We start from the raw sequence: 72,089 nt of genomic DNA, 5'->3' as shown, positions 1-72,089 counted from the left end.
TCAGAGACAGGTTTTTTTCTCTTTTTCTTTATTATTTCACCTCATCTTTTCCTTTTCCCCCCTCAAAGGTACATCAATCAGCACTACCAGTCTGAGTTGGGAAAGGAAGGCTACTTCAAGGTCACTGTGTAAAAAGCCCTGATGCTTTTAAGTGAAAGGGAAGGGAAAAGAGGCAGTAAGTGCCTTCCTGTTTCTATTAATTGTTTAGGGAAATTCCTTAGGAAGGAAAGAGAAAGTATGCATGGGGGGAAGGCTGCACAGGCAGAGGAAGGGCAATACACAAAAGGGCAGTTCATGAAGATAATATCCTGCAATGAGGAAAAAAACAACTTACTGGCATGCTGACAGGTGAGTGGAGTTGGAGAGAGATGGAGACATACAATTCCCTAGAGACAAGCAGTTCCCTCATGAAAGGGGCAGGCCATCTTTGACAAGGACAGACACACAGAAGGGAACTGCTACACTAAACCCAGCATGTTTCTTCCTGGATTTTCTGCGTGCTGCTAGAGCAGGCTGCACAGAGCAGCTGCTCCTCAGCTTAGCCCTGACATGATCTCTTGAGATAGCCAGTGCTTGTGCTATTCAAGTGGGTATGTAGGGGCAAAGGAGCTTTTGCCACGGAAGCAACTTCAACACCTGCTTCCCCTTCCTCCTAGATTCCTTCCAAGCTTGTAGGTTAGCAACCTGCAGACGAGATGCTGACACCAAAGGGGCAAAGGCAGTGGAGGAGCTGGCTGTGTGCAGCCACTTGGTGCAATATTTGTCTCCTCTTGTAGGCTTGAGGACCACTAGCCCATCTCCAAAACTGTTTGTTACACATCCCTCTGATCAGCAATTACTGCATTAGCCTTGGTTTTATGTGCACTATTTATATTCCATATTTAAATAAAACTACACTAAACACGCTTCTACATCATTTTAGAAGTGAGTAAATAATCACATTCAAGCCCTATCTGTGGCTGGATTAAGATGCACATACACGAGGGTAAAGCTAATTTACTTCGTGCTCTTTCTTGTTAGCAGAGTATTTTGTAACACTGGTTTCCCTAGGTTCAGAGTTTTATGTTTTCTTTGACTATGTGGGCACAGGAGTGGCAAGGGAAGTGTCATATTTTTTATTTTTATATTGCTTACAAACTACAGACTTGCAATAGAGCCTTTATATATCATCTTTCAAAACACATTTTGAATACTGCTGCTGTTGAAATATAAGGTTTCAATACTTATTCACCTACAGTCACTTACAATGACACTATTGTTCTAGGTACCCTAAAAGCAGAGAATAAAAGGTAATCTCTATCTCCAACAATTTATATTCTACAAATTACACAAAATTTAGGCAAATATTTTCATACAGATATTCTTATTTTCTTGCTAGAGAATTTAAAGACAAATCTTATTTTCCTCAAGTGACATACCTATAGCCATCTAGAGCACAACAGTGCCATTAAGAGGAAACTATGTTAAAAGAATACACTGATTTTTAAAAAATAATGTAAATATTCATGCAGAGCCATAGAAAATACGGATTATTTTTGTCACATAGACAAACAATGCAAGTGATTAATAATGTAGACATTCTTGAACTTTCATTTCCTCTTGAGTACTGTGATGTTTGCTTTCTGATTCTGAAGTATTCCTACGTTATGCTCCAGCAACAAGCCTCTCATCATTAATTATCAATTCCCCCACAAAACCAGAGAGGTAAAACATATCCGAGCCAAGATACAGAGTCAAACAATGCCCCCCAACTGCCCTATTGCACTGTATTTCAGGGAGTCTATGGAGAGATTGCAACACAACAAGAGAGCTAAAAAAAGACAACCCTGGAACCTGAGATAAGGAAGCACTGAGAAAACCAGCAACCACAAGTTCTCATGGGATGAGGCTTGGCTGACGCTAGAGCAAGAAACACATGAAAGAAACAAGTGAACCGCACCCATCAAGTGACAGCTTCTGTTCAGTGATAAAGACCCAGACAGGCTCTTGCAAGCTGGGTCTCTGCCTTAGTTATTTATATCATTCAAATAGGAAAACCTCCTAATATATAAACAAGAAGTCTGGAATCAAAAGTTGTTGGCAATTATCTGTTTAATCCCCTGTACAGATTTAGAAAATAGCACACTGAGCACATTCTGCAAGGAAAATCTAAACTGCAATAGAACCACTTTCTGATTAAAGGCTAGTAAGCATATCAGTGCAAGACTATGGACACACTTAAAATGTGTAAAATTTTCAGTTTTGGTATCTCTGACCCACCAATACCTTCTCCAGTAAGGCAAAAAGATCTTGCCATCTCAAGCTCGAGTTTGTATATGTGTTCATTTAACATAGGCAAAAAAAGCCAAGTCCAGTATATCCTTGGTGTGCAGCAACCAAGTACAAAATGATGGAAGGGCCAAGTGATGAATTTTGATTCAGCCTGAAACCAAAGCCTTGTTAGTTCACTTAATGGCTGGGTTTTCTTTTCATTATAACTGTGCTCCTTTAGAACTTCACTCTTCATTGCCCCTTAAAATTAAGCTGCTTCCCAGTTGTGTTTTTTTTTTTTTTTCTTGACAGCATACACAAAAAGTAGAAGAATACAATTCAACACATCTCTCATCTATGCTATTCCTCTAACTGATGCACTGGGCTTTTATAGACAACTGCAGCACAAATCAAATTCTCATTTCAGATTGATTTCCCTCACCATTTCAACATCAGCAAGTACAAGATTCCAGTCTCCCTTTATCCCACCAGAGTCCTGTAAAGAAAACTGTGCACAACTGCTTGGCAGGCCCTGCACACCTTCTTTTAAGGCTTTAAGGACTGAATAATTTCATTTTAATAAAGCTGTCATTATCAGTAAGTTCTTAGAATTAGAAAGATACCTTTCTAGACCCTAATCTGTCAGTTGATGCCTAGTGAAGTTGAAAGTAATCTGAACTTTTTTGGAGAGGCCTTAAATGGCTCTTCAGTGAAGGCCTCTTCAGTGACAAAAGGGATTGACTTTGACTAGACATTAGGAGGGATGGGTCACACACTTATTTGTTTCTGCACTAATGAATGTACATGGCACACACCTACTGTTTCATCTCTCCAGAGACAGAATTCAGGAACAGAGCTGAATCAAGAGTGTAAACACCTTTCTTTTGCCTGAACCACCTGGCCCCAAACCCTCCAGCCATGCACTTTTGTTTTGAACCTGCATTGAGTTAGTGGGAATAACCCTCAACTGTGCTTTAGCTTGATATCTCATAGAATCATAGAATCACTTAGGTTGGAAAAGACCTTCAAGACCATCGAGTCCCACCATTACCCCTACTCTAACTGAGTCCAGCACTAAGCCACATTCCCAAGCGCCACATCCAGGCAATATTTAAACACATCCAGAGGTGGTGACTCAACTACCTCCCTGGGCAGCATGTTCCAATGTCTGATAACCCTCAGTGAAAAAGTTCTACCTAATGTCTAGTCTAAATCTCCCCTGGTGCAGCTTCAGGCCATTACCTCTTGTCCAGCCGTGCAACAGCAGGAAGAGTGCACGAGAGGTGAGGTACAGTCACAAGAGAGGGGGAGTATAAGAAAAATAAAGTTAATAATAATAATTTTTAAAAAATCAATTTAGATCCAGCTCCAGGCACTGAGACTTACTGTGTAGCATAAACACATCTTTCTTTGGATATGGCTAGGTAAGCTGCTGCTCTTACCTCCAATAAAACTAAACTCAGGAGTTAAAGATTTTGGAGATTTAACCTTACCAGCCCCATCAGTCTGTTGGATCATGCAGTAAAATTAGAGCATTGCCTGTGTTATAGCATGAAACGAAAAACAAAACAGCATTATTGAAAGCAGGCCCTTCTAGTACAAAAGGAGTAGTGCAATTAGAAGACATGGTACAAAAAAATAAGGAAAACTGCTAGAAACAGAATTGTAATGATGACATGATTTAGTATGTAGATTCATGTCTTCTAAACAGGACAGAATTGAAAGTCAATACTTTGGTTTATTGATTTTGGTGATGATTTGTATTTCTTACATGTTTCAACAGTGTGAATGAAACACTCTATGAAGTTACTGATGAAAAACAGGCTTTATGTCTATAAGTTGAAAATTAATAAAAATAATTTAAGCAAACGGAAATGAAGGCAGCAGCATAATGCTCTACTCACTGTACATCAAGGCAAGCTTCAAGCCCAGAAACTAAGGAAAACCATGAACCATAAATACTACTTACAACAGATCTGTTTTTAAGTAAGGCAAGGGAAAGAGAAGTATGACCTCCAGCAGTCACACCTTTAAAATTTAAACTGTAAAGAACACTACCATATTTTCTTTCATTTTAGGCTATATTCAAAAGTTTCAAATGTTTTATCTTTAAAGACCCAACTGGCAAAAATATACTTTTACAAGTGCATATGATACATGCTTAAACATCAGTCAGTTTAATTCTGCACTATGTATTGTAGGTATGGCTTACCCATTATATTTTCCTCATGCAACACTCCGTATTAATTCTAATCTCAGACTGCTCTCTACTGGTAATAAATTATGTTAAAACTCACTAAATGATACCAGAAACACATTAAGAACTGCAGTTGGCATGTATCCTATGTTTGAATCAGTGTAGAAATTAGAGCCTTAAGAAGACAACATTAACTTGAAATGAAGAGTAAAATGTGAATGCTTAATTAAAAATATTATTTCACTTTATATTGACCCACCACTGCCTATTCCTGCTCCCACTGAATTTAATACCAAAACATGCAGCTGGCCTAGATTATATGGCAGGGGCCTGGTCTTTTGAACAAAAGTAATTATTTCTGCACTCAACCAGGATGGGACTTGCAAGAATTAAACATGCTGGCTGCAAGTGGAGAACATGGACAATTTGTGCTAGTTCAGCTTTTCTTGACAACCAGAGTTGTCCTTGTGAAAGAACTCAAACTTGTTCTCAAGCTTGATATATTTTAATTACAACTAATGGGTGCAAAATAGGCAATTGATTTCTTCTCACAATTTCATACCTTAAGAAATTGTTCCATAACACTAGAAAGCATCAAAGCACCATATACTATGGCATTGGTATTTTTCTTTTCCTTATGGAATCTATGTAGAACATTTGACAATTAAATACTCTGTTCAAGATCTGATTTTGCTTCCCCTGAAGGTAGCAGTGAAACTCCTCTTAAGAGCATGAGAAAGAGTAAATGCTCTGAACCTTAGGGAACAAAATTTAGACACTGGGTTTTGTTTTTTTTTTCTTTCAGATTACAGAGCAGTCATTCTTCAGGCCTTGCTGAGGTCCTAGCTTTGAAGCTCACTAGTTGCTGAGACAAGAGCTCTTGACATAGACCAGACAACTGCCAGCCAGTCTGGTTCTCATTTACCTCAGACCAGCCTCGGGGAGGTGGGGGACAGGAAAAAAAGCAAACCAAACCAAAACTCAACTACTCAACTTAACCACTTGTTGAAGTCCTTTCCCTTTGTCTCCTCTTCCTATTTGCTTCAGTGTTTGTATTTTCCCATCACACTTTGAAACATTTCTCTCTGTCCTGGCACAGATTTGCACAGGGAGGGAAAGAAGTTAATGGCAGGGATTATTCACCCTGTCCAGTGCAGCTTGTGAGAGTATTGCCCTGGACACCTCTGTTGTTCCACTTGTTGTCCTATGCCACCTGTTGCTTACTTCATTTTCCACATGTTCTTTAATAGCTGCCCAGACTTAGTTCTGTTTCTTGATAGAGTCATAACTTACCTTCTCTATCATTCCCCCCATAACTTTTATTGCCAAGATGTTTAATTAACCAATGTTTAACACTGGCACATACACTATATATTGTTTTGTTCATCCTTAAAGTCTGAATCTATTGCAGTCATTAAAATAAAGTGTAATATAGGATTTAGGCAAAAAAAGCCACCCTAAAAGCAGAGAAGGTGGGTCACAAAAGAAGTCCCACAAAATCTAGGTTATAATAGAAGTACTGGTTGATTTGTTGCCTCCCTCTGTGGCAAATTCATCCAGTGTGATAATTGTTTGCAAACATACGGATCACATGAAAAAAACTGAAAACTCCTGTAGGTCTGGAGAGTTCAAAAGCATCTCTCCTCATGGGATCTTGCTTCCATTGAATTGGATTCAATTAATTTCATAGTCTAGTAAGAATTTTAATGAACTAAATCTGAGTTGCTCTAGAATAATTTAGACAGTGTTTGGGACCTTATTAAGCTGTGACAGTCTAGCCCTAAACACCATGCAGTTGTGTGACACAACCCTTTCCAGCAGTATCATTAGAAGGATGATCCCAAAGGTGCCCCCCTACAGCTGACAGTCCCAACAGCTTCACTAGAGGATCCCTCCTCGGGGGGACCTCACCCCACAGTGTTACTCTTGGCTGTGTTCAAGGAAACAAAATTAAGACATGATCTTACTACAAAATTGAACTGCACTTCCAAAAAGGGAAATGGCCTTCATATTTCTGGCCATTAAATTTGAGATGACTGATATTCACCAGCTATCACCCAGTTGAAGTAGCTCGTCTCTCAACACTTTTTTCCTCTAGTGTCATTGTGATGATTATTTGAAATTTTGTAGTGAATGCCACATTCTATAAGGACCTGTTCAGGGAACATAAAAGTAGAACATGCAGCTCAGCGTTGAGTTACACACCAACACATCACAATACCAATAAAAAAAGAACATACTGATGGAAAATGTAATAAAAAAAATACCAAACACCAATAAAACCCCACAAAAGCAGGCAAAGTTCCAACCATCAGCCAAACAATTCAGGTTGGAGAATTTACTGCCCAGTTATTACGTGACCAGTTATTGGATAGAGTTGACAAATATTTCCTGCGCTTTCCTTTGCTTCAGAGTTGGCACTGCTCTTCCGCCTTTTTGGAAGAACTGAAGCTCTAGCCAGACTGCTTGGCACTGCTCTAATTGACAATTTCAGGGCAGTAAATTAGCAGGGTTTTTCATGTTGTTCTACTTCTAATTTTAATCAGACATACAGCCACTTGGCACACCAAGCCACACACTCTTCCGTGCAAGTTCACAGTGCCTCCATAAAAATACCCTCATTGAAATGTAACTTAACTTTAAAAGAGTCACACAAAAGCAATGTGCTGACTAAATGCACTAGTGCGGTGCATTGAGAGACTGTGAATTCCAATTTCAGCCATGCCAGTCATTTGGCATTAAAATATGCACCAGCTGTGAGTGTTTGGATCTCGATAAATCAGAGTGTGCTGGAAAGCTGACAAGATACTGCTGTGAAAATGTTTTCAGCCCCTAATCTCTGCTGTCTCCTCTTTTTCATATTTTGCTGCCCATGTTGATGTATAATTCAGGGAGAAATAAATGCAAAATCCAAGGAAGAGATGCATGGGGTGACACCAAGTATTTACAGAACTTGCAAGATAGTGCTGCCACTCACACAACTCTGGACTCTTCTTTGATGAGTTGCCTCTGGTCAACCTTCCTAAATTGCTAATTTATTTTGCTTACATGAGGAAGAGATCTGTATTACTAAAACTGGGAGATGTAGCATTGCTGGAAGAGGGAGGAACAGTGGGAGTGAAATCCACAGAGCACCCTTCAAACTGGGACACTAGCTGCTGTCAAAGGAGCTGAAAAATGAGTCTCAACAAAGAATTATTTTTTGCCTGATTTATCAGTAGAGCATATAATTCTGTAAACTCTGTTTTGAGCAAATATTTCTTTCCCCTCTATTATTTATTCATATCCACATTAAATCTCGTACACAAGCTGCCAGATTCTAACCTGCTGAGGAGGGCAAAGCGGTATGCTTCCCATCTGTTCTACTTAGCCAACAAAATGCTGTGGATCTTATCCTGCCTTTCTAGAAGGAAAATCTTCCTCCCTTGTTGCAACCATCTTCCCAGCCACACAACAGGGGTAAGTAAAGGCAAGGAAAGCTGCAATTTCACTTCAGAGCCTGAACCTTTTGTAGCAGAAAGCAGAAAAAAGGACTGCTAAAAAGCCACTGCTGGCTTTGCAGCAGCTTCAGCCGCTTGGAGGTTGAACTCAGCACTTGATAACTGGCAACCACACTACAATCCTCCTCACCTCTCTGCTAGTTTCAAGGGATACAAGAAAGTACAACACACAGAACCTGAGCAGGTTAGCAGAAAGCAGGAACCCTTCAGAGTACACCCCAATTTCCCTCCTCCCCTGCTTTGCAAACGTCAGGCACAGAGGAAAGGTGAGGGCTGGTGAGTAGAAGGTCTAGAAGAGCTGCTGTGACCAAGGACAGCCTTGCTCTGGCTGCGAGGGAGGGACAACTTGCAGAAGGGCAGGGGCTGATGTGGGAGCTACAGGACTGCTCTGTGCCAACTTAACACATTCTAATTCTTTACTATTGGGATGAAATTCTTGAAAGCTGAGGGGATTTCAGCTTTAGCTCAAGGATTTTTTAGTAATGTAAAGACCTCATAAACCCTCTAGCCTGGAGAGAAATTTCATCCATCAAAATGAGGCAGAGAAGTATGAGAAAAATGTATTTATCCAAAGGTGCAAATACATTTCACCTCTGGAGCCATCCTCTGTTATTTCCATGAATGCAGCTTTAGCCAGGGAACACTCCCTCACCCCTGCACACACACATGCTATTTAATATCAATTAATATTTTATAAAAATTGTGAGTAAGAAGAAGGAGGATACTAATTACAGAACCCAACATTAAAGAGGAACTGCTACACTAGATCCTTTTTCCCCAAATGAGGTCTGCAGGGGAATAACGTAAATGAAGGCATACTCACAAAATTCAGAGCTAGCCAAGACATTGTTTTATAATCAAAATATCACTCCACAAATGCAAAGGTCACCTTACATAGAACTGAGCAAAAGTGAAAAGTGGTAATTTGATAAATCAAATACAGATACAGATTTTTTTTTCTCCTCATAGATACATTAAAAAAAAAAAGGGGGGGGGGGAAAGCAGCCTTATGGCCGATGTCTGAAAGTGGAAGAGCAACCGGGTGCAACAGTTAAATCCAGAGGAGTTTCTCAGTTCAAGTCAAGCTCACTGCAGGGAAAACAGAGCAAACTAATTATGATGTAAATCCACAATGAATGATGCAGAAATAGCGTGCAATGTAAACAATAATTTTGAAATTCCCAGTTTATATCAGCACTGATCTGTTTTATACACTCCAGAAGTACAACTCAGAAAAGATATTTTTGTACTAATGAGAGACTTCTACTTTTTAATCAAAGAGTAAATGACAGCATTTTCAAAAGCATACCAGCCTCATTAATTAGTTCCATTAAAATGTAAAAGATGAGTATATCTATTTGCCTCACTTTGCGCTTGCATCTCTTTACCTTAAGTATCCTATCATGCATTATTACAGGCATAGCTAGAAATAACATCTATTATTAATATTCCTTGACACCTCTCATTAGAAAATCCCGTGTTCAGTCCTTTACAATTTGTCTCCATTATAACTATTTGGCCTGAAGTTTTAACTGTGGGTATTTTAGAGAATTTCAGCCAAAGCATTTCTGCTTTTCCAAGGATGAGATGAGGGAAAAGATTTTATGTGTGTCAAGAAATTCTGGCAATTGCTTCTTGAACATTAAAAAACCCAAATTAATCAATTCCAGCACACACATTTTGGAAAGTGTTTGAAATATAAGAAAAGGCTACTTTGTGCTGTCCCTATGAAAATCTATTGGCATTTGGGAAGTTATAATCCATTCTGTTTTCCACAAACCAGTTTATTCAAAGGTAGACTAAGTCTTGCAGTTTAATTCCTTGACTGCACCAAGCTTAAAGTGAGAAAGAACCAGGATGGCAGGGATACTGCTAACCATGCAACCAGGCAAGGTGATTTCTACTATAGGCTCCCTCTTCCACCAGGGTAGAAGCTCCATATGCTTTGACAAAGCTCCTATTTCCCCACAGCATTTCCTCATGCAGAGGGTGACAGAATGCCAGCTGGGCAGCTTCTCTTATCTGAAGTGAGGGAGATCTCTGTGGATTTAGGCATTTCTGCACTTTCAAACTACTGATACCTCCAGTAGACATTAGGACAATGCCACAGGACAGAATTGCTACATATTCAGTTCTCTTTTCACAAGCTAGAAAATCACCTAAATCAAATATCCATGCACCATTTTGTGAAATGCCTTTGGATTGCCACACTTATCACTCAAAAGTGAGGAAATGCTAAATTTAAGTTTGCCTCTGCAAACATAAGTCATTACTCTTTTTGTAGGAATTATCCTAGTCTTTCTATTTTCCTCACAGGGCCAATTTCATCCAGTGCACAGCAGGAATCACGTTCACTAAATGAGCAACGATTCAATAATTTCTCCTTCTGTCACTGTTCATTACTGGTCTAGAGCCTTATTTTTTGCATACTATTTAGACCAAGTTCTAAACCGAGCGCTGTTTCTGTGTCTGCCAGTGCAGTATCAGACCATTTCCAATACACTAATTGACTAATTCTCACAATTTCCCTGTGAGATAAGGGGTTTTATTATTCTCATTTAGAAATGCCAAACTAAGTCATCGAGTTCTATTGTGCATGTGGCATAAGCTGAAGGAATTCAAAAGTGAAAACCTAGCAAGTACAGGGGAGAAAAAATAAAAGCCCTATACGTGTAACTACTGACCACACTCACAAATTGGAGAATTGGATCCATGCCTAACATTACATTTCCACTCGCAACTAATTGAACCTGCAAAGATGTGAGCCCCATTATCTGCAAACACAAGATGCCAATAACACTTAAGCACCAAGGCTAACAGTCTGGTTTGCAAAGCTCTACTAGCTTGTGAGGACACGCTCACTTGTAGCGAGGAAATGAATGTATTGATGTTACTAAGGAGTGAAACAGAAAGTTGCACAAGATCTACCACAGCCTGACAGACCATGGGCTGCCAGCAAACACGTGCTGAGCAATTTACAAACCAAACTGAGCTCCCAACCAAACAGGCACCAGCGTGGTTTGGCCAAAATGCTCAGCAGTTTGTTCCAGCTCTGCATGGACATTCTAATGAAGGCCATTTCTGAAGGCATCCCTGGCTGCTGAGGAGGAGCCTGCAGCAGCCCCCAAGCCTCCATAGCCCCTGAAGTTGCAGGCAGGGCTGGAGCAGCTGTGCTGCTCAGGAAAACAGCAATTCCATTAAACCAACAGCTGGGAACAGAGCAAGAATTTACTTCACTGTGACTTTGTTTTCTGTGATTTTTATCTACTTATCTTTACTGAATAAAGCAATTTAAGTCTGATTTTATTGTCTCATCGCTCAGACTAACAGGTGTCCCAGTTACAAGAGCCCCCAGTGAATGCATGTTTCCTGTGAAACTGAAGGAACAACTTCAGACCTTTTTTTGGTTCTGTATCAAAGGGATTTTTCAGAGAGGAAGAATCAACAAATTTTTGTTTATTAAAGTATTAGCACAAGACATTAATTGATAAGAACAGCCTATTATTATTGTAAACATAGAAAGGGCATAAAAATGGAATTTCTCAAAGTGAGGTAACAAAACGCTCCCCTTGTGATACTAAGCTTTAGCCTGTGTGGGCTGACAGTACCAGCACATTTACTGCATGCTGACAGCTGAGTTAAGAAGTGTAACACTATGATACAGAGGTGTCAAGATTGCTGAAATTAATAGTGGGATGTGTGGTGTTTAGCTTGTTGACTCAGCTGACTTAGGTGTGTTAGAGAAGCAGTATCATATGACAGTAGAAGCACTGCAATTTAGCATAAAGTAAAGCTATTTCTTCCTGGAAAGATTTCAGATGCTTTCTTAGAAAATGTATATTTTATAATAGACTTTTAGCTGCGGATATCAGTTTCCTGCATATGCCTGTTATTACAGTTGGGGAAAATGTAGCAGAGATGGAGCTACTCAGAAGGAGAGCAGCCAAGTGAACGATTTAGGATTCTGAATTACGATGCTCTACTGCCATTCCCCCACTTTAACCAAGAGACACTAAAGCCTTGGAAGACAAAGGCTTTTTACTGTTACAATAAGTGGCATTCTTTCAGAGCTCAGTCATTGTCACTGGGCTGAACAAGATGACTCAGAAACTTGATGAATTTCCCCAGAACACCCATGTTTCAGAATAGCCTCCTGGGGGCTGGATCACCTCAGGCTGAGCAAGAAACTAAATGCAAATCTCTCCTAGCCTAGGCATGTGCTGTGACCACTGGCTGTTGTGCAAAGCCCTCTCCTCAGAACAGGGGAAGGGGGAAAACAACCTTACCATTACTCACGGTCTCCACACAGCTCACTCAAAATGTATGGAGTAAATTGCAGTCTTTCCCTTAGTCCCAGCAGTATTAATGTAGCCATGTTAAGCTTTCACTAGGTCACTAGGTGTTGTAAGCTCTGCAGCTCGTTACTGCTTCAAAACAAGGACCTTACCACCTGATCTTACATGCACTGGAGCTAATGACAGAACTCCCATTAGCCACTCAAGGACACACTAAGTTATTGTGCAAGTTTGGCATTTAAGGTGTCCATAGAATAGAATTTAACTGGAACAACCAACAAAACATTACAAAAATGAAAACTATAAAAGATGTGCCTTGCTGCTCTCAATCAGGAGACTTATACCACACCTACTAAACAGAAATCATGAGAATATTGCAGAAGAAATGGAAGTACAGGTTTTGCAAAACTGCCACTCTTCTCTCTTACTATATGGAGATGGAGAACACACATTCCACTGAGAAGCTCTTAGAATTGCCTCCAGGAAACACATTTCTGTCATTCACATTTCTTAGGATAAGCTTGAATCCAAAATGTAAACATCTAAGGAAAACTTGAGTAGGGCTTGGTCCAGCTAAAATTAGGGGGTTACTTAGCCTGACTAGGTACATCAGAAATGATAACACAGAGTTGTTAAAGACAAATTAACAAAGAACAGTTCTAAAGTTAATCTGACATGCAGAAGGCAAGTGATTAATTTCTTGTTTCTGCTCTATGCAGGTAAAGATACTATACACTTAAATCTACCTATCTTTGAGTTCAGCTTGAAATTTTCTTATTGGTTTAAAAATATTTCACTGGGCTACCAGATACAGCAAAAGGAAAATTACCAAAATGTCTCAAACATCTTAGACAGCCACATGTGTTAGCTCATCATAACATGCATAGAGATATTTACGTTCCAGGCTCTACAAGTCACATTATGGCTTTAAGTGTGTATCTCCCGCAGACAAAGAAATCTGAGGTTGTCAGTCATTACATTCAAGCTACCTGAACATCTTGCTTTTTACTAAAGTTTCCATGAACAAGCAATATTAACATCTGTTTCACGGATCTCTGCTGGAATTGTAGCTTCACTCAGCCAAATTACCTATGCTTCCACTGAGGAAATGGCTATTTATTTTATGCAGCCATCTGGGCTCTAAATAGTATGTTTTGTCATTTGTGGTCTTGTTTTCCAGGGTTTCTTGTGCAAAATTTGTTTCCTCCATAACTTATTTCTTCTGTAAATGACGTTTTTTTCATAATCAAACTTGTGAATGAATGTTTCATATGAGACTTACAACATCAGTGTCAATTCATAAATATTTTGGATGTAGAGCCAAACCCTAATTGCAACTGCTTTGATGGCCTAGATTTTTTTTTTTTTTCTGTACAATCATATGCAAAAATAGTCTTTACAACACCCTCTCCCAGTTAGATGAATGACATATGTTGTTGCAGAATTTAATACTTCAGGGATGATACTGGCCAAGTTGTTTGCATGGTTTGAACACAGACCTTTGTTGCAGTCTCAGAGCACAGGCCCCATCTTTTTAAACAAAGGGACCTATGGTAATATCTAGCAGCAGAAATATTCACAGCCTTTACCTACAGTCTACTATTTTTACTTGGATTATGACAGAAATGCAAACACTTCTTTCCTTCATCACATCATACTTTCTCAGATTTCCCCGGAATTTATTTTAGTCTCAGAGTTACATTCCCCAATCCAGAAAGTATCAGGTATCCTGGAAGGCCACTTGTGGAAAGGGTAAGAAAACCTGAATTACAGAAGACAACAGCTGACAGTCCCAATCCCTGTTTGCTGTAATTACAAACTCATTTGTGTTACACCACAGAGCTCACAACACAAAGGAACCAAGAGCAGGACTCCAAGCACTCTCAGATCTGTTCATCATTCTCTGAATACACAACCAGTATTCCCCTGTTACTCATGAGAAACAGCTCTCTGTAAACATTGACCTAACACTCCACCTTTCCACAAAAGCAAACTAAGAGGTCTCTTCTCCCAGAGATCTACCTGGCACAGGAGCCAAGACCACAACAGTACATCCTCTACAGCCTAGTACACCTCCTCCCTGCCCACATCCTCCAGCAAAAGGGATTCTCTCACTCTTCCCACCATGGGGTTAGTTTTCTTCCCACACAGCCACACAAAACAGCTGACACTGACCAACCTGTCCTTTCCTCTTCGTGAAATGGTGGAGAGAACAGAGCAAGTAACAAGCTACATCACAAAGAATGAAGAGACTATAGGGAAGCACACAGCTATATCAGACTGCTCAAGCTTTTTCAGTTCACTCTCCTCCTCCTCCCAGCCTAATCACCAAGCAGAAGAAACAGCCCAATTCTTTCTCTCCCCTCTCCATCGACTATGCTATATCCACTCCCATAGACCCTAAACATAGGTTCCAGACTTCAGGAGATACAGAAGAACACATTGCTATCAACTGTCTAGATCCATTTCTTTTGTTTCCCTTACCTTGACCATCACTTGTCTTCCACACCAGCTCTGCAAAATCCATTCTGTTTCTCCTCCATCTTGTTCTTTAGCTTCTTTTCATGCAGGTGCAGTGGCCCAATCATCAGGTTCATCATCTTCACCTGGATCAGCCACGAAGTGGTAAAACAGCTGCTGGCAAACGCAGCAATCTCAGTCTCTTCCTCTAAGCTATTTCTTAAAACCTCTTCTTCCAAGAATTGTTTTACACAATCAACACATCTTCAAAGAGAAAAAACTAATGATTCCTACAGAAAACCCAAAACCTGTTACATTCAAGCAGAATGCAAAAAGGAAGAGTATCTTGAGAAACCTAAGACTATATGTAGTACGCAGAAATTCCACAAAATTCCATAAAGCATTAATTTAATACTGACCTTTTCTGGAGCTGGTATGTGGTTTCTTTTCCTTCCAAGCATCACTCATTTTCAAACTACTCTTCCAATCTATCAAACCATGACTGGGATAGGAGCAGGTTATCACAAATGCAGAGAAAGGTCCAGAGCATTTGTAAGAAGACAAATCTGAAAGGAAACAAGCCCCTTTGTTCAGACAACCAGGTGAAATAATTATTCTTTCCTCCAAAGCTAAACTCAGACAGATTGGCAGAATTCTCCCCTTGCTCAGCAGAAGTAAATATAAGTAAAATGGGTTTGAGCAGCTTTGCTACTTCAGGAGCCTTGGCTGTGTAGGAAGTTTTACCTATCTTCACCTTCGACTGTGACATTAACCACTGGTCTCTTAAATGCCTGCATACTTCCCTTTAACAGGAGTCATTGAGCCCAGGAAAGTGACATCTAGAATATTTGGTGATTATCTGTGTGGATGATCTAGTTCACACACTAGAAGATAATTAACAGCCAGGTGCAGATATGAAAGGCACTGGTTGGAAGGGTGTATAACACTTGTCAGCACCAGGTCAGCTCTAAAACTGGAAGTAGTACTAAAATAGCAGAACAGCTGGAGTAGGTAAGTGTTAGAGCAGCTATTCTACTCACAAAACTAGTGTGAGGACCTGAACATCCTGCCCTGACCATCAGCCCATGTGAAGGTCATAGTAAAGTGCATAATCCTCTGGATGGTAAAAATACACCCACTAAACAAGGAAAACTCAGTTACTAGTTACGCCTCTTGCTGCTGCTTCAAATAACTGCATAAATGCATAAATTCATGCTGTAACAAATCTAACCAGTTGAACTACAGATTATGTTTTAAATTTACCATAATATTTTTTGCAGACTTTACAGATTCTAAGCACATCATTCTGTATTGGCTGCATGCTTCTTATTAACAGCATTCAGCAAATAAAGAAGCAATTGTTCTAAGAAAAAAAGTTTGTTGAAGTGTATGAAAATTGCTGCAGTAGATAACAATAACTCCTTTGGGTTTATCCTTGCATTCTTAACAGTATATATTACTTAATTGATACATCAGAACAGCTCATTTAGAGCTATTAGGTCTATTGCATAAATATGTGGTCAAGAGCTCTTTAATGCACACCACTTACTGTAGACCATAACAGCTGCTTTGGAGCTGTCAGCCTAGTTTGTCACAATCTCTTTTAATCTGAAAAAAAAAAAAAAAAAAAAAAAAATCTCAATTACTTTGTAGTTGCCAATGTGCAACTTAAGCTGATTCTTTGGTACCATAGCTGAACACCGAACATGGGAGATGAAATACTGAAGCAACTCTGAAGACTAGGCACCACTACCATCAGACAAATCACAGGGGACTCAACTTCAAAGTTAATGATGGAGATGCTTGCCATATGTTTACAGAGAGCAAACAATGAGGAAAGATAGGATGGGAGACAGATTATTTCTCTGTTTAACTCTCTACTCAGCTACTTTAAAACCTACAAGGAACCATTATGCTACATTTATAGTTAAAAAGCAATATCTGCTTAATACCCTCACTTCCCAGCTCAACTCTCTACTGTCAGCCAGCTAAGAAAGCTCTGCTGGGAAAGGGAGTGCAGCTCAGCTCATCCACTGCAGCAACAAGTTTGGATCTACCAGCATACTGAGAGCTTCCAGCACAGGAAATCAATGGAAAAAGCGATGCCACCTCTTCTTGTCATTTGGCCCCTTGGCACATTACATTCCCCCTCCTCTGCTCCATAAGTACAGACAAGTGGTTGAGAAGGTCAGAATTTGATGTATAACTTTGCAGGTAAGACATGGGGGCCCAGGAAGTAGATTTCAGCTGTTCAGCTAAAAGCTATTATAAATGCTCAGAAAACCCAGCTGTCTGTGTCTACCTGTCTCTTTGCTCAAAATGTGGTTCTCTATAATCATGTCGTTCTAAGAGACTTTTGCTAAGTACTGAGGTTTCCTTTGGTGAGGGGAGGAAAATGCCTGTTGCTGCAAGCTATCCATCATCTTAAAAGAGTCCAAGATGTTCTAAAGCTCCCTAAATTTTTATTCACAACAAAGCCAGGGAAGACCAGTGTTTTCTTGATAGGTGCTCCTCCCATGTCAAAATCTGCTTCTCAGAACAGTTTTGCAGGCATCCACCTGCCTGCTAGGTTGGATAATAAATAAAAGCTCATCACATCTTTATTTGAGAAAGATTTTCTTCTTGCTGCTTTATTCTTTTTCCTTACACATTTGGGCAAAGACACCCTTCCCCCCAGCCAGGAAATAGCCATTTTGAGGTAAGACCTTAAAATTGATGATTTTGAAAGTTTTCCCTATTGCCATGCTGTTCTGCTCCTGCATTCCTGTGGTGCCAACAGATGAAGTTGTAAGCCTGCTCGCCTCCCTGCATCTAATCCTGATACTACGCAGCAGCAGGGAAGGTGGGCAAATGTTCACTAGCAGTTGTTGGCAAAGAAACACAGCAGGATTTAAACTGGATGATGCCACTGCATGTGTAAAACAACCATTTGAGCAAATGCTGCTATAGTAGCATCTCTAACCAGTAAAACAGAATTTGCTCTTAACCTTTTGCTTCCTAGCTAGCTGCACTGATGAGTTAAGATTAATTGTAGTTGTACTTTAAAAAAGACACAAAAGACTTATTGATAAAAATATAAGATAAATGCTTGTAGCAGTTGCTGTGACAGACTTTTATATGTGACTGCACTAACAAAAATAAATTGCAAAAGCCAAAAGGGAGTAAGATTGTTACATTCTGGTAAAATATTCCACTTTATTTTACATGAGGGCATTTTATCCATGATCTTCTCTTTCTTCCCTTCCAGCTTGCACAGCCTGGTCTTTAGTTGATGCACCCCAACCCCAGATGTTTCACGGTTTAACCATAGTAATTTTATAGCGTTCTGGGACTGTTATGAATGCAGAGCACCATAAGAGTAATTTGCCATGCTTATCCACTATTTAAGAGCTACTGTGTCATCAAAATATCTGGTCAACACCGTCCCAATAACTGTTTTTCCCCAGAATCTTAGGTTTCCTTGCTTCTGATAGCTGTTCATACATAATAGCTCCCTCTCCTTCAAACTAAGCTCCATCATCCTTTAAAGTTACCAGTTTGGTAATGAGAAATAAAACTTGAAATATCAGCTAACAATGGATCCAAAGTTAGGAACAGGAATGAAATTTTTCCTGACTTTCCTTGAAGATGATGGGAAAAGATGAATCATACAGCCAACCACAATTCTTACATGCTTAGTTACTGCAATTCATAAGGGGATGTTTAACTGAAGAAAATTGTTTTTCGGTAATGCTGCTACCTGCCTAGTGCATTTAACTGAAACAAGGCTTTTCTATCAGGAAATACATGCAAGACCATTGTGTACCTGTGCATTATAGTATCATAGAATGGTTTGGGTTGAAAGGGACCTTAAAGATCATCTAGTTCAAATCCCCCTGCATGGGCAGGGACACCTCCCACTAGAACAGGTTGCTCAGGGCCCCATCGAACCTGGCCCTGAACACTTTCAGGAATGGGGCATCCACAACATCCCTGGGCATCCAGCTGAGACATCCACTGTATCACCACCCTCACAGTGAAGAATTTATTCCTAAATCTCTCCTCTTCCAGTTTAAATCTATTATCCCTACTTGCCCTTGTAAAAAGTCAATTCCCAACTTTCCTGTATCCCTCTTCAGATACTGGAAGACTACTACAAGCCCTCCCAAGAGCCTTCTTGTCTCCAGGCTGAACAACCCCAACTTCCTCAGGTTGTCTTCATAGAAGAGCTACTCCAGCCCTCTAACCATCTTTGTGGACCTTCTCTGGACTCACTCCAAGACGTCCACGTCCTTCTTCTGTTGGGGCTCCTGAATTGGACACAGTTCTCCAGGTGTGGACTCAAGAGACCAGAATAGAGGAGAATCACCTCCCTCAACCTGTTTGCCACACTTTTTCTGATGCAGACCAGGATACAGTGTAAGTGCACATGGCAGGCTCATGGTTGAGATTCTCATCAACCAAAACCCCTGGGTCCTTTTCCTCAGGGCTGTTCTCAATCTGTTCTCCACCCAACCTGAATTTGTGCTTGGAATTGCTCTGACCCATGTGCAGGACCTTGTACTTTGACTTATTGAACTTGATGAGGTTGGCATGGGCCTGCCTGTCAAGGTCCCTCTGGATAGCATCCCTTCCCTCCAGCGTGTTAACTGCACCACACAGCTCGGTCCCAGGTGCCCTAGCTGTGCAACAAGTCCTAAGCACAGGATGTTATCTGCCCTTTTAGTTGGCTTAGTTCCTCCATCTCACATTTAGATCATGCATGTTAGTGGTGGATCAAGTACTTTGAATAAGAAAATGGTAAAAGCTTAGAGAGTCAGTAAAAATATTAGCAGGAGTCTGGGCATGAGTGCAGTGCTAAATGGCAGGCCTAGCAGTTGCATTTAAAAATTCCATTTCTAAGGAAAAGTTGTTTTAATAATTTCACTTCAATTCAGCCAGTGGTTTACAGTGGGTGGAATATTGAACAGCTCCAGCCTTACAGGCTGAAAAACCACATACTTAAAAAGCAGGGAGGTAGGATGCAGCAGGTCTCCAACATCTGTAACCAAACTCCCTTTTTGAGGGCAGCTCTTTGTAGAACTGCCATCATCTTTCCCACATTGCCTGAATATCAGCAGACACCACCAAAACTGCAAAGCTACCAGGATAAAATGATGGTTGATAGTGCAGAGAAATAGAGTCGTAGAGTGAAGCTCTATTCCACTTACCAGCACACATGCTTAAAGATTTATCCACTTGTATGGGAGACACATGTAGGATAGTGAATTCTGTGAGGAAGCAGCACAGTAAGAAACATGTCTTTTGTGAAGGGACTTTCAAGCAGTGTAATGAAACTTAGAAGGCTGGAACAGTACAGCTCTGGACAGCTTTCCACTTTTATCTGGCAGAAAAAAAAACACCACCAAAACCCAACCATTTCCAGTGTTTTGTGAGAACAAAAAAGTTCTGGAGTACAAAGAGCAGAAGCAAAACTGAGTTGGACAGAGCCAGTCACTCCACTGGGACCTTGCAGGAGGAACACAAAACACTTTTTCCAGGGATACCTTTGCACTTCATTTTAGCTGTACATACAAGCCTAGGTCAGCAAAGAATCAGAAGAACCATAACATTTCCAAATTACGTCTTTTACAAGGAGAAAAACTGGGAAAATACTTGTTGAGCAACAAAATACATTCTCCTGTTATATCTGTAGTATCTGACATTGCATGAATCTCAGATGGGTAAAACAGGTATCAGAACTGAACATCAAGCCCTTAAAAACATGAGTTCTCCAATCACAGGGATTTTGTTTAAATACAAGTTTGTATTTGGCTTTGTTTTTTTGAGGTTTTTGGTTAAAATCAGTTCTCTCACTATAACTCTGAGAAGCTTGGGTTTCATTCCACTATATTTATTTCTTAAGTTCAATTCTCATGACTTGGAAAGCTTTCTAAAGTTCAGATGGAGAGAAGCACCACAAATTGCCACAAGTACCTGCAGTGTAATGCAGTCATTTCATATGGCTTTAAAGCTTTCCAAAAATCCTCTCAACCTTTTCTCTTCATCTTACAGAATGTGGTTAAAGGTGTGGGTTAGGTTTCAGAGGGACCAGAAAGTGAGAAAGCCCCTTCGCTATTAGACATGGCACAGGCTCCAGATGATGTGATAAAAGAGCTGCACTACTGTGGAAGCCCCATCACAGCTCCCGTCTCCAGGGTAGCGGCATCCACTCTTGGACACAGTTATTGTGCATTGGAGCAGGTTGTTTAGCTTTGTATTTAAGTAATCTTTGTGAAGATAAAGAGGGATGTTCCACTGAGAGCTCTTTTGTTTCACTCTGTATCAGTTAAATAGGAGAGAGAGCAGATCTAAAGCCACAAGCAACGGTTTGTATATCTTGTAAGTCTTCTAAAGCCTTGTCATCATATGCTGTATTATGTTGTCTTTTTTACTGAGTGACCACTGCTCTATTGTACACTATCTGCCTTTTTGTGACTTGATGAACCACATTGTAAAAGGCAGAAATCAATAAAGTTCTCCAGAAACCAAAACCACTGAGAGAAAAATGTTTTCCTGCAGCACCATCTTGTGGTCCCTGATTTTAATACTGAAAGTCTCTCTCCCGGGGCCTGGGAAGTGGGAGGTCTGCTCTGCAGGCTCGGGAACCACACCCAGCCCTAAACAGCTTTTTTCACTAGCCCCTCCTCAATGTAAGGAGCCTTGTAAGAAGGTTTGTGCCTTCTTCTAGCTGACCTAGGCACTAATCGAGATCTTTGAAGGGATAGAAAGATCAAAGGAAAATGGAATTCGGCTCAGCAACATGCTGGTGAGTATACAAGATGCATACGGGCAGTTTAGGTACTGGGGAAAAGTCATCTTCCAAGTAACTCTGAGGTAACCCCATGTTGAAATAGTTCTGTAGCATGCTAAGGTCCAGAAGCATAAAAGCAAACAAGAAATAACTATCAAAGTGACCTGTGAACATAAGCAGCTGATTAAAACATCTACATTTGTCACAATGTTAGTTGTTAGCATCACACACAGGCCTATTAATCAATGTCTGTCATTTAACTCTAAGGTGATAATATTGACCTTCAATAACAATGAAAAAGCTATTATGCCATTTTAGGCACTGATAACAGTAGTTTATGCAGTACACATGCTTGACAGCTACTGATTCAATGAACTGTCAACCTACTAAAGAAATAAAAATTTAAAATCAAAGCTTTTGTCTTCTCCAATCAAAAAGCAAAACTTCCAGCCTTTTAGAACACCTTTCTTATAAAGCTTCTACATGGAAAAAGGACAGGGCCCAAGTCTACACCCTGAGCTCTTGAGTACTGTCCTACTAGGGGGAATATAACTCTTGCTGTGTCTTTTTAAACTCACCTCATCCTCTTACAGTGCATTTATTTTGCTTATGCTCATCTTGTTCTGCTGCTGCCAGATACAGTTACTGCAGACACCTGGGATTGCTTACTATTAAACACAGTTGTTTTATCAGTATGTGTCCCTTTGTCAGAATGTTATGTGACATTGGAAGCAGTTGTGCTGTCAATAGCATGGAAACACAGAAATTACCCTTCACATCAAAATCATGAAGCGCCATATGAAGCCTAACTTTCTCCAGAGCACAGATCTCTTTCTCCATAAACACCATCAGCCATGAGGATCTATGTGATTTGTCACATGCACATTTCAGCTGTGACAGTGTCCCTAAATTCATGTAGCAGGAAACTCTATCTTTGTCAAAATGTCTCTATACATACTTCCAGATTCAGAAAGATAATACCAAGAGGACTTACACACCAGATTTGGGAGGCAAATAGACTCTTATCTGCTCCTTTACATTAAAATAATCACAATACTTTTGCTTACAAAATTATAACCAAATAATCTGTAATACAGTGCTACTGGCAATGGCTGCTATGTCAGGCTTTAAACCTCCTGCATATATTTATGTCTGACCATCAGTAAGTACTCTGACAAGTTCATGAGACTGCCTATATGCATATTCCACCTCTATTATACTTGGATTTTAAGTAATGCTTTTTTTAGGACTGATGAAACTAAGACAAATTTATTAATTTATTAATGGGAAATCCTGAAAGTACAGAGTTTCTAAGAATCACTCATAGTATTTATTCTCTCTCCAGCTTAAGAGCAAGGCTCCATTCCTCCCAGTTGGTAGGCCTTGGAAATTCTGCTCAATGGACTTCACAGACCAAAACAAAGACCATCAGTGATTGCATTATTATGGGTGATACTGATTTCTACTGACACTCTTATTTTGCACTCAGCTACTGAAAACTCCTACATGTTTTTTTCTTTTATTTTTGTTACACTACAGAGAAATGAAAAGAAATAGCATTTTAAAATCAGCTACCTTGGGAGACAGGTCATCCAAAGATCAAAGAAAGTTCTGTGGTGCAGTGATATGCTGCAGAGAGAAACAACACCAAAGAAAATACTACCACATTTTCCTCAAGTACTTTGTATTTTTCCCAAGCATGGCTTTAAAGCAACAGCCTGACAATAAATCCTCTGTAAGGAATTAGCCATTCTCCTCAGTAAGAGCAGCACCACTGGTGCCATCTAATAGTGAAACAGAACAAACTTGCAGCCTTATATCCCTCCAAAGGGATGTTATATTAGTAAGAGAAGACTGGTGTATTATTCAGTTGTCACAAGCAGCATTTATCTTTTTGTTTCAGTGTTTCTTAATGAGCATGAAGAACTAGAAATGAAGACCTGTTGCAAAATCAATAGCATTATTATAATATATGTTGACAACACTTTATTATTTTGATACTAAACCAAAGTATCTAGTATTCTAGGGCATACTCAAGTAATCCTGTTGTGCTTCTGCTTGAGGACTTCTTTCTGAAGTCAATTCAGTAAACGTTCATAAACACCTTCGCTCTGTGCTCTTTTCTTCACAATTTGCTTTACTTGCTTGTTTGCCTTTCGTAAAGGATTGAAACATCGACTGCAACATATTAAAACAGCACATGAATTTGGTTGACTTCCAAAGAAGGAATTTAGAGACAATTGCCATGAAATCCTAGCTCCAGTGGAGAAAAAAAAAACCTAAAAAAAGCAAAGCTACAGTTGATTTCAGGGGCCATCACAAGATTTCACCAGTAGAACACAGATTAGGGCTAGGAAAAGCATTTCAATGAGCTTTTCCCACCTCTTACATTTTCTTTATCAGCTTCAGAACTTCATATTGATAAAATGCAATCATGACCAGAAGTTTCCCCAGTAACAAGTCAACTAAATTCCATGGCCTGCTTCTCACAGCTGTACTAGGAATTCAGCAGAAGGAAATGAAGACTCTTCTCACTCTATTTTAAACATTTACACAGTATTATTCAAATATATCACAAGTGTACTTGTATTTTCCTAGCCTTTTAGACCTTAACATACCCATCATTGCAGGTGGCTGTTAATGAAAACTAACAGAACTGAAAGAAGTAAGATAGGATAGCACAGTTATGGAGATAGCAAAAGCATCAGAGAATACAGCTCATGGAGAGAGATACTATGTTGATGGATCACAAGAGAAATGGTCAGTTACCAGGGAACAGAAGACTCTGCTTCCTGCATGAAAAGCACCATTAGAGTGGGGACACAGCAGTAACAAAGCCCCATTGACTTGGGAATTTCTAGTTCTGCTCAAGTCTGGCACGGTGAGGAACAGTCAGCTCCCTCTGTCAATTTTACAGGAATTCCATGCTCCTGGCCACCTTATGGAATTACTTCTGCTGTCCTAGTCCTGGGCATCTCTTCACAAACAGCCCCAGCTACACAGCACAAGTGGCTGCAAGAGCTTTCCAGGGCCAGTCACTCTGGTTTGGTGCCTTTTAAAAAAAATATAAATACCAACATCTATGGGAAACCTTGGAATTTGCTCTAAAAGAGGCATAGTAGAACTAATCAATCACCTCAAATTTCATCAGCAAAATCCCTCTTATTCTTTTGATAACTCTAGGGAATATTTTTTACTCTCGTGCATGCCCATTCCAGTACAATTTTGGCATTGTATGCTGGAGCCTTTCAACAATGGCCTTACAACCTTGAAAATAAAAGAATTTCTATTCAGAGAGAAGGTTTTAGGCTCATTAAAGGAATGCTTTTCAAACCGTATCCTCTATCAGCTGTCTCTAAAACTGGTAAGACTCAAACTTACAATCTTACAGGATTGCTCCTTTCCTAGAACTCAAATATATGACGTTGGAAATTAAAACCATTTAGCATCTGGTTAATCACTGCATTAAAAAAACAAAGCAAAACCCAAGCCATAGCAGAACAGCAATATTCCTAGTTCCACCGGCTATGAAAAAACACAGAAACGTTCATTTTAAGGTGAATTCTCTCAAAATGAACACATTAATTCATTTTCCAGAAAATTTATGATAATTTCATGTTAATTCTTTGCCTCCTATTTTCAGAGTCACTGATGACTCAGTGCAGCTATCTGTATGCTGAACATCAGCTGTTCAGCATAGTGCAAGATGTAATGTGGAGATTTTCACAGCAGGCTTTGTCTAAATGTGGAACTCCATAGCAAATAGCCATCTGCTGAGCAGCCACATTAGTGAAGTCTATGTGTGTGTACTTGCATGTGTATGATGCCACACAGTCTACTAATACCTTAGTAAAGCAAAAGTTTAATACCTGGAGAAAAATAAAAAATCTTCACAAAAAAGATGACTGTCACATTAACCAAGCTATAGCATTTGCCATTCCATATGAACTACCACCTTAGAAAAATAAAGCACAGTTATGTCAATACATTCCACCTTACTTTAATGATTTTGATGTTGCAGAACTTACATTTTCCCATTATCATAAGAACATAAACACATGCTGAAACTCTTCATAATATCAAACACTAAACTGCTTGCATAACACTCACAGGCTGTAATGTGCCCTATACATTAAAAAACCCACTGCACTGCACATTAGAAGCATTACAGATAATTAATTCACTCTTCTCCCAAGCACACTCCCAGCCCATGGCTCTTACTCTGTTCAGGTCTACTACTTTGTTCTTTCCTTCTGTGTCTTACTGCATAACTATAGATATAGCCCACAGAGACACAATTCTACTTGTTCATCTTTACAAACTCCTTTTCTCATTCATTTCTTCCTTATTGTTTTTCAGATAATTCCTGCTTGGATATGTTATTTCCTGTGCTGCAGTCAATTGTTTACCATAAGTAATGTCACTCTTTGTACAAGAGCCTTTGAAGGCAGTGGTAAGAGTCATCTTCTCCCTGTGATTTTTCAGAGCTGAGGCAAGTTGCAGTTAAGTTTTCTCTTGTTTCTGTTTAAACTTCAGTAAAAAAGTGAAATCAACTTCTCCTCAAAACCTTCGTCTTTTTTACTGGTGTTCTGGGTTTTCTTTGCACTCAATACAGTGTGTCCCAAAAACCTATTCTGGGTTGAATAGGATGAGCTGTGTGCAGTGTTACAGGCTGCCTGATAGTTTGGTTTGCTTGTTTCCCACCTCTTTCGCTCAGTTGTTGGTTGCCTTCCTCCCAGAGAGAATGACAACTAGGTTCCTTTAACATATAGATATACGAGCCTTTGGTGGGGAGCAGGGGCAGAAAGTGGTGCAAGGTAAGTGCAGCTAAGGGAGCAAAAGCCTGGTCTTCCATATCTCAGTATATTGGCCCAGGAGAAGATTTGCTTCCTGCAGAGCTGAACTCACCTTCAGGCACTGCTGCTCAAGCTCCACTCAGGGCTTTACGCACAGACTTACTTTCTAACCTGCGAGCTGTGTGCCTCATGTTTTACTTGCAGCTTTCCAAGCAAGAGAGGAAGGAGTAAGTCCAAGTCCTTTAAAACTGGGTCTTTTGATATTAACAATTTTTTTTTCCTTAAGGCATATTTGATCTCTGTTTTATGTAGCTTCAAAAAAGAAGGAATACTTTTTTTATGTTCACACATTAGTTTCTTGCCTTTTTTTTCCAAGTCTTCTCCCCTCAGACTCCAACATGCCAGTTGTCCATATCTGTAGACATGGTGCTTAGGGACATGGTTTAGGGGCAGAGATGGCAGTGTACTGGGTTAACAGCTGGACTTGATGACCTTAACAGTCTTTTCCAACTAAAATGACTCCACGATTCCATGATTTTTTATGTTTAGAAGCAGTACATCATAAATTCTGTCTGGTCATATGCTAACGCTTACCTTCTCTGCAAACAGATTGGTAGACATCCCAAAATCAAAAACCCTCCTGCCACAAGCAGAAGCAGTCGCAATGTCAGTAGCGTATCTGTAGAGTCAGCAGAAGTTTGCATTAGTTTTGCATCATTCCAAGAGATATATTGATGTAGTGATGACTGAGATTAGCCTCCAAGACAGACAAGTATGTATCTCAGCCAGCAACATAATGAGAAAAAGTAGGTTAGAAATGAGCTTAGATGAGAAAGATAGTCTCACATTTGACCTAGGTTTGAATACTGCTGATGTTTGGTTAGCTTCAGAAGCAACTGAGATTTGAGTGAGCCCAGGGCATAAGGAAAAAAAAAAAGCGCCATTTAAAAGCTTCTTTAGGAATGGAAACAAAATCATGCAAATGAATGCTATTTATTTTAGTTAATAACTTCTGCAGTGTTTTCCTAAAGCCTCATCTTATTCCTAGTGAAATTTAAGACAAAACTCCCAGCTAAGAAGCAGCCTGCATCTTACAGAAACAAGTGCCATGAGTCTAATATCTGCTAAGTGTTTGTATTTTGTCAACAGATTGCTACAAGGCAAACAGCATGGGCTCCCAGGGCAGTAAGTGTTCGTATTTTCTTTGGACATATGTTGTACATCCAGGACCATTCAAGTAGCTAATTAATCTATGAACAAATAATTCTGTAAAACAGTCAGTCCTTGGTATTTATGTCCAAACAAAAAAAGCTTAACTAGAATGAGGAATCAAGCAGTCACAGCTGAATAAGCATATTTAATTTTAACATTTGCTTGAGAATGTGTCCAAAAAATGAGAAGAGCTGTAATTTTCACTGTATAGCTTTTTTTCTTGCTAGAGCAAAGAGTCTTTTATATATAATGCCCAAGTGGGCAACTAGTATATTTAAAGCGTTTCACTCCTGCAGTATGCTCCTAACTAACAGATTTTGATGGCCTCATGCTGAAGGTACTTCTATCTAAAGTTACCTAGCTACTAGTAATTACAGCTGCCCTAGCACTGCAATGTGGAGCTCCTCAACTACAAGACACATGTCAAAGCTTGATCCTGACCTCTGCTTGCTTCTGAGCAAGCACAAACAAGCAGAAAGTGAACTCATGTTAGCTTACCAGTATTTTCCTGGGGTTTCATATCTATATTAAGTCAGCTCTTTCTGAAAACTGGGAATCATCTCTGAGATCAATGCAGGTATGCTGACTTACATCAGGAAGACCTAAACCTCTAAGTTCTAAATTATGTTCTTTTTACTAATTTACCATACAAGTTTGGCAAGACAGCCTGTGTCTGAGACAGCTGAAATGCTAATGAAAAAGGATACAATTTAACAGGAACTCCTGTGTTAGAAAAAGCATGGTAATACTTGGCTCTATTCCTATTTAAGTCTACAATGACTCTTCAAATATCACTCTAATATCTTGACATTGTTCTTGACAAAAAATAATGAGATACCTATCTAGTGTCAGGGTATGAGGCAAAGTACACAAATTAAGATGCAATTCCATCTGAAGATAATTTTTATTAAATAACTAATCAGCCTCCTCTTCACCACATTGAATACATCCAGTTCCTTCATCTTCATAGCACCTTCACAAAGTCACTACTACTTTGGGCTAATGCCCCCCCCTCTCCACAAATGAAGTCTTCCCTCCATTCTTTGTACTAAGATAAATCACTGCATTTATTTGTATCACATAATTTGTCCTTTGCTTGTGCTGGTGTTGGCAAGATTTCCAGACCATGCTTTATCAACAAATTTGTTTTCTGTACTAACATATGTGCAGAAATAAATGCAAGCTTACACTTACTTTGAAGAGTGGTGACCTGAAAAATTAAAGGAAGAAAGAGCAATGAAAATTGCATTGTCTGACCAGAAGCAGTGTTTGGCTGCGAGGCAGTAACCTACAGAATACTTACCATCTTTAATTGGCATGTAACACTTCAGCTTCTTCCTGTCTTTGGAAGTACAACATTTATTTTTCAAGCATTCAGTTGTGTTAAGGTCCTCTCCTACACTACAAGGAACTAAGGTGTGCTCATCTTTGTGACGGCATGCTTCAAAAAAAGAAATAATACATCAGATCTGTATTCTAGGAACAATGCTGAAGTAGAAGGGAATTAGCATTTTGGTGTCCCTAGTATGTTTTTGAAAGGGTACATTTGCCAGAACACAGTATCATACTTTCAAGTATGTTCTTTCCAAAAAACGAACCAATTTTTATATTAACAGAAAAGCTAAAATCATGTCACACAAAATCTTAAGTAATTTCCTTTGTTTCTGTAAGAAATATTTACAAAACTGAATCTAAATACCCACATTGTGCCACTTTTTTGTATCTTGGTTTGTAAAGTAAGAAAGACAAACTAAATTTTCTCACTGGACTGCTTCTAATTAAAAAAATCTGTGATTTAAGACAAATTTTTTTGTTGTTTTGTTTAAGGGCCCAGCATAGAATATATAACGAACCATCTCTCCATTTGCCACTAACTGCATTCTGAAGAGATCTAGTGAGTTTTATAGCATCAGACTGAGGGTTTTAAATACAATAAATGCTGAGAGGTAGGAGTGGGAGGGTGGACTTGGAAGTGAGGCAGACAGTAGCATAAGGGAAGAGAGAAACAGTGCTGCAATGATACTTACTCACTGGCCTGAAGAAGCTTACAACACTTTCAAACATTTCCTTCAGTTTCACATTAAGCATGCTGCATGCCACTTCATTTTTTTCTAAAACATGCTGAGTTGGTGATGCAAAACCTGAAAGCTCATAATGATTAGCTCATTACCACCAAAATATCTGTAATTAATTAAATGCAATGACATTTTCATACTGATTATCTTTCATTACAAAGGCACTTATAGTCATTATGAATTGTGACTACTGATGGCTAGCAAGGTTAGGATAGATGTCGTTCTGTTGTAGTCACTTACATTACTTCAAATTGCTTCATGAACCACAATGAGTAAAGAACTAAAGCTGTGAAATTTAAATTAAAGAAGCCATTCAGGTGGAAACTGTCAAGGTAAAAAGTCCTACTGTTCACCTATAATCATAGAATCATTACGGTTGGAAAAGACCTCTAAGATCATCAAGTCCAACCATCAACCCAACACCACCATGCCCACTAAACCATGTCCTGAAGTGCCATGTGTACATGTTTTTTGAACACCTCCAGGGATGGCAACACCGCCAGCTCCCTGGGGCACTCTTGACCACTCTTTCAGTAAATAAATGTTTCCTAATATCCAATCTAAACCTCCCCTGGCACAACTTGAGGCCATTTCCTACCATCCTATTACTAGTTACCTGGGAGAAGAGACCAACCTCCACCTCGCTCCAAACTCCTTTCAGGCAGCTGTAGAGCAATAAGGCCTCCCCTCTGCCTCCTTTTCTCCAGACTAAACAACCCCAGTCCCCTCACCCTCAGCTGCTCCTCATAAGACCTGTGCTGCAAAAGTGAGGTGCAGGTTACATGAAAACTATTATATCTATAGATGTATTTCTCCTCTGTTTGCAAACAAAATTTTCAGCCTTTTAAAGATCACATCCTAACTGAAATACAGAAAGGCAGCTTTATCTTACACAACCAAACAGGCATCTATCCCAACACCTTCTTTCAGACAGCAACCTACAGCAGTTGTGTAAAAAAGGGGAGTATCTTAGCATATTGAGAGTATTTTCTGAAACCCCAGTGATTTCATAGAATCATAGAATGCCAGGTTGGAAGGGACCTCAAGGATCATCTGGTCCAACCTTCTTAGGTACTACTATAGCTTATATGAGGAGGCTCAGCACCCTGTAAAGCTGAGACTTTTACCTTGTTTGCAATCAGAATCTCTCCGAATCAACTTGTGCCCACTACCCCTTGACTTTTCCATGTGACTGCCTGTAAACAGGGAGTTTCCATCTTCTTGTTAGCCAGCCTTTACGTACTGAAACACTCTAATAAGGTCTCCCCCAAGCCTTTTTGTCTCAAGGCTGAACAAACCCATTTTTCTCAGCAGGTCCTCCAGTCCTCTCATCATACTTTTGGCCCTTCTCTGGGTTCTCTTCAGCCTGTCTGTATCCTTTTTGAATAGATTTGTGGCTCTAGGACTTGATCACCTTTCATTTACACTGCTCCAAAAATCATTAGTAAACCTTGCTGCATCAATACCTCTTTTTCTTTAAACCAGAAGTACAGACAGTCAGACTTCTACTCACAATCAACCACCCAACAACAAGGAAAAAAAAACCAACCCCAGTATTCCCAGTTGCTTGCCTTTTTTCTCTCTGTATAAGAAATTTACACCATTACATTTTTTATAGCTTTCAGTTTATTGAAAGCCATTTCACAGTTTTATAGATCCTTGTGAAAAAGTGAGATCATGACCTAACAAAAAACTATGGTATTGGTAAACTTCTGTCTCTTGGATGCAAAGCTAGTCTTTGGCTAGCAACATCAGGAGCATAAATTCTCTATGTGTCCTGGGGAACATTGTGCCTTTTCTGTGCCATATTAAACTCACTTGGAAAAAAGGAATGTTACGAGTAGGCAGAATCGAACATACGTGAAGAGATAGAACCTGAAACTAATGTATAACAGAAATGTGACCAGTAAAATTCACACTGACAGTTATGTCACAGTCCCCCTCCCTACCAGTACTCAAGAGAGAAGAACAGAAAAATTCAAAGACTTTTGTAATTATTTCATAGGAAGCTCATGAGATGAAATATCTGAAAACATGACGATGGTTGTCCTACACATCACTCTCTTACATGAGTTTAAAGAGACACAAGCCATATACAGAGGTTGAACGGGCACCACCAAGCAAAATAAGCTGCATCACATACTTACAGATCACATCAATACCTATGTTAGAGCTCACGCATATACATATCCTGGAAAGATCTTTGCCTTTATTTTTTAAGACAGAAAAACCTTCTCATCTAGGTATCACAGAAGAAGTTGAAAATGACACTTGCAGAAACCAACAGCCTTTTACCAAGATTTGAAAAGGTCATCTCTGAACTCTGGTTTCTCAACACATAAAGGATCAAATGCAAGCTTAATGTGGGGCTCACCCTTTACACGCAAGTCAGATGATGAAATTTAACTTCTGGTGTGACTGCAAGTTACCAGCCAAAAATCTTTGCTAACTATTTTAAGCCACCTGCTGTAGTAAGCAAATACATCAAACGTCAACAGGTTATAAGAACCTGTAACTGTATGCTGGGGAAAAAAAGTCTTAAGTGGAGAAAAAAGAATCTATAAGAAAAGGTAAAGTAAAAGGAAGATACACTGCCAGGGATAAAATGAGTATGTGTTCCTCATACAGATACACAAAGAGAGAAATGGCAAGTATAGCTGGGGGAAAAAAAGCGTATCTTGCTGTATTTAAGTGTCAGGACTGATGAATCTCATCTGGAGTAATTATCTGTTTGCAGTATTTTTCAGTCATTTAATATCTTTCAATCATTACCAAGCCATCAAAACTGTAAACTTTTTGCTAGTAAAAGTACTTGCTATTTCTATGAAAATGCTTTTCTCCTTGCAATACTCACTTGAATTGATGCTACAAAGCAGTATCAGTACCACACAGTTCCATGCTAGGCAGGTGCAAATTAACATTACTGCAATAAAACCAACAGTAACAATAGGTATGTGGTTATGCGTAAAGAAATTATTGATCTTAACTTCATTTTTATGGTAAAAAAAACATGCAGCAGATCAGTGCAAAGAGCAGGACTGCCTTTTTTTTTGCAATGAGTGGTAGAAGACTTTTTTTGCAGTAAGAACTTCTGAAAAAATTACTCATTTAGAGAGCTTAAAAGGAGACATCTTATTAACAGAGATTAGCTAAAAAATCATCTCTCTGTAGTGTCCCAGAACTGGGCACCTGACACCTTGAAAAGACCACTTTTAGCTGAAAAATTTAATCCAGATTTAATGAACAGGATCAAGACTGAAGAACTAAAAAATGTTGGAACGTTACAACTAGATTCCAGGTTAGCTTGTTGAATTCACCAGACTTTTCAAAATCAGAGCATATGAGATGCTTTGGATAGAAACATTTTTAAGAGGCAGTTCAAAACGCTATTATGGATAAAAATACTTTTAGAAATCCCCAAGTAATTAATAGCAATTTAACAGCAGGTTTAAGCTACGTTTTTTACCTTCAACCAACCCCTGAAGATTGCTTTGCCAAATGCTGTTTCACTTTGTCTGCTACTCCTGTTATCCTAGAAAGATCTTTTTCAATTATTACCACATATATTTAGTTGTTAAAACAGCTTAAACCTGGAGATTATTTTGTTGGTATTGGTGAGGAGAGCCCCATTTTCTGAAGTGCTATACAGGGAAAAGAAAGATTGTATTTTACACAAGTATTGGCCTTTGAAGTGTCTGTTCTCTTTGCACTCCTGCTGCTAAATTGAGGAAAGCTTTCCTGCCATTAGAATGTACCTGTTCTGTAGAGTAATATAAAACATTCTGTCCCACAGAGAAACTTGGCCTTGATAGATAAATGTGAAATTATTTCTGAAAAGGACAGGAATAACGTTTTCTATGCTACCCATTAAAATCTAATGCCATCCAGCACAAATCAGGAAAAGAAGAACACTTCCTGGGAGAAGGAAAGCAAGGGAGGTAAGACCATTCCAGTTTTCCCCATTACATACTTCTTTAACTGCCTTCTCCGCTTCTATTAAAATGGGAAGACTACAGCCATCCTGAGACCAGCAATCACACACTTGTATTCCATGTGGAATCAAAGCTCATCACAATGGGCTCTCTGTTACTAGGATGCAACTCCAAATAAACTCTGAACGATGGAATAAATGCAACAGAAGAGCCAGAAAAAGCAGCACACAGTTTGAAAAAAATTAACCCCCTCCAACTGTTACAAAGCCTCTTAGTCTTCTAATTCACTAAGTAAACCCCAAATTTATGCTATTACCAACCACACTTCAGTAACACAAATACAAAACAATTGTACAGACCAGGTAGCAAGTACCTCAGAACATCAAAATATACTCCTCTCAAAACAAAGTCTGCTCAGAGTGCTTAAGTTAGAGCTTCCCAATAATTCATTAAATGTGAGTTAGTTAGGTACAGGATCATCCCACAAGATCACCAAGTATCTGCACCCTGAAGTAAAACCACAGTTTGACACAAATCTTTGACATTTCCATTCCTTTTATTAAGGAAAGGCTCTTTGAATACACTAGGAACAGTGTTTTTAAAAATACAGAAACCTAAACACAGATGCCTGCAAATCAGCAGTTCTCCAAACAACTGAGCTGCATAAAGCATTTTGTTATGTTTTAAAAAAACATATGCTACAACAGTCATCTGAACAGGTAAGTGGTCTTGAAAAAAGTTACATAGTCACATGCAAATTTCTGAGTTTTTTAATTTCAGTTGAGTAATGAGTTTATAGGGTGACTTTAACTTGTATGCAGCATTAGCTTGCTAATATAAGCAACAATATCCAGTACCCTGTATTTCCTTGTTTCATTCTGTACATAGACTAGACAGACACTCTCAATAGTACCAATGAGGAAATACTTAACACATGTCTAATACAGAAAAAACTTGCCTTATTTTCTGAAGCATACGATTTCATGAGCAATTAAGATTTTCCACGTTGATTTCTTACTGCATAACTGCTTAACTTGTGATGCATTTCTGTTGCTGAAATATGGGACTTTTCAGACTGTCAAGACTCTGAAAAAATGCCCCATTTTATGTTGACCACTTGATTTTCTTTTAATTAATTTTAGGACTATTGACTTTCATTGTTGTAACTGTAGTCTATGTTGAAGGCTCAACCTGAGTCCACTAGCTAAATATGTAAACCCAATATTCCAAACCACCTCAAAAATTCCTCGTTACGCCATTTCTGCAGTCAGCTTCCTAGTCATTTACACAGATTACATCCATGCAGTTTCTGGGTTTTTTTGCATTGTTATAATACTTGTATTGGAAATCCATTTCTTATACTCAGCGTAAAAATTTAAGTCTTGTCCTGCTGAACCCTCAGCAGAAACACAAAACAATAATTTATGATTGCTGCTATTTTTTTATCCACTTTCATTCAGCATTTGAAGCACACCAAAATTGCTTTGAAGCCTACTGTAATTTTTAATCAATGGCAAAAAGTAATAGCGGCAACTAATTCAAACTCATGGTTTAGTAGAATTTATCTCCAAAACAAATCACTCAAGATAGATCATCTTAATAACCATGAAAGCAGAAGTGACAGATGTGGGACACATCTAAAAAAAAAAAATTGTTAGTAGAAAAAAAGATGCATACCCTGATGCAGGCACAGTATCCAGAGGCTGCTGAGAAAGCCTTGTACTGCTGAAGAGTGAAGAGCTGTTGTATTCAATCTAACCCTTTCAGTGGTGGAAACAGCATCACAATGTGACATGAAAGCTACACTGCACTCAAGCCTAGTGAAATTCTGGCAAGAAAAACCTTGGCAGCTCAAACCAGAATTGATTCAGAACACATAACTCAGAAGAACCTACTTCACTTTTTGTAACATGAAAAGCTTATGATCTTGGACAAGGTATTAAAAGTTCTTGAAGTCACCTTGATTTTCATGGATGTGAACACGGCTGGAAAATACTCTTTGACCGGCATCTTTTAGGATGAAAACCTAAATACTGTTAAGTTCAACTGGATGATAAACAAGCTCATTACACACTACTGCAGAAACTACATAAAGCTAAACCTTGTCACTTTTTGAAACAATCCTCTGAAGCAGCCACCAGAACCAATATTAACATCTCCCCTCACCCCTCAGTATAGGTATTCCACTACAAGTCTTACTATTTCTGGAAATAAAACCTCTAACAGTGCATAAGACAAAAAAAAAAAAATTAAGATCCACATTTCCTCTTGCAGATTACTACAAAATGCCACTTACCAGAACCACATAGCAGGGTTCCTGAAGTGACTGAGGAACTCTCATGGGAAGCTAATTAATCAATTCTCTTTTAATACTGAAGGTTTTCCAGAGAAACCTACTGCAGTCCAGGAAAACAAGTTATCTTTCACAGTAGTGCTCCTACGAAGGACAAAGTCTACACTGAGTATCACAGCACTTAATTTTGTTTCTGCACTGTTGTAAAAAGCACAGTACACAATAATTGATATCAAAGGGCTGAAAAAGCTAATCTGTAAGTAATTTAAATAACTTGTGTATTGAAGAAACTAAATCTATGTGCTTCTTGAACTCAAGAATGCTCATAGAGATTTTTATCTATGTTTCAAAAAACTTTACAAAAATATTTTTTCTTTGATAAGGTTTTATACCAACTCTGAAAATCTCAACTTCCCATCACCATTACCAAAAATGCATTTAGTAAAGAAAGGAAACACAAGCCTTCTATTTCCATAAGCATTTGTTAATTTACAGGCTTTGAGCTTAGCCCTACTGAATTTAGACTTCGGCATCATTCACAAATACCTCTCACTCTTTTTAAAGATCTTTATTTTAAAAATAATTTTAATTCATGAGACCATACTTTATAAGTTACCAATAGGATGGACCTGAACTCACGCAGACATTTGTTGCACTTTCAAGTTTTGTAACAACAGGACTTTGCAAAATAAAATTGTACAGTTAGATTCACAGTTTAATTTGCTGAAATAACATTTAAAAACACCAGAATTTGAATTGAAAGGGATACATGTTAAGCACACAAATACTGAAAAAGGTCATAACCCCAAAATGCACTTGAAAATGGAATGCAGTTAATTAGATTGTAGTTTAGTAATTCCACATTTAATCTAGTTAGCACCTTAGTGAACTCAACCACTGAATGTGAAGAAATATAGTACATGTAGTGTGACAGCTCAAACAGGTACTGTGCCACTCCATGAGACTGTTTTCTTGAGCATTGTGTGCCGTATTTTTGAAAAGTGGTAGTATTTTAGAAGTCTTCTAAAATGCATAAATCAACAATGGCTACAGTTTAAGTCTAAACAAAGAAATACTTTCTAATTTCTGCAAGTTGAGATTTTTAAAAGCAATCATTTATAAGGATTGCATCAACATCAGTTAGCAGAGGAAGATCAAACTTTATTGAAACTGCTTGCATACAAAATATATTGCACTATAACCAAACAAATGTCAACATAAAATCCAATCTGTTGTAGCTAATATGTACAGAGAATATTGCCCAAGAGCAGTTACATTACAAGGTCAGTCTACCTTGGTTAATTATCTACAGTATTTTAAACCAAACAGCTTACAGATGATGTGTGCAAGGTACCAATTTCTGTTTTCAAATACTATACATTCCCAAAATAAATAACTAGAAATCAACATTAATGTTTGGCAATACTTTAAGACATTTTTATATTTGTTAATTCATGTGCAGTTTGTTGCCATTATTAGGATGCTCACCTGTATACAAAGAAAAGTGAGAATGAAAAAATCAAAGAAAGAAAACTCACAAAATACATCAGAGGCAAGGTCAAGTTTGTACAATTCTGTACATATACAGTGGCTCTCCTTCTGGAGTAATCTGAATAAAAATGGATTAAAATTAACGTCCTTACACAGTTTTGTCCAATAAGTTTAATGTGTGATCAGAAATAAAAGAAATCACAGCTCCTCCCACCACTTCCCACCCTTTCCTGGTGTATGACTGTACCTTTGGATCAAATTCTGTGACACCTTCAAATTGGCTGGTAATTCAGGCCTTGCACCTCAAAATATGATGAATTTTTGTTCTACCTCCAGTATCTCCAACTACTCCATCTGTACTTTCCAGGGCATTACAGATGGTGATTTTCTTCCTACCTCTCCTGAGACAGCCCCTGAATAAAATAAGCAATTCAAAAAAGTCTGGGAGGATGAAAAACATCAGCGCTTTGAACTGGTCATCTGGCCAAACAGCAGGCACACATTACTAGCTTGTGAACACGTTACACTTGTTCCCTCAGTAACAAGGAGTTTTTTAGGTTTCCACAATGGAAAGGTTTTTTATTTTATTTTTTTTTAAAAAAAAAGCTTCTGTACTGCCTACAAAGAAAAAAATTACACCCCTTTTTCAATAACACTATTTGCCAAATCTTCAGTGCAAAATAAATTTCCTATTCTTATAACTGCCTAACTCAATGTTTATGTAAGGAAAAAAATTATGGAAAGCATGCACTTGTCTATAAAGTACTAACGTCTGACAAGGATTGCTACATATATTTTACATTTAGTGTTACCAACTCATCTTCCCTGATTTCTGCATCCAAATATAATATTCCTACCTGCCAAGATATAAAAAAGGCACAGATCATACAACTTTTTTGCTAATGAAAATGACAATTGTTACATCACACATATTTCAGGGTCCACTAAAATATTGAAAAAGGTGGACCAGAATGTGAACTGACACAGGACATAAAACGACATAGCATTTCATGAAGAACTTGTAAGTTAGATTGAAAACAGAAGCCAATTTGATTACTGCAAACACTATTTATTCTGAAAATTGAAATTGAGCAGTGAATTTGACCCGATGTGTTAAAATGGTACAACTGAACAGAAAATTTACCAATGCACAGCTCAGTATTTTTAAAACAAACAAAAAGAATCTTTCATTGTTTGAACTGCAATATGTACTTGAAAGCGACTTTCAGAAATCCAGGTATTTTTATGCAAATATTTGAGTAACTTCTTAGTCTGAAAACAACTGCATACTGTTGATGTTAAAAAAGGCTAACAGAGAACATATGTTCATTTCATGCCCTGCGCCATCTTGCCTACTATTTGTCTTTGGCCTAACAAGTTTCTCTAACATGGAATAGGAATTACTGAAACAGTATAGGAAATATGACTTCAGAATTATGCAGTTTAGGGTACTCCGTTCACCAGCGGCTGCTGCCCGTCTGCGCTGTCCGTCTTCTCTTTCTTCTGGTTACGTTCCTTACCCGTGCGCAGCCGACTACCTTCATGGGAGGTATTCTGTAATGTTTTAGTGTGGACACTTCTTTCATTATTGCAGTCAATTCTGATCTGGAACAAGTCAGAGTTATATAAAGCATTCTCTTCCTTTCATCTACCCCTTAGGCATTTCCTATCTCAGCTGCCCAGGAGGGGCACTATTTATTAAATAGTCAGAAGCCACAAACAGTACCAGGCCCTTATGGCTTCGTTATATGTATCCAGCTGAAATAGAGTGTGTGAAATCTTTCCTGTTCAAAAATGACATATTTGTATCCTAAAAAAAAAAAAAAGGAAAAACCAAAAACTCCTATCCACCTAGACTTGGAAGCTAAAAAATTATTTTCCAGTGTTTGTGCAAGAGAAAGTAGAAGAACTAATAGCAAATGGAACTTCAAAGCATCATTCCATTTTCAATAATTCAATTTTCTGCTTGTTGTACACAAACTTAAAAAAAAAAAGAACGTAGTAAAGCTGCTATGAAATTACATTAACACTCAAAAAAATCTACTTGGCCATCTTTCAAATTGGAAAAACTTTCATTTAATCCACCAAAAAGATTCTGCAGCTTTTTAAAGTGGTCATAAAAAATTCAAAAATGAATTCTGAAAGCACAGTTTTTATGCTTGTAAAAGGGGTAAGCCTTAAAATATTACGAAATCTTTACAAGTTGATCAGCTGGGTTCCAATGATATGCAAGTACTCAATTTCCTCTTGACTACCATCTAAATCTCAAAGCAAGAGAAAAAAAATGACTTATTGGTTTCTTTACTTGCTTTATTTTTCAGCACCACAACTGTCCACTGGCTACTTCAAACTTTCTAAATTAATTACTAATTAACTATACAAGTTGTGTGGCCATACATTTTTTTTGGCATGTTGATTGTTTGCATTTCAGATGTGTATTCAGGTACTACACCTTCGAGTACAGCACTCCCACTTGGAAAATTGTTTGGCCTCTTGATCCATATTTCCCCCTCTCCTTTCTTAAACGGTCTTTCTAAATCCAAATCAAAAATTATCTCAAGTCTCCCAAGGGAACCATGACACCTGGTACCACCATACAGAAGGCAGCAACTTGCAGCTGCTCATTAGTTCTTCCTCCCAACATAACTCATCCTATGTGTTAAGAGATGGTAGAAGGCTTGCATGTTATCATTTGAAGCAAGAACAGTTTCCATGTGGTGAAACTTCACAAACATACATAAAATATCAGCCTGAGTAACTTTACACAGCAAAATATAGTGGAAAAAATTGCAGAAATATCTTTACGAAAATATTTAATGATATAAAGTATTTCAATATGACTTGTATAGTTTTTTGATATGCAGTTTTAACTTACTTTCTAGATTGCAGAGCCTTCAATTGCAAATGTTTCATTTATGAGTGAAGGAAGTTTCTGAAATTTAATCTTTCTTACTCTGAAGATTCTGGCTACAACACTCCTTACACAAAGTGTTAAGGATTCTCCTCCCTCAGGTATATAGTAATAGACAACTATACATAACATAGCAAGAATGAAAAGCTAAAGACAAAAAGCTAGTAAGAACAAAGACTAAAATCAAGTTGGTTAGTAAATCCTTGGGACTCATGATCAGAGTCCTAGCCAAGGGGATAGCTCAGCTAATGTTACGCAAGTTGCATCTTTACACAACTTGATCTATCGACAGACCTGTGCATGTTAAAAAATGACACAGAAATCTTGCAGATCTGATGAGGGAATTAAGGAATAAGGAACTGTAAGACTACTGAGTTGCCTTTGGCTTTGAAGACCCTAATGTCAGTATATGATGCTTAGGCTATTTTAAACATTGCAGACTTCTAAATAAGAGAAAAATTACCTCAAGAGATCCATCTGCTGTTCTCCCTTTTGCATCTCTTGAGTTACGCTGACGGTTTTCTGTTCGTGACTGTTCGTCGTTTCCTGTAAGGAGAATTAATCAATGAAGTTGTCCAACCAGACCATGCAAATTTAAAATTTATGCAAGCATAATAGGGAATTACTTCAAAACGTTCATGCTAATGAACATTAAACATATCTTCTTAATAACATACAACAACTTGAACTATTGGCCAAGAACACTAAAGAAAACATTCTCAGGTGTTATTCAAAGATAAACCAGTGTTTAAAAAACGCCACAATTGAAAAGAGACTCTCTACTGACTAAAGAAAAACTTCTCAAAATTATTAACCGTAGGAGAGAAGAACACAGTCAATTTAGTAAGGTTCCATTTCTTCTAATGGCTTATGAGCTTTCTAAACTCCACATCACCTTGTTTTTCAAAAAATGTTATTAAGCAGTATCTATACTTTGAAAAAAACATTTCAAGAAACAGGCAGAATTGCAGACAAAAACATACCAAGAAATACTAAAAAATATCACATTATAAAATATAAGTTAAAGTTCTCCCATCCCTGGTCCTTTCCACTGAAAACAAATTACAATCTTATATAATCCAGTTATAAGAAAATCAAACACAAGGAGATGGGAAGCTGGACACTTGAATAAGAGAGATACTACACCATTTATCTGTATCCATTGACAAACATGAACTTCATTCCTTGACCTGCATGTATGATGGCACTGCCCACAAACTTCAGTCAAGATTGAGAATGCTATGCCAGTTTATTTGTATAAAGAAGGGGTACTTTATTTGTAAGGAGAGACAATGGGATGCAATGCCTGCTCAGCAAACCTGCAGATGACACCTAACTGTGGGAAGTGGTTTGAGACATCGGGGGTCAGACCTGCTAATCACAAGGACCTCAACATGCTGAAGGAATGGGCTGACAGAAAAAACTCATTAGCTTTACAGATTAATCTCAACTCCCACAGCTTCAACAGGATAAACCCATGCAATAGCCCACACGCTGTGGACTGTGTATGAAGCAGCTCCACACAAAAGGAGATGTCCTGACAGACAACTTGAATAAGACATGAGTGTGCTCTTGTAACAATGACAGCTGACTGAGTAATTGGTTGTGTGAGTAGGAGTGTGGCCAACAGGTCAAAAGAAGGAATTATTCTCTGCTACTCAACATTCAACACACCTGAAAGAAAACACTTAGTTTAAAAGACTGACAAAATAGAGAAAATTCAGGAGAGGGCCAGGGGGTGACTAGGAGGCTGGAGCAGATGACTAAACAAGAGGCTGACAGAACAAAGTATGCTTAAGGATTCCAACACTGACCTCTTTTTCCAAATTAAGGCTACATTTACCTTTGAATCCTCCGCGACCCCTCCCTCCTTGCCCTCTGCCACCCCCTCCGCGTCTTCGCCCATCTCCTCTGCGAAGGTAGTTGTCTCGCTCCTCTTCTGCTGGGGCTGCTGACCAGTCGCTAAGTTCGTCTCTGTGATCAGATTCTGTTTCAGAAGCATTTGATGCTTCAGAATTAGTGCCTATCAAGAGGATAAAAAAAATCCAAACACACCAGTGTAGCTTAGCGTGAAAACACCATAAAATAAAACCCCCTATATATTAAGTATTTTTCTTCTTTTTTGTGTTAATAAACAGTTCTGGGATTTTTTGCCTCCCAACTTCTATAGCATACATAATGCAGGAATGTGTACTTTATACATTACTACTTCAAAAAGTCAAGCCAGACATAAATAAAAGTTAAAGTGTGTTCCAGGTTGAATAATTAAGTACACCACACATTTATATGTTACTTGGTGTTATCAGCTTATTAATATATTATTACATCCACTATGCAAATGTATTAAGTCTAGTAAAATGTAAGAAGTCTTATAGACAAAACCTTCTTTCGCATTACTAAAACTGGAAGTTCTGAATATAAACTGTCCTGTCTCCCCTCATTACCACAACTCCTCTATGAAAAGAAAAAAACTGCACCATGAAACAGCCTGTAACTCACACTACAAAAGCAGAGAACCAAGCTAGAATACTAGCAGTTTTTTAAATCCAAAATAGTTGGCCATTACAATATTTCCAGTTAGCAGATCACCTTCACTGTTTTTTTTTCCCCCAGTATTTCCCCCCTTTAACTCTGTTACTACACAGGTGGTATCTTCTAAAAATAGTATAAGGGCTTCAGCACAAAAACATTAATTCTGTTTTATGAAGACTGTCTTTTCAAGCTCATACTACAGACCTTTCAGCCAGGACAAACAGCAGCTGACCTACATTATCCGTAAGTGATTGCTCTGAAGAAACACAATCCTGAAAACTATTCATTAATGAACTATACAAGGTTTTAAAGAGGAACACTAGATTTTGGTGACTATGTTCTAGCAAAAACATAAAAAGTCCAATTTGAGAAAAACGGCTTTTCTGCCAATTGAGCAATACAGTATTTTTACTTATAACTATATTCATACTAAGATAACCTCTTGCAGGCTCAAACAAAAACAGGCTTCCTCATAACGAAATGTTCGAAATACAGAAAAAAACAACAATCCTTGCCCTAAAGTGTTCATAATGTAGAAGACATAAGCATTCTATGAGAGACAGGAACTGCATGGAAATAAGTTCAGACTACATACAAGCACACCATTTTACTTCAGAATATTTTCTACAGCAGAAAGCTCTATTTAATCTTCAAAAATTAATACTTAACGTTAACTGAATTTCTGTTTTAACAGCTCTGTTTGCATGTAAAATCTTTTCCAAGAAATCAAAAGGCCAAAAGACCACTCCTAAAACTGTAAGTGTACTTCTGGTTACCCACCTGAAGCATAGCCTGGACCACGTCTGCTATGGCCTCTGTTTCTGTAAGGTCGACTGCCGCGCCCAAGTCCTGGCCCATCATCAGTCATGTACCCTTTTTCCTTATCTGTGCGATTTGGTGGTGGCCTAGAAGTAGCTCCAATCTGTCGGAGCTGCTCATCAATCTGCAATCTTTCCAAACGCAGCTGGTCCACTTCCTACACAAACACAAGCATGACCAGTCACACATAACCACTATTTAATCATCTGAATGTACAGACATACGATTCTCCGAAAGAGCACTTCAGTACTGCAACTAGTAATCTATTTAATACTTAAAATAGTAACTCAACTTTGAGAATAATTTGTTTACCAAAAAAACTTTTAAATGCTCAAATCTGTTTGTCACCAATACAATTCTCCTTGTGGCACAGATGGAAAGTTTATTTAAAACAGATGTAAAGTGCTCAAATCAACTGTTTTCAGATTATATAATTAACTACATTTCAATATTAAATTTATGAGAACTTTACCCTCAAGGAAGTTAAACATTCTTTAAACAGAGTAATTATTATTCTTTTACTTTTGAACGCAGTAATATAACCCATTTATAGCATTCCAACAATGGCATAATTTAAACATTTTTAGGTTCCAACACAAGCTTCTTAGACTGTTGCACATAATAAATATCAAAGTTACTAAATAATTATGATATAATAGTATTCTTCCATAAAAAGGGCTAGAGGTCACTCTGCTGTTAAATTCTACTTAAATATAATGAATAATACCAGGGAAGTGAGGAAGCACAAAGTGCTGTAACTCAGACACAGAAAGTCAGCCAGTAAACAGAATTCTTACTACACACAACTACTGAGATAAATACAAAAAATAATTACCTAGTGACACATATTCAGTACTTTTGTCAGCCTGAGATGTTGTCTAGCTACCATAAAAAACTGGCAACCACTTTTTTTTTCAAGTTGGGAGAAAGCTATTTATGGAAGTTTCAGTTATGATATTGGAAGGGACATCTGGAGGTCACCTAGTTCAGCCAGGACTTGGACAAGATCCCTCATCACTGCAGGATGCATCCCATCAGATCCCACTGACTTATGTCTTCCTTTTTTAACCCTGGATGTTCCCTAACTCCATCCTCCTTTAGGATGGGTAAGCCTTCATTGGTCCAGATTCTCCCACTGGTTTCAGAGGCCTGGTGTTCCTCAGGCAAATCTTATGAATAAAAAATGGAAGTGAAGAGGACATTCAGTACCTCATCCTTTTCCTTTGTGATCAAGTTCCCTACTCCACTCAGCAGCAGGCCTGCATTTTCTGCAGCATTCCCTTTGCTGCTGATAAACCTATGGAAGCCCTTCTAGTTGCCCTTCACATCCCTTGCCACGCTCAGCCCCAGATGGACTTTGGCTCACTCAGATTGTGTCTTTATTATCTTCCTAGGTCACTTGTCCTTACTTTCACCCCTCATATGCTTCCTTTTTATATTTGCATTTTGCCAGAGGCAACTTGTTCATCCATGCAGGCCTCCTGCTATTTTTGTATGACTTCCTGCACATCAAGATGGACTACACTTGAGTTTGGAGAAGGTGATTCTATCAATATCAGTCATATCTCCTGAACTTGTTTTCTTTGCAGGAATGCATCCCATGGGATTCTTCCAAGCAGACCTTCGAACAGGCCTAAGTCCATTCTCCTGAAGTCTGGGGCTGTGATTTTGGTATCAGTCTCTTTCCTTCCTCTCAGAATCCTGTAACTTCACTATAGAACAGTCACTCCAGCAAAGTCTGCTTTCTTCTTTTATAGAAAAATTCACTATTTTGAGTTGATATAGTACATTTGATGGTGATGCCCTATTGTCTATCTTTTACAAAAAGTTTCTGTAATAAACTTTGCCTGGAGACAAAGAAACACAGAAAATCTTAAAGGAACAAGTCAGTTCCATTTCTTCTCAGTGAACTGGAAGACATTTTCCTGAAACTGAACAAGGCAACAGGTCACGGAGATGATAATGTTTTTTGTGTGTGTGTATGTTAAACTGGGTGAGAAGGCCAAGATCTAAACCTCCAAGACAAGAATCTATCCTCTTGTTGTTAAGAAGACTGATGAACCAACGTGCCCTGCTGTTCAGGAAGGTTAGAAGCACAGTACTAAGAGAAACTTAACCTAGTAGAAAATGAACTGAAGAATCTAAAAAACTGCTGGGATAGTAAGCACTTCCCACTCACGTGTCAGTACCTGTTAAACTACTGACTCATGTGCAAGTACCATGTCAGCCAAATAAGTTAAACCACAAATATCTTCTGAAATAATTGTAAGCATGCAAGAAAGGAGCTTGATTCAAGTACTAGTTTTCATCTGATCCTTCTGTGCCTCTACTACCTGATAACAGAAAAGCTGCTGTATTGCTGCTCTGAAACAGATAATCCAAGTGCTCTACAAGCAGGATTAAAAGATATAGAGTAGGTAAGGAAACAAAAGTTGTTTCTTCTTCCAAATCCTATGATACTTAAACTGATAGGTTTTTTTTAGCTATGTAGAGAAATTTCAGCATTCTACACAATTCCATCATAGCTACTGCACAGACTGGACATGTATCAAATTATGAATGACCTAGAGGTTTCAAAAGAGATGCAAGACTACGTTTAATTAAATAAACTCAAAGTAGTCCCTACTGTTAGCATCTGTTCCTGCCAAAGATTGGGCACCTGGCCATAATAACCATAAGCAAAAACTAACTATAAGCAATAATGTGGCATATTTTTTGCTCTCTATATAAGGGACAACAAGTAATGCAGACTATTGGAGAAGTTATGGAGCCAAGAAGAAGACAAAACATATAAAGATGAATTGCCTACAAAGCATCCTCAAGTATGAAATGTCAATTAACTACAGAAAATTAACTTAGGGTTTTAGAAAAAAAAGCCCACTGTATACAAGATCTGTGCATAGAATGCTGCTTGCTTTGCAGGTGCATGAGGGACAAAATATACCTTTTATAAAGTTGCCTGCATTTTTTGAGATAGGTTCTAAACTTATTTTCTTATTCCTTTGTATTTTGCACACTGAAAAGAAATTGGTTTTCACCCCATCCTTCAGATAAATGATTCTTTTAAAAAAACATGGCTGTTACAAGAAGCTTTTTTAGACTGAAAACCTGTTAGAACATTAACTTCTCAACAGCCTTTGGGGACCAAACAGATTTTGATCATCGTCTTATTTTTACCATCTAAAGTTTTGACAGAAAAATTTCAGGGGTAAAGCAGCATCTTCTTTCTCACCTTTAAATAGTTAAGGTGATAATCCAGAAGGACGGTTGCATTAGTGATGCTATCCTTGGTTCCCACAAACACAAATGGTACCATTCCCTAAAACACAGAAACAGTAGTCCTACGGTTATTGATCAGGCATCAAATACTGAAGAGAACCAAATACATTACTCAAAAATTGTTTTCAACTTTTAAAAACATATGAAAAACTGAGACAACAGCATATTTCAATTTTGATGATCATTGCCTAGATCACACAGACTAATTTCCTTATGCAAAGAACATTTCTTTAGAATAAGAAAATGTAAATTGTATGCATCACAATGTCAACATTCATTTTTTCTGACTGAGAAAAAAAAGAAAGAAGTTCAAAACACTTCAGGCTTCCTCCCTGCCAAATTAATACATCCTTTGCTGGTCACACATGTACTCTCTCACAACAGGTTCTTTTAAGCTACATGTCAGTAAAGAAACCTTTAATCTTGAAAAAAAATACATCAAATTAACATTGTCATAAATCAAAACTTGATCTTTCTTGAGGATCTCTCATTTTGTAAAAGGTAAACAAAAAATACTCAAGAAACAGATACTGTACTTGAGGTAATGACTGTTAACTTACATGTCTTTTACTTCTGAAAAGTCTCCTTTAAGCAATTGAACAAATACCAGAAAAAAGTAAAGCTGGAAATTCTAATGTCTGAAATCATGACACTTAGAGGTAAAAATACCTAAAGACTAACTTAGGCAGCCAAACCAGGCTAAGAGATCTACCTAAAAGGCCCCCTCGAGTGCTGAAAACAACTGAACTTTAGCAGATATAAGGATAATTTCCACACTAAAACTTCTTGACACTAAAATAGGTCTACCCAGCATTTCAGAGGTGTGATTGCAGCCCACCAGACCTTATGAGCTACATTTAGACTTCTTGACTCTCCTACTAGCTTAATGCTTGCTTTTTTCTTTACAGGCTATTATGAATTTAGGTAATATTTTAAAGAAGAGCAGCTTACACACACAGCAAAAGCTTTTCAGTACAATATAATAACTTAGTAATAAAAAAAATGACTCCAGGTAAAACCTTAAATGATCAAACTCGGAGCAAACTAATGAATGAAAACAGTAAGTTTCACATATACTGATTTACAGTTTATCAAGTGCTAGGAAACAGAGTCACTGCTTTTAACAGGAATAAATGAAATCTCCAAGGTGCATCACCAAAAAATGTCACAAAGCATTTTTCAAACCCACATAACAAGGTGAACTCATATACAAAAATCCCCCTCAGCATTAACAGGGAAATGCAGATTCCATCAGAAAAACACACACTAATCAAAGCTTTGTCTTACCACTATAAAGGTACATGGAAGAATTTATTTTTTCACTGGGTAGAATGCAACCACCACTTAACACATAGAAAAATCACAGTAACTGAAAACATACCTCTTCTTGGGGGATATTTTTATCATTTTCTGCCTCAATTCTCACTCTTACAACACCAGATTTGTCGACTATCTCCTGGATCAATTTTCCATTTTTTCCTATTACTTTTCCTACAGAAAGAACATACAGAACATTCTACCTTTAGAGTTTTTCCCCCAGATCTGAGAGTATTACTATAATCAAACAAGAGTATTTAGTACCAGAGCAGGAACTTGTCAAAAATTACTTAATGCTACATAACAAAAATTTAGTTAACAAGCCACAAATTGAAATGTCTAAGTAAGCTTGGGGTGTTAACTTTGATAATGTTCCAAAGCAATCACTGCAGCATTCAGGAAGAGAGCTACTTTATTATCAAAGTCTGTTAGTGAGTATAGTTTCTTTCTTTTCCAAAGCTCCTATAAGAGAACAAAGGAAATTAAATCAGAAATGCCTTACCTTTATATAAAATTATTTTAAATTACACATCTTGATTTCAGAAATAGTCAGTTTCTTGCATGCTTATTTGGCTTTGCTTTGATAAGTTTAAAATAGCTTCAGTGATTTACAAAAAGAAAACATTGCTGGTTGCATTTAAAAGAACAAGACCAACAAAACATAAAACCAACAAAAACAACACCCCCCTTAACAATGCCCTAACATTTGCTGCAACTACCTTTTGGGTAGAGAATAAAGGAAAACTCGAAGGTATTTCACAAAAATTTTAGTTAATTGCTCTGATACTAACAGAAATACTGCTTGCATTTTCTTTGGATAAAAAATTCAGCATATCAACAATGAAGTAAAAGGAAAACAGCTTTCTATCTTTTTGAAGCAAATTATTTCATTTTCTGGCATATTATTAGAAAATATAAGCAAATCATCAAACATTGCTTATTTTGGATGCAACATATGGTTCAGCCAATTTTATTTTCTAAAGGAGCCAGGCCAAGAATCAGAGTAGAAATTAACTGCCAAAACAGAAATAAATGCAAAGTTTTAAACAGAAAACAGAAACAAAGAAATTAAAACCTCAAGTTAAAAAAATGGCACCTTATAATTTTTTCTTATCACCAGTAGAATCAGGAAGGAGTGGGAAATGGAAAACGACTGTTTTGAAATGACTCCAGAGCTGAGATGCCACATTTCTCAATCCCACTGCAGAATTTCACACTGCTTCAACACCAGCTTTCATACACTGCTTGACATCCTATTGAAGTATTTGCTTTTAGAGGTATGTAATACCACATAGTATTTTCCCTGTTCTTATCTACTGAATTAAAACATGTATTTTTATGTTGCTTTGTTGCATCAAAAGCTCATTAAAGGATCCACACACACGTTCCCTGCAGGCATTCTTGAGGACTTTTTTTAGGGTGTTTGACAACGCAAATCTATTAGATTGTCTTTGGCATACTGTCTTGATCACTGGGTACCTTAACTAGGTGTTCAGTTCATCCCACAGGATTGCTTCTAAATAAACTGTATTTCATATGTAAAATGACAGGAAAGAGAGAAATACAAGTCAAATACTATTTAAAATACACTAGGAACCTATGAGACTGCAGATTAATCTGCTGTAGAGCTGAACTAATCTCTGGACATTTTTGGAGGAAGTAATTTCATTCTTGGCTTAACCCAGAAGCTATTTTATTTTGTATTTAAAGACCAGAATATTGTTTCTAGTTTAAGATATCCCTGAACTTCAGGAGATAATTTCTTTCACTATACTGAAGGTAAACATGTCTGTAAGAATTCTGAATGGAACTGGAAAACAAACAAAAAAGCCTCAAACCCCAACACTCTGTACCATCTAGAACCCTTTCACAAAGATGGCTTCTTCAAACTTTTAACCTGCCACCCTTCTAGAAGAAAAGAAACCGTTCTCAGAAGGCATTTTTCCTGATTATCACATAATTAGCGTCCAGAACTTACATACCTACTAAATTTCTTGGGACTTGTATGACATCTTCAGCAAATTCAAGGTAACTTCTTGCTTTTTTCACTGCATCTTGATCCTAAAATAGACAGAGGTATGAGAGAAACGAGATCCATTTTCTCAAGGAATGTTTTGTTATTTGCTGCTTGTTGTTTTTTTTTTTTTTATAAAAGGTTAAATACAGGAATTCACCTCTCCGTAAATATGGAATGTGCAAGTGTCTTCATCAAGATCAATGGCAGTCACTCCAGGGACTTTTCTGGCTTGCTGAATATTAGCACCATGAGTGCCAATGGCCAAACCCATTAGGTCTTCACGTACAACAAACTGTTCATGAAATCGAGATGCAAGCTGTCTAGAACTCTGAAGAACGAGATAATGTTAGTTTACTTTGTTTTTTAGTACACCAGAGAGAAATCAAGATAAATTTACAGCCAATTCTTTAATCAGGTACTTAGCCTAGTTTTTATTTTAACCAATCCTTTTAATGCATTTCTTTTCACTTCAAGAGCACTGAAGATTGTTCAGAAGTCTTAAAATCGCCATTTAAATATGAACATAAGGCTAGCCTCTAGCTGTGTTGACACCTCCCTGTTGTGAATTACCACAGAGTATCTACAGCTATCGAGTGCTACTAGGTAAGATAGCATTTGTGTAAGTTAGTAAAACAGAATCATAGAATGGTGTGGGTTGGAGCTATGTTGGTTAGTAAAGTGAACACCGTTATCTCTAGAGAAAAAAAACCTTTTCCTGTTTCAACAGGTAGAAGGAAACAGCAATAACTCAATCACTAGACAGGTTACAAAGAAAGCACTAACTGTGGGTATCTACTGCACTTAGTAAGAAATACAATCTTTTCTGCATCACAGTCAAAGTTGTAACTACTATAAAGACATCTATACAAGCGTGTTTTAAATTAGCTGCTTAACCTCAGCAACATGAGACACTACAGAAGTTGAGAAACATCAACAACATGCCAACAGCAAGCCCTGCTCTGCCCCAGCTAAACTGCTACAGTTACCTGACTTGTACCTGCTTAAAGCTGTTGATAAATATACTGTGCTAAATCACAGTCACAGAGAATTGGCGCCAGCAGATAGGGGTGTAAGCGTCCAAGTATCATTAAATACTTCATATACTCAGAGCTCTGTCCAACATTTCATTAACTAGATTACAGACAACTCAGAAAGCAAACATGTTTAATGCTCCCAGATCTACATTCTAACAGATAATCCAAATGCTGATTTACTAGTTGGCATCGGTTCTAGACTGCCAGACGAGAAAAAGATGAAGTTACATCATCACTGGGCGCCTTGACTAAGACAAACTATAGTTACATTCCTTATACTAAAATATCATTAACTTTTCTGTAAGTTATGTATTACAAGATGTTTTATTTTAACATAGAAAATACTGTATTCTACTTTCCTCCAATACATTATTAAAAACAGCTATGCAAATAATGTATTAGCACCTGCTTCAAAGCCATGACTGAGCTGCATTTAGACAGAATACAAACTAGAATGCAAATTTGTAAACTTAGGAATTTTACTACGTCAAAATAACAACTAAGCCACACCTACTGGGAAATAATGCAAACACAAAGTAATTGGTTATTTTACTTTATGCTCCAAAGGCCATGTTTGAGAAGTAAAGCCATGCAAGTCAAGAAGCTAATATGAAAAAAAGAACATACAAGATACAACAAATGGGATAAAAAACCAAAGAAACAAAGAAGCTGGTATAGCAGTTATGGCACAGAAAGCAGGAAAGGTAAAACTGCTAGAAGAAAAAAGTGGCAGACATTTGAAGTTCATAGAGTATAAGACACAGAAAAGAGCTTCTTTTATGGAAAGAACTATTAACAATAGTGCAGCAAAAGCCCACAGTGTTCACTAAATATTTTTTCTGCAGATGGACACATACAGTCTGTTTGTCAGTGTCTCAAGAGAAATCATGCATATGATTTGTAATATTTGAAGCTCCTCTTTTCAGGTTTGATTGAAATCCATTTTAGATTTATGATAAGGAAACAAATGTCAATATGAAAATCACCAACTAATATTTGTCACACAAATTATAACCATGTATGTTTACATCACAACCTTCATTTAACTACTACTCAGGTAGAAACTGAAGTTCAATAATGGTTTTCTAGTGAGAACCAAATCAAATTCTCAAGTCTTCCACAGCAGCAAAAACGATCTGCCTTAAAAATGGCATATATAATCCAAGATTAGTTTGGTAAAGGAATAAATTACAACAGCTATTGGTGCATGCATTTGTGGGGGCATATAAAAAAAATTAGCTCTAAAGAGGCTGTTGTTCCCACCTCCAAAATAATACTTTGAACTTCAAGAGGTAAACTGCCCACATAATTCTCAGTTGTGGAGGGAGACAAAGAAGAATGGATTACTGAAGAGCTATAATGGAGTGCTCAAGAGAAACACCAGTGAGAAGGAACTGGTCCTCTCCTGGGCTTAAGAAAAATCGAGACCTACACATACCTGGATTCCAGCTCTGAAATATAGAAATCAAGAGACTAAAAAAAACACAGGGGAGAACCTCTTGTAACAGTGAGCACATCTACTGGATACAAGAGTCCCGAACTATTGCTGCTTCACCACTTCAAGCTAAAAAACAAACAGATGTAACCTTTGGGGTGGGTAGGATAAAAGCTGGCTCTAAAGTAACAGCAGTATACAGTGGAGAACTGAATTACAGTAGTTCAAGTGGTACTTCTACTTCTTGACAGTGAACCTAAGAAGTTTTCAGAAATGGTGCTATTTTTTCTGATTTGCAGACAGGAAAAAAACCATGAAGAAATGTTAATTCTACTGCAAAAAAAAATCCCGTTACTTCCTAACCTACTCTATTTTTTTTTTTAATTTATTTTTTTTTAATTATTTCCATGGACAAGTATGAGTCAAACTTCTTGCCAGTCAACACCTACTCTCAAGTCACAGGAATATCTGAAGTTGTATCTGCTGTAAGATTAGTTCCTAACATCTTACCTGTAGACAAAACCATCCCTGTGTACATCCTACCAACATCAGTTCCACTCCTTCCATCCTGCATTTTCACTTTTGTTTTGCAAGATCAAGTTCTAGTCCACCTCGGTTTCCTGTCATATCCACTCTCACTTATTCAATAGCTTTGAATTACTGTTTTAAAAATATGTGGCACTATATGTGTAACAATGGCTACTTATTTCATGCTTCAAGCAATGAAATATATATATACACACACAGACATATTTGTATTTAACCCCCCAAAAAATCCTCTTGAGTAAAATGAGATTTAGATAAAATGGAGTCTTCACAAGTACAGACCCTTTAATCAGAAACTTCTTTGCTGGCTACATCTCCATCTACCTCTTTTTAACACCAAGAGTAGTTTCAGTAAATTACTTTCACTCCAATGCAAGCCCTACCAGCTAGGAAATGCATTAGTGTTTTATTTTTTAAATTATTTCTTTTCGATTAAAGTTACTTCAGGACACCCAAACAACATACCTCCAGCTGTTTGCTAGCTTCTTCATTTCTCAGTATCAGGGATAACTTGGTACGAAGACTTCGAAAGTGCATATCGATCAGCATGTTTGCCCTCTTTGTTGTTACATCATTGATAGACTAAATTATAAAAAAGAGAATACAATGTTTTACATATGTACTTCTGAAACAAACCACTGCCAATGATATGGTTATACATTCACACTTACCAAAATAATAAGCTGGTGGTTTTCAGAATCATATGTTACAGAAAAAGCTCCAACTGCCTTTTTGAAGTCCTTATGTGCAGATTCTTTGGCACACCTAGGAATAAACCACTACAAAGTTAAAAGCAGTAACTGCTGCATTTGTGGTTCACAGCCAAAAAGATTAATTTATTAATAAAAACGTCAATAAATATATCCAAGTTCTCCCTTTTAATGCAGGTGTTATTTTATTCTATTATCATTTAACTATTTTTTTCTTTGTTTTCACATGAGTAGGATTAGAAATATTTCAGAAAATTTCTGTATGCACATCTGTGAACTGACAAACCAGTTAAGCAAAACTACATTAAAAAGCCGTAATTATTACAATCAGCAAGTCCAAAACACACCATGAACCAGTATAATGCATGACTTCACTGTAAGCACTGCAGCATTCTAATGACCTTATGCTCATCTCATGCTGTACTTTGCTTCTCCAGGCTTCTTCTGTCCACTCACAACTTAGTGAACTTGTGTACTACAACATTAACTTCAGAAATTGCTGAATTTATAGCTTATTCCACATCGAGGCAGTAACATGTATCTCAAAAAAGCTGAAAGTGATCTGAAGCTAAAACAGGGGAGTCAGTATTAATATGAGCTTTAGAGCTATATTTACATGAGAATGACATGTGAATTCTAGCAGTGTTCTAGGAGAAAACAAGCTGTTTCTGTATCACACTATGGGAGGTTTGATTATTGCAGAACTATTTTCACAGCCATTATCAAAATGCCTTATACCCTCCAATATGAGGCAGCGTTTTCTTTTGTTATTACAAACTCACATATACTGTATCAATGAAAGAGTGACCAGTTAACAATTATTAATAAAGTTGACAAAGAATGGATTCAGATCAATTTGTGCACATCACTGAACAGCATTAAAAATAAAAATCTTAAAATATATATTGCACACAAACCTTAAAGAAAGTATTTCTTCCTCCAGGACTAAGACGCATTTCAAAAATCATCTTTTCTCCAGAATGATCATGTCCACATTTGCATTTTCTACATTCTTACGAAAACTTTTAAAGTTAATTTAAAGCAGTAAAAAGCATTTTTACTCCTTACTCTCAGGCTCAAGAAGTCACCCACATTTTGAAACAAGTTACAAAGAAATGCTTGTACTTACATTTGCCTTAAATCTTCTGGAACTGCCAGTTTGATTTTATGAAATGTATCTTTCGTTGCGGGTTTATTGGGGTTCACAGATCTCAAACGCTCAATTGTGACAATTTCGTTGTACGTAGCATCACAGGCTGCATATTCTATTACGTAGAACTGATATAAAAATAATAAAATCATCCAAGCCACACATTTTATTACAAGAGTAAGCATTACACTATTAAGCAAAAGGTACTTTTGTCAACTGTACAAGTCAAATTTTGACTCTTCTCATTGAGGTCGATGGTAATAGCAACAGTTCTAACCAAGAAACTTTGAAAATGAAGAGGGACAAGCTAAAAACAGCACGCACATCAATTAAAAAAAAATCACAAGATAAAAAGTGTAACTAACTATTAAATAAATAAATATATATATATGCATATTCCTACCTCACCCTTTATCATTCTCACTTTAGCCAACCACCAACAGCAGGGTTCTTTTTCATTTGCCCTGGAATAGACCTAAACAAAATACACACATTATGTATCTGCAACATTTTTAAAAGAGGTCACAAAAGCTGACACTAACTAACATGATCAGGAACTCCGCTACATAAACAAAATCCAGCAAAATATATTGGTACATGAAGTCTCTAATCTAAGCACCATATAGCAAGCATGTAACAGTTAAAACATCTATTTCAAATACAGGTAGGATCTAAAACTACATAGGTAAGATTGTACAGATAAATAATATTGTACCCAATCTACTGGCATTAGCTTCAGTCTTGCATACAGTCAGAAGAGAAATAATTCAGTCTTTTATATCTGTTAATATTTTATCAACAATATTTCTAGTTGTGTTTAGATCTGATGAGGTCCTACCAGTGGGTAGAAGGGAGAAGACATATCTACACTTGTTTAGTACATAAATGATATCAGCTACATCTGCACCAAAGTTTTGCCAATTTCTTATCTTTCAAATAGAAACACACTGAAATACAATGCAAGCAAAATGTAAAACTTGAAAGTTAATTCTGAAGTGATTATAAAAATCACTTATTTCATAAAATAAAGAATTTTAAGAGATGTCCTATATTAAAGGCAGTCTCTCTCTACATGTATATTAAGTATTTACATATACACATTCTCATATTTATGTACACACACACATAATGCAAATGATGTCCTGCCGCTTTAATTTTTTGTAACAGACATTATTAACTTACAGCTGCAGAACTACAGTTCACCATCTACTTCTAGATTAATTCAGTTCTGGTAAGATTGATCTGTAACCAAAGATATGCTGCTCATGCTTAGAAATTAGCACAGCAGTCATGGTACATGGAATTCCAAAATTGCATTTTATGTTGTACTTTGAATCAAGAAAGGTGACAGCATATAACATGGAGGCAAACCTTCCACTGGCTTGGTTGACATTTTTTTACCCCAAGTTCTGTCACTTCTCAAAACAAGTGCTGTTAATGGAGCACACCTACCTCTACTTCATCGCTTTCATTTATATCTTTATTATAGCCTGCAGGTGGTGGAAACCTCACATCATGAAATGGTATTTGTCTCTCTGGTTGCCAGCTACAAATAAAAATACAGTGAATTGCCTAAATATTTTTACCTTTGTAATAGAAATGAGAAACATCTCCAAGCCATTAATTTACATCTTTAAATTTCATGAAGCTTTTGTACACATATTTTGGTACGTATGTATTAAAGGTAACATGATCCAGTATATATATAGTGAGAAGAAACACACCTAAGTGACCATTAAGTATCTTAAATGAATCCCTGATGCTATCTGCATTGTTTTGAAATCTCCCATCAGCAGTTTTTACTCTATTTACAGTTATAGGTTTTAACCCCAACATTGGAATCGTGGAATGACAGGTTGGAGGGGAACTCAAAGATCATTTGGTTCAACCTTTCTTGGCAAAAGCTTTATCTAGACAAGATGGTCCAGCACTCTGTCTGGCTCAATTTTACAAGCATCCAGTAAATATCAAACAGAACTCTAAAATATTCTAGAGTATCTCAAAGATGCTCCTCTACATTATTAACTTACTTTCAGGTTAATCAGGAGTAAGGTTGACACTCTTATTGTAACACCAGCAATGCACTTACTTGTTTTCAAATGCAACTGTTATGGAATCTTCATGAACATCCTTTACAAATGCCTGTGTAGAAAAAAGGTATAATTATGGCATGCTTATGGATATTTTAAAAATAATTTTAAACCCATACAATGCTATTCTTTCACAGATATTGATGAAACTCAATTTCAGTATGCTTTCAAGTCAGCCTTTTAAATTTTGCAATATACTAATATAAAACAGATACCGGAAGCTGATAACCTCCTTAGGTTCATGACTACCAGCGTACTGATAAACAGATTGGCCAAGCTATACCTGCATTCTTCCTACTTAAGTTATGGGAAGAGGTTACTAAGAAATTACAAGATCATTCTGAATTGTTGCATAATGGAAGTTTAAAATGTTTCACTTTATAATCACATTTTTGTGTATTTTGACAAGTGTAGAAATTAAACTGTATCAGTACTCCATAAAAAATAACAATAAAAAAATCCTGTCTCTTCTCTCTTGTACTTCCATGTAAGTTTGAATATCTCACCAGCAAATCTCATCTATATTCATTTCTGCAGAGTTTTCCCCTTATTTAATTCACATGTAACTTTGATAGTGCACAAACTTCAGGCAAATGCCCTGCAGCAGCTCTCCTTCTCTTCCCGGGGATGCAAAGCAGTTGTGCTATCTCCCATGCAATCACAAAGCAGAGCACAGAACTAAGATTCACAACCAAGAAGGCTTTTCTTGCCTTATGTACTCAGCTAACTGACCTTTGATTAATTTTCAGCCCAAATGTCTCCCCCAGGTACAAAACAGTAAGATCAATACTCAAAGAACACTGAGATTTACCAATGATATTATTTTTCATAGCCTCAAATGATGGAGGTCATGGGGCAACCAGGAATGAATTGGGGCTTTTATGTTTCTTTCTTTTAAAAAATGTCTCTATGAACTTCTGAAACAAATTAACATTGGAGAACTGCTGAGTATTCCACAAATACTTGTCCATATATAGTAACTCCTATATATATATTTATATGCAAGGTAGGAAGATAAAAGCTCATGAGCAAAACCGACCATAGAAGTTTGTTCTATTGATAGAGATCAGTCTTAGTAGATTAAAAATTCTCAGTAAATTGAAAAAAAATTAGCAGAAACTACCATTTCTGAAGAAGAATTAGTTAATCAACTGTGGAACATTTTATTCTCCTCTCATTTCGAGTTTCCAAGACAAGAACAGCTCTTATCTCTTACAAGAAGGTAAGTTTCTTTCTCACAATCTAAATGGTTTAAAAAGAGTCCTCTGGTGTTTTTTCTTTATAAAGTATTCCAAAGTATTTCCTGAGTTGCAGGAGTATCTCAGTATCAAAGAAGAGTAATACCTGATGACTGATACACAGCTCCAAGACCTGCTTACACCAAAATTAAGCAGTAATGCACACAAGTGTCATTACTCAGAGACATTCAGTACAAGAAAGAAGTGTGCTGCTAGTTAATTTGACTACAAGTCAAAGCAAAGCCACAATGATAATAGCAAAAATGTTTTTTATACCTTGCTCACCTCTCAGTACTGTAAGAATAAAGTTACTGGAAAGTTTATTATTGCTAGCATCTAAAGGAGATATTAAACAGTTTCTAACAGTATTTCTGTAATTACATATTTCAGAATTTCAAGATATTCCTTCCAAGGGATTTACAAGCATATATTGATAGTTTTTTAATGACATGATACAAAACAGGTTTAAGACCACATCTCAGGATCATGTTGGTAATAATACAGAAATGCTATTTACATGAAGAGGTGATAGAACTCAAGAGTTGATCATTACAGATACTGAACATTTATCTAATGTTTCATATTGCTATGTATTCTTTAAGAAGATTCCAGAACTGGATTTGCACTTGACAAATACTATGGTAGTCCTGACTTGTTTTGCAACCTTATGCACATCACCTTCAAAGGCTCCACCCACATTTTTTCCAATGTTTGTCATGCGCAGCTCTGAAGTACCTATTCTTATAGATGTAGCAGAAATGGATGTCTTTAATACCTGAAAAATACTGTGATCGCTACGAAGTATTCGGTAAGATTCTTTTACACCACAGACTAGAAAAGGATAGGACTTAGTATTATTAGTACCACTTCAGTATGCAAAAGCAGACATTATTTTATAAAGCAAATCCAACAGAAGTGACACCAAGAACACTTAATAGCCTTGAGGAAAACAGGTAAGAGTAACTCAAGACAATGGCCTGAGAAACAATTTGGTGATTCTTAATTTTCTTGGATTCACAAAGTAAAAATAAAAAAATAAATCACTTCTACAGAGAAGTCATCCCCTCTATGGTGATGAAAATACCAACAGATGCTCTAAAATTGGACTGCAAAAATTACAGGAAATGACAGACAAATACACAAGCACAGCAGCAAAGAGCAAGACTGCATCTCCTATTCAGAAAACAACCAACTCCTCAAGTAGAATCCTAGTGACTACAGCAATATATGTCACTAGTGCTACATTAATAAGTAAACCAGATGGTGACACAAATACATGTTAAGTTATCAAGTTGAAGAGTAGCCTAAGACCTTTAAACAGTCTAGTACTTACGTTATCTGGAAAAAGTAAAACTCAGGACACACAGCTAAATGGAAAAGCAGTGAACTATGCTCTCCTGTGTAAGCTCTCCTTAAATAGGCCTTCAGCACTGCTTTGGTCACACCCAGGAACCTGAACCAGTAACACTTAAAGGATAACTGTTGACCATACATGGGTAGCATCAATACACACACTGCTAGAGAAAATTATAAAATTGACAATTTCTTGAGTTTATACCATGTTCAGAAGACTCAACCACAGAAACAGATGAAATACCTGTTTTTTCACTCCACTGTGGCCAAAGAACTTGATGTCATAATGTTGTTTGCCTTTTAATTTCTAGTCTTGCAAAATTACATAAATTCATTGTAATGAATTTTTGATTTATTACAAAGTGAGTTATGTCTTTCCAAATATCTAGCTTCAAACATGCAATATATACAGCACTTCTGCTCATAGCCATGTGAAATTTATGCTTTAAAAATTAAGCAAATAAAATATATTAATACCCTAAATATTTGATTGTCTAATCTCATCCACCCATAGAAAGGTGGTTTTCCTTGTTATTCAGTTTTCTTGTGACACAGAAAAATGTCAGAGATACTTATCACATCATTTTTCCCTAGTCTGTACCATAGCAGTATGTCACTTTTCCTCCAGTATAAATATCTAAATAGATCTGTAAAATGTAAAATGTACTTGGACTCTACAGCACTACGTATCATACACCTCCAAGTACAAAGAAACATTTTCAAACATTTCTACATTTCTGGTTTTGTAAAAAAAATAAATAAAAAAAAAAAGTAAGCATTAGTACCTTTGGAAAACAAAAATTAAAGGTTCTTAAAACTGGCTGGCTTTTTTTAATCTGCGGTATGTTTAGCATTATATAAAAGGCTAAAAAGAAACAAGACCTTTAACACTAGAAGCCAAATTCAAAGTACTATGAAAAATATAGTAAACATTCATCGGTATTTTTTGAAATACAGAGTCTAGGTTGGGCACGGAAATTCAAACATAAAGGTGCATATGAGCAAGTTTGAATGCACACCCAGGAAGGGACAGAATACACTGGCTTATGAAAAACGTGAAATTAGATGGAAGCAAAATGAGAGAACAAAACAGTGAAAGAATACAGCAGCTGGGATATCACTATCACTAGTAGCAGAGTACACCAAAAAAAATAATCAGAATCGGTGAACTATGTTTGCTTTTACTTCTGTGAACAGAAGCACATATTACAGTGTCTAAGGATGATTCTTCCTCTCTAATGTGGAAAAAAACCCAAACATGGCAAATACTCTACACCAAATTGTACTTTCAGTCATACAAACCACTATAATTTCTCTCCATGCTTCAGACATAAGCAAAATGTTTACAATGAAATGTTGATGTCACAGCATCTCTCAAAAACATGAGCATTCATATTCTAAGAGGGTTATAAGCTACGTTGCTAGAAATGTGCACCTGTTTGCCTCATAGTTCTGTAACATTTCATACCTGTTGGAAGGAGAAAGTCAAAAGGGAAATCACATGGCTAATCAAGTCTGAGAAATATTTGAAAAAATCTTCAGAAAGATTCACAGAATCACAGAAAGAAACAGAGCAGGGAAAGAAGAACAGTCACATAAATGGTAAGAAAGCTAGGGAAAAGGGTACAGGCCGTCATTCTCAGAAGGACTGATTGACCAGGCTTGTGGACATACAAAGAGACTGGATATATTTGCTGAGGGTGTCTGTAGGGAACAGTGGGAGAAAATACAAAATTGATACAGAAAGGAACAGAAGGCCAAAGAAACACTTGTTAATAGTGAGACCTGAAGTAACAAAGAACTAAGATGTATGATTTTGCCAGTTGTAGCTTTACCACAAATATTATTAAGTATCCATAAAACCAAGGAAAAAACCAGCAAAGTGTTGAAACCACTGGCATAAAAAGTAGATTTTTACCAAGGTTATAGAGTAAGAAGTGGTAAAAATTGGTCACAGTCAATACACAGACGTTAACAGCAAACATCATTCCCCCTTTCAAAACTATCTGCCTCATAAACAGGCTAGTTTCAATCTTTAGAAGAGGTTATAAAGAGAATCACTACCAAACTGGAAAAGAAAAATGAAAGCCATGCTAGAAAATGTCCAGCATGTCCCCTTTAAGAGGGAAATATCATCTAAAGCTAGTCTCAGGAAGATTAGGAAAAGGATTGTCTATTAGTCCTCTGGGAATGACATAAGAATGTCAAAACCCAGTCTACTACACCTCTACAAGTAAAGACAAGAAATGCCCTAACAGCACATATCTTCAAGCTTTAGTTACTTAGCTGTGAGCTGCAAAAAGGCAGTTGCCTCCCCATAGGATTCACAGTCCTGGTGGTTTGTTGGACCAGCCTTGTTAAATAAATAGGGGAATCTCATGTTTTCCTTCCAAGGATTCTGGCCCAGCAACATACCAAGTCATGACTAAGCATCTCTAGGTACTAGATTGTCAATTTTTTCTGAATCATGCTCATTGATTGCACTGGACTTTCAATGGAGTAATTCCTCTTAGCCAAGGAGAAAAAAATTCATGAAAGTGCAAAGTAGTTACCAAGCAGAGTTTTAATCCCATTCAGACAGAATTACTCTCTTCTACAGTGATCACATGAACACACTCCAGTACTCTGCCAAATGTAGTGCACCTGACCAGTATGAAATTTTAATTCAAATCTTCCAGTTGAGATGAATGCATCCTCAAACCATTTCCTATGCTTTGTGTGGAACATGATCCCACCAGATATATCTCAGAATGCATTCTGGATCAAGTCCCACAGGTAATACAAGCAGAGAAAAGACAGGTTTATTACTCTCAGTAGGGCTTAGGTGACAACTAGGCACCAGTTTTCTACTGACAAGATGGGCAGATTCAAAAATAAATCTAAGTGCTTAGAGGCTTGAATTTGTAAGGTCCTCAAATAGAGCTACAAGGAAGATGTGAAAACCTGAAGTAGCAACTAGGTGTCTGCTTGCGCTACTTAGTCCCTCCGTGACTCTAGCAGCCTCGTATTCATCCTCACCCATATTTGAATATCAAGATAAAGATGCATTTTGCTAAAACATTTACAAATTGTGATTAAGATCTTCAGAACTATTCAAAGCCAAATAAATTGTCACGTTATCAGTAAACCATGAGACTGAATAAAATTATTATTACTTCGCTTTTGATTTGTTTGCCATATTACTGCTATAAAATATTTCTCAGAGGTTGCTTACAGAAACTTTCTAAATGAAGAAAAAAATCATCTTGCAATTAAATCTGCACTTGACACCATCATACACTTCTTGTTATTCTGGGTCAATCAATTAATTTAATAATAAAATTTCCTATCTGCAAGACAGGTAGAAAACTCACAAGAAAACTGTTATATAAATTACTTAATACCAGAGTGATACTCAGACATTATGATGAAAAATTATATCTAAAATTCAAGTAATTCAGGCTAGAAAAAAATTGCTGATTTACACTGAACATTATTGCATGAGGATTTTTTTTTTTTTAATTTCAGGTTAAAAAAATAATTTGCAGTATTTATCTTAAGTGTAATGCTCCATATAGACAGGTAATACAGATGAAGGCAAACAAATGTGTGCTCCATTTGTTCCCTCAGATAATTTAACCAAGTCCACTACAGTAGAGCTTAAGAATGCATAAAACAAACAAACAAAAATCCTATGTTCATATTTCTAAAAGTTAAAAGGCAAACAACATATGCAAATTGGAGGCAATGTCTGTGTTATAACTTGGATACACTAAATCCTAAATAGTGAATTAAGAATTAGTGAATTCCCATGAACATACCTGCTCAAATGAAATTCTCACACAAAGTACAGCCAGAAACGTTGGTATGCTACAGACAAAAGGGGTAGAAGACCCCATGATGTCAAAATTGAATGTAACCAAAAAAAGTTACAGAAACTTTAAATTATCCCAGGTTTCTTTCATAATATTTGTCACTACAGAATGTACAATGAAATTTTCATCATCATATATTTTGCATGATTGTGTAAATACTCTCATATAATCTGCTAAAAGCCTCATTAAAAGTTCTTGTATGCAACACATTTATGCTTTCTGTTTCTTTCTGAAAAAATACTCTAAGTTTAAAAATGTAAAATTGATTTTGGAAAGTGCTAAATAATTTAATTCCAGGAAGCAATATACAGAGCTAAGACTTTGGGCTATAACATTGCAAACCCACAGGATGCTTATTTATCATATTTACAAACTTGTTTCACGCATACTTCTAAAAAAATATTTTCAGACTAAGAGATCATCGTCATTATTCTAAAAACAAACTTTTAAGAGGTTTTGGGTTCTGCTTCTTAGAAACACTCAAGAGCTGTTGGAACTGTATAATTTGGATACCAACCTGCCCTACCACACTAACATCAGAGTGTGAAATTCTACCTGTCCCTTCATTGCTACCATAAATATTGGATGTCTCACAATAACTAGGCCCATTTTTTAAAGAACTAGGAACATTTAAACGATAGTAACTTGCAGAAACTGATCCATGACTGTTTCTGGTATGGTGATAACCTGTCAATGATAGTAGGCCCAAACCCACTCTGTCCAAATTTAATTTTTCTGTGAACACGGTAAGCCCACAAATTATACCCTATTACTATGCTGATTAATACAACCCAACTCATGGAAAGCCACAGCAATACTACACAGCATTAATAAAAAAATTAAGTACTCAGCATATACATTCAAGGCTCAGTGCTGGTTTTATTCAGCACAAGGGCTTGGCAACAAACATGGAATGCCATTAAGTAGTTTCATTAAGAAGTAGATTTGATAATTAATTGTATTTAGCAACTCAGCACGTATATATCTGGGCAAGCAACGTTCTCTTTAACATCAGCAGGTAGTGCCCCCTGCCATGGCATTAAGAGCAGGAATCCACGACAGCATTTTATCATGAACGTGTATATAAGCAGGGCCCCCCACTTCCTGCCTAGCCTTAAAGGCCGTGCACAGGCTCTCCTGGAAACCTAGAGAGCGAGAAAGACTTTCCTTAAGTAGCGACAAAAGCCGAGGATTTAGCCATTAATGCCCCATCCCCAGCCCTGATCCTCAATTCAGCGCCAAGGAGAGGGCGGCCCAGGGCTCTCCTCCTCGGCTCCCTCACCCGGCAACGCGAGGGCCTCCCCTTCCCACAATAGGGGGAAGGCCCAAGGCCTCCTCGGACGCCGGGGCCCTCTCCCATCTTCCCTCTCTTCCTCCACATCAGGCCTCGAGTCCCCTCAGCCCTGAGGCAGCGGCAGCCCCGGCTCCTCTTATCCTAGAGACCCAGCTCCCTCTCCCAGACACCCATAGGGACCCGCCGAGGCCTCCACCCCTGCCCGCTCTTCCTCCTCCTCTCTTTCCTGCCCCGGGGCCTCCGCTTTCCCTCAGAGCGGGGAGGAGGAGCCGCCACCGCCGCCGCCTCCTCCTCCTCCCGTCCCTGGCCCACTCCCTCCCCTGCGGCCCAGCCCGACCCAGCCGCCAGCACCCGGTACCTTGTAGAAGGCCCCGTTGGAGCCCCGCACCTCCACCACCAGCTCCTCCATGTTGTGCCGCGGCGGCTCGGTGCGGGAGACCCAGGCCCGGTGCCTCCTGCCTTCCCTTCCCTTCCCTTTCTCTCTCTCGGCGCAGGAGGGGGCAGAGGAGGCGGAGGAGGGGTGTGTGTGCGGGCAGGGGAGGGGGAGTCTGGCTTCACCCCGAGCCCGAGGGGGCGGGGCCGCGGCGGGGGGTGCGGCGGGGACGCAGGGGCCGCGGCTGCTCGCGCGCGCCAGCCCGGAAATGAAAGCGAAACGGTCACGGCGGGGGGGTGGGGGGGGGGGCGCCCCTTTCGAATGTAAACGCGAAGCCCGAGTCACGTGACGGGCCGCGGCGGCGGGGGGGGGGGGGGCGGGGCCGGGGCGGGGAGCGGGCCCTGCCGGCACGCGCCGCTCGCCCACCGCCTAACGGCCGGGTCGCGCGCCGCCCCGCCCGCGCGCGCAGCCGCAGCGGCAACCGGGCGAGCGGCGCCCGAGGCCCCGCCCCCCCGTGTGGCGTCTCTGAGTGACGGCCCCGCTGGCCAATCGGGCGGCGTGTGCGCCGCGCGTGCTGGGCGGGGCCCGCGGCGGGGGACGGGGATGGGACCCGGGGCGGGGAGCGGCGGCGCCGGGGGGGCGCGGGGGGGGGGGCTGCGCGGCGGCGGAAACGGGGCTCAGTCCTGCGGTGGCCGCTGCCTCCCTGGTGATGGGCAAGAGTGAAGAATAAATACGAGCTGTGGCAGTTTATAGAGGTCTGCAGTACCGAGTGGTCTGGCCAGTGTTTTGCTCAAGAGCCGAACGCCTCGTCAGGGGTGCAGGCCGGGGTGAACAGGCCCTGCCGCGGCCGGGGGGTTCACCCTCGTTCAGCAAACTAACAACTTGCCGTGTAACACGAACTGTTGTTCTGGCTACATGTAAGCACTGGCGGACATTTTGGCTGCTGAACTTTCATGACAGCAAAGTGTAACACAGCATTTGGTTCACCACAGAATATTTTAAGAGCTGCTACATCCATGAAGGAGCATTTACAATTGAAAGTACAGTAGCCCCAAAGCTGCTTGTTCAGCCTTTCATTAGACCTGCAGAAACATGATCTCCTGTATTTTTTCTACTACCTATGAAGGGTAAGAGAAAAAAAACCCACCAAAATTCCAGCAGACTGCTTGGAGTGATGATGTCCAGCTCTATAACAAAGTTAGCTTAAATTGCCTTTTTTTCTTTTTTTTCTTTTTTTTTTCTACATTCATTGTCATAATTATTCTGTTAATAAAAAAGGTTGCTGTCATGCAGGCAGATTATCTCTGAGGGGACAGGGCATAAAGGTGTCTAATTTAGCTCTGACTCCTAGTGATGATTTCACCACTTTCCCTAAGCTAAAAGCTGCTTTACTGTATAATCTTCTCTAATGCTTAACAGAAACTTTCCTTGCCATTGCTTAAATTCAGCAGTTTTTATTTTGTCCTGATTAGTGAACATTCTAATTCTTGTATGTTTAACGTGAGAATGTATGCATTTCCAGAGCACCCTCTAGTTTTTCCTCTGATTGACTCTTAACCTTTTATTTTCCAAATTATTTTTTGTTTCTGCTATTTTACCTTGAACTATCTTCAGACTGAACTGTCCATCCGTTCTGAAATGTGTTCACAGATAAGTAACTGGTTCTTAGACTTCTTGACTAAATTAGATCTTTTGAAGTGTGTCTAAATGTCAAACACAGTGACAGTATAAATACACATCTCAGTAATTCCATTGAAGTATTTTAAAGGTAAAATGTTACTTCATTCAAATATTGGACTTCTTGTATTTAATCCTAGTGTTCAACTACACTATGGCTTTGGGATTATAGTTCAACTAAGATTCCCTGTCCCTCTACCCCAACAAATTCCTGTTTCCCAACAATCTCAACTCACTTGTTCCAAGTGAGTTTGATCCTACATATGCTCAGTGCTTCTATTTCTTACTCAGATCTACGCTGCTTGATGTTAGCAGGCTGATCTGCTAATCTGGGGGTATTCCAAGCACTTTACATTTGGAATAGCTCTCTTCATCATCAAAATAATTTTTAAAAAAAGAAGAGTTTAGACTGTCATGCTTTCTGAAATATCTGTAGAGAACAGAAAAAAAGGTTTCTGCCATCTTTTCCTCCTTTGGAAAGTTGAAAGACAGAAGCTAAGGCAAATGGCACTCCAGGCATATCCAGGGTCTTGTATCCTTGGTCATCAGTTCCAGTGTAGCTAATACTGTTGCCCTAGGATTTGTATCTGAAGTGTTCCAGTTCATTGTCTATTGATCTCCAGGAAGTGCCAGCTTTGATTCCATACATTGAAGGAGTTAAGCATTTAAAATGTAGCCACCAACACCAACCTTTCAGAACAACAGCAACAATCACCCTTTCCCTGCATCATGAATTGCTGAAGAATTGATTTGTGAAAGAGCCTTCAGAGACACTGGGGTAAGAGTGACAGGAAAAAGTGAGTGTTTTTCCCAACTTATTTTATTTGCCTTAAAGCTTACTCAGGAACTACAAATAAGAGTTACTCATGAAAGCTCTTTTTAAAAGATGGTAATCTGATTAAATATCAAAGTCTCTTAATGGTATTTTATACACCCAGCTGGGGCTTCAGCTTCGTCTTGCAGAGGTTCATAGAGATTTTAATTCAATCTTTCAAATTTTTATCTGCTGGTTTTCCTTGTGCAGCTCTTCAGCCAGAAGCCTCACCTGGTTAACTTCTTTTCCCCTACGTTATGGTTTTCTTTATGCTATACTGGTGTTATTTAGACTTAGGTATTTCCATCTAAACCTGATAGTCACAGTATATATTTATTTCTGGCACTGTGTTTCATACTGAGAAAAAAAGTTTGCATTCATCTGAGGTACTTAGGATTCTGAGTTACTTCAATTTGGCCAGACAGTTCAGACTGTTGTCTTTTGAGTTTATAGCTGTAGCCAAAAGTTTCAGAGGGCAAGAGACTGTCACAGTAGTTTAAAGGTGGTCAGATTCTCTTTTCTTCTTGGCTTCCAAAATAGTCTCAATAAAGTGCCTTTCAGTAATTTTATAAGAACCAGGTCGGCAATTGGAAGAAGCAGTTACAATCAATAGAGTTATAAAGATGAAAAACTTCTTAGACAAGGTTGCTTTGTGATTAATCAATAATAGCTGAAGGGTGACTATAACCAACGTATTGCAGTTTTATTAGCTTGTTCTTGTCTAAAGTGATAACCAGAAATGTAGGGTGTAGAACAGCAAGTATTCCCAGAACTTGTGAAGAGAAACTGAACTAAACCAGGGAAGATTTGCAAGTGTTAATTACTGTGTGCACAAGAAATCAGCTATTGCTGTGTCTCTTCATTCAGATCTTTGAATAGTTAATGTGAACTTTATGTGAGAGTCCCAATAAAATACAAGGTGGTGTTCACATGGAGAGGCAATGAAAGCATAACCATTACTAAAAGACAAAACCAAATATTGTAAAATTACTAAAACCAAAATTCCTGTGTTACGTGTGTTAGACTGGTGGTGAATCCTCTTTGATCTTGTAAAAATATGCTTGTGAGACGAGCCAGCTCATCTCCATTGATTTTCTATCATAATTACTTAAACTGACCTTCAATTAAATTTGACTGTTTCTTTTGTAAGTCATTATTCCACCTTCTCCTCCTCCAAAAGTATAGTTTTCTGCATAGTAGTTTTGGAATGGATAGGCATCCAAGGTTCATTTTGTCACAGTTCTGCTTTAGTGTAGATATGTTTCCACTGGTGGTTTTCAGTTTCTACAGTATACTGTATCTTCCTGACCTGAATATGGAAGGGAGCCTGAGGGATTTAAGTCTACATTGTGCCTGCAGTACAGATACTTCCCAGTTTCACAGAGAAGAGTCAAAGAAGTAAACGCTGGAATGTAAACTTCAGAAGGTTGTTAAACTCTAACTTACAGAAATATAGTCTTTTGAAAAGTTGTATTTTTCAAATACCACCTACTAACTATCTAGCTCAGTTTGGTCACCCAAAAAACAACTGTTGGCATTCCTTTCACCTGTGAAATAATTGTCTTGCTAGGTAATCTCTTTCTTATTTGCTCCATGTTATGCTATTTCTTGGAATAATGCATCTCATTTAAACTTAATATTAATTTTTGCATGCTTGCAAAACAATATTTGTATATCCTGTTGTTGATTTGCAACTCCCAGAAACACATTTCCTTTTATTCTTTTTGAATATCAGTAATTAATATGAAAACATACTGTGTAGTGTTTTGCTGCTAAATTATTCAGTTTCATCTCCCACTTATTAATTTATATCTGTTTCTCTTGTAATCCCACAAATGCATTTATTAGTGTATTAGGCCTGCATGTTATTTCACCTGCAGAAGTATATTGGTACTGTAAACAGTCCATGTTAATAGATGGCACCTGCACTCATGTAAAACTGCATGTTAGTTTATTCAGCTATTATATATTTTTTAATAATCATTAACCACATTGCATTTGAGATGAAAGTGAAAAGATTCCTTGAATTATGTGGGTCTTGAAAATGAATGAATGAAGACAGAAAAAAATTGCAGAAAACTTGGAGTACAACTGGTTATAATGCAATACAAGAGAAATATTCCAGTCTTTTCATGTGGTTGGTTCATAACCACAGAGATGCTCCCCACACTGTGCATGCTGCATGTATGAATACTTCCATCCCTATGATATGGTGATCCATACAGTGCTCCTCATTTCAGTTAAGTGAGTTTTAGTATGAACGTAGAGCACTTAAATAAGAGTTTCTATCTCTGGAAGTATTTGGTGATCTTCATAGGTATAGGCATTAATATTGCCATTTAGAAAAGAAAAGATTGGTGCATTAGGAATTAACCCACCAGGGATGATTTCAGTTTGTAGAATTACAGGTAATAGCCAAAAGTTCCTGTCATCTAAATGGCTGTGATTCACTTGGCCATCTTGAGAGTGAGCCAAGTACAGCCCCATATTTTAGTGGCCACAAGCAGAACCTTGGATAACAATTCGGATGAAAACAGCTACAATGCAGACATCCACACTGAGTTAGATGAATTCCACACAATGAGCCTTCACTGAGTTTTGAGCCAGCTCCTGTATATTTGTACAAGGGCAGCATTCATTAGCATCAGGGACAAAGATGGAACTCATGAGCTTACAGGGTCAACATTTCCAGTCAATCCTGAACATAAAGTTAGTTCAACCATAGGTAGACATTTACAGAATATTCCACATCTGATTCCATAACACAGGATGCAAGCATGTTTTTCTAGCACCCGTGGTAAATCAGTCACATTCTCACCAGGTAATGATTTAGCAGCCCATTTGTTTTGTGGTGCCTACAAGCAGGATGCTTCAATACTGACGCTAGGACAGAGATTCATGAAGGCTGATTACTGCCTCTTTGGGACATACTATGGTTTGCACTGAGATTAATCTGAAAAGATCACACGACTCTTGCCAGTCCACAGCAGAAGTCCAGTGCTGTTGGGCAGCAATAGGTCTATATTTCAAAGGCTATACATGCTCATACGTTTATATGGCCTTAACATTATTTGTATTGGCCCTGATGGTGAATGCTGTGGCAACAGGTGAATACTGTGGGGAAAATCAAAGAAAAGTAAGAAATCAGCCTGTAATAATAGTATTTTAGTCCTGCTTTCCATTGTGGTTTGTTTTTTGGTTGGTTTGGTTTGGGATTTTTGTTTTGTTTTGTTTTTTCAGCTAACATAGCTGACATTTTTGCCTCAACAGCTAACATTTTATCATTTACTAGTTTGAAAAACAGTCTTTGACATACCGTTTATAGGTTTATAACCTGGACATTTAGCCTAGCTGTTCCTTAACCTTTCTCTTTTTTTTCCTGTGGGTTTCAAAAATCACTTAATATTCACTTACATTTTCTGTAGCTTCACAAGCTGCAGAAAATAATGTTTGAAGACAGATCAGTTCAAAGATTGCCTGAAAGCCACGATTTTAAGTGCAATAATTGAGTCTTACCACGAGAGGACCCCCAAAGACAATTTGTCTTGTAACATGGAAGGAGCTGATAAAAATTTGTCTTCGGAATACTGATGTGTGCCATATATTTAACTGTGCTTTTAAGATAGCATATATATTTCACTGTAATTATATTAACTGCTAAAGACTATGTTAGGAATAATAATATTTCACGTAAACCCAGGAACCAAATGAAACACTAAGAACATGTAATGCTTTTTGTTACTATTTTTGTTAGTAGTACATCTAAACATTTATAAAGGATTAGTTTTTATTACTGCTAAATATAGTTTAGTTTTGTGAACTGTCTTGTTTGGGAATTAGCATGATCTAGATTTTCTTCCATTACTTTCACCCACTCAGAAGACTAGCAGTACATGTGTGGAACCCTGAAGTTCCCTTTTGAACCCTTTAACTAGACTATCCTTACTCTAATGGTCCCCTCCCTTTTGGCTTAGAGTTCTTTTTCATTTTCACAGACTTTCAAAGAAAATTATGTGTACTGAAAGCAGAAAGAGAGGTTGTGCTCTCTTTATAATGAAAAGTCAACTAAATGTTCTCATTCTACAAGAAGGACGTTGGTACTGTACTCCTTAAAAAGCTCCACTTCAATAATGCATTGCTGAACCAAATCCAATGAGATTTTCAGCAAAAGCATCTTGATATTAAATGGAAGGTTGCTAAAGGAACAACCCCTCTAATTTAGTCTCTAAAAAAAAAAAAGGAGTATAAAACAAAGTATGGAAATTTATTAAAAACTTTTAACGGCAAGTTAGAAAAGTCTCTTTACAAAACAACAGAAAATTAAGAAAATTAAGATAATAGCTTAAAAAGAGAACAGACTTAGTGTTCAGAAA

The 72,089-nt window shown here is 38.0% G+C and overlaps 2 protein-coding genes across 8 annotated transcripts; both read right to left on the bottom strand.

Moving 5' to 3' along the window:
• Nucleotides 1–23,552: 23,552 nt before the first annotated feature.
• On the bottom strand, nucleotides 23,553–36,648 carry FMR1NB (FMR1 neighbor). Its single transcript, XM_051630117.1, has 6 exons — nucleotides 35,167–36,648; nucleotides 32,412–32,480; nucleotides 29,510–29,623; nucleotides 28,786–28,923; nucleotides 26,865–26,949; nucleotides 23,553–23,652 (listed from the first exon to the last, which is right to left on the bottom strand). Exons 1-6 carry the CDS (start codon nucleotides 35,282–35,284, stop codon nucleotides 23,553–23,555), a joined length of 624 nt encoding a protein of 207 aa, XP_051486077.1. The 5' UTR covers nucleotides 35,285–36,648.
• Nucleotides 36,649–38,321: 1,673 nt separating this feature from the next.
• Nucleotides 38,322–65,452, bottom strand: FMR1 (fragile X messenger ribonucleoprotein 1). Of its 7 annotated transcripts, none has more exons than XM_051630113.1 (15): nucleotides 65,211–65,452; nucleotides 57,113–57,165; nucleotides 56,476–56,569; nucleotides 55,427–55,498; nucleotides 55,003–55,151; nucleotides 53,835–53,928; nucleotides 53,629–53,745; nucleotides 50,306–50,476; nucleotides 50,114–50,192; nucleotides 48,196–48,305; nucleotides 46,768–46,854; nucleotides 43,497–43,692; nucleotides 42,028–42,207; nucleotides 40,648–40,730; nucleotides 38,322–38,878 (listed from the first exon to the last, which is right to left on the bottom strand). In XM_051630113.1, the coding sequence occupies exons 1-15, from the start codon at nucleotides 65,259–65,261 to the stop codon at nucleotides 38,717–38,719; spliced, it is 1,698 nt and encodes a 565-aa protein (XP_051486073.1). In that variant the 5' UTR covers nucleotides 65,262–65,452; the 3' UTR covers nucleotides 38,322–38,716. The 7 variants fall into 7 exon arrangements, with proteins under 7 accessions (XP_051486073.1, XP_051486075.1, XP_051486070.1 ...); XM_051630115.1 differs by having other exon boundaries at nucleotides 38,322–38,827; XM_051630110.1 differs by lacking the exon at nucleotides 65,211–65,452 and adding an exon at nucleotides 64,841–64,933.
• Nucleotides 65,453–72,089: the final 6,637 nt, after the last annotated feature.

Source organism: Apus apus, chromosome 12, assembly GCF_020740795.1.
Source record: "Apus apus isolate bApuApu2 chromosome 12, bApuApu2.pri.cur, whole genome shotgun sequence".
NCBI classification, from domain to species: domain Eukaryota; kingdom Metazoa; phylum Chordata; class Aves; order Apodiformes; family Apodidae; genus Apus; species Apus apus.
The sequence above is the reverse complement of the archived record's forward strand: the minus strand, read 5'-3'. Positions and strand labels throughout refer to the sequence as shown.

Excerpts from the sequence above, each read along its gene's own strand:
- FMR1NB (XM_051630117.1), bottom strand. The coding sequence starts at position 35,284 with ATGTCACATTGTGATGCTGTTTCCACCACTGAAAGGGTTAGATTGAAT. Across the intron at positions 29,624-32,411 it reads GCTTTGTAGCATCAATTCAA|GTTTTGCATCACCAACTCAG; the intron begins GTGAGTATTGCA and ends ATGAGCTTTCAG. Across the intron at positions 28,924-29,509 it reads AAGCTTCTTCAGGCCAGTGA|CATGCCGTCACAAAGATGAG; the intron begins GTAAGTATCATT and ends CTTTTTTTGAAG.
- FMR1 (XM_051630110.1), bottom strand. The coding sequence starts at position 64,918 with ATGGGAGAGGGCCCCGGCGTCCGAGGAGGCCTTGGGCCTTCCCCCTAT. Across the intron at positions 56,570-57,112 it reads ACAGTTGCATTTGAAAACAA|CTGGCAACCAGAGAGACAAA; the intron begins GTAAGTGCATTG and ends TTTTATTTGTAG. Across the intron at positions 53,746-53,834 it reads ACCACCAGCTTATTATTTTG|TCTATCAATGATGTAACAAC; the intron begins GTAAGTGTGAAT and ends TTTATAATTTAG.